The sequence below is a fragment of the Gossypium hirsutum genome, chromosome A07 (genome assembly GCF_007990345.1).
Source record: "Gossypium hirsutum isolate 1008001.06 chromosome A07, Gossypium_hirsutum_v2.1, whole genome shotgun sequence".
Classification (NCBI taxonomy): domain Eukaryota; kingdom Viridiplantae; phylum Streptophyta; class Magnoliopsida; order Malvales; family Malvaceae; genus Gossypium; species Gossypium hirsutum.
The window spans coordinates 94,040,127-94,112,215 of NC_053430.1; the positions used below are offsets into that span (position 1 = coordinate 94,040,127).

At 30.2% G+C, this 72,089-nt stretch overlaps 3 protein-coding genes and 1 long non-coding RNA gene across 6 annotated transcripts; 1 reads left to right on the forward strand and 3 right to left on the reverse strand.

Annotated features, from left to right (window-relative positions):
* Positions 1-3,683: 3,683 nt before the first annotated feature.
* On the forward strand, positions 3,684-4,471 carry LOC121231853 (uncharacterized). Its single transcript, XR_005929932.1, has 2 exons — positions 3,684-3,929; positions 4,313-4,471. It is a non-coding gene; the product is annotated as an uncharacterized lncRNA (long non-coding RNA).
* A 14,059-nt stretch (positions 4,472-18,530) lies between these two features.
* On the reverse strand, positions 18,531-20,384 carry LOC107955408 (probable indole-3-pyruvate monooxygenase YUCCA8). The gene is made up of 3 exons (XM_016891190.2): positions 19,562-20,384; positions 19,097-19,468; positions 18,531-19,000 (listed from the first exon to the last, which is right to left on the reverse strand). Exons 1-3 carry the CDS (start codon positions 20,237-20,239, stop codon positions 18,773-18,775), a joined length of 1,278 nt encoding a protein of 425 aa, XP_016746679.1. The 5' UTR covers positions 20,240-20,384; the 3' UTR covers positions 18,531-18,772.
* An 18,900-nt stretch (positions 20,385-39,284) lies between these two features.
* Positions 39,285-44,529, reverse strand: LOC121231854 (ribokinase). Of its 3 annotated transcripts, none has more exons than XM_041116736.1 (13): positions 44,389-44,529; positions 44,208-44,259; positions 44,032-44,121; positions 43,849-43,926; positions 43,666-43,740; positions 43,107-43,159; positions 42,472-42,622; positions 41,915-42,025; positions 40,907-41,033; positions 40,694-40,791; positions 39,966-40,104; positions 39,610-39,662; positions 39,285-39,523 (listed from the first exon to the last, which is right to left on the reverse strand). In XM_041116736.1, exons 2-13 carry the CDS (start codon positions 44,250-44,252, stop codon positions 39,443-39,445), a joined length of 1,101 nt encoding a protein of 366 aa, XP_040972670.1. In that variant the 5' UTR covers positions 44,253-44,259; positions 44,389-44,529; the 3' UTR covers positions 39,285-39,442. The 3 variants fall into 3 exon arrangements, with proteins under 3 accessions (XP_040972670.1, XP_040972669.1, XP_040972671.1); XM_041116735.1 differs by having other exon boundaries at positions 44,208-44,271; positions 44,389-44,527; XM_041116737.1 differs by having other exon boundaries at positions 39,610-39,650; positions 44,208-44,485.
* Positions 44,530-55,573: 11,044 nt separating this feature from the next.
* On the reverse strand, positions 55,574-56,284 carry LOC107925737 (uncharacterized). The gene is made up of 2 exons (XM_016856457.2): positions 55,971-56,284; positions 55,574-55,887 (listed from the first exon to the last, which is right to left on the reverse strand). The coding sequence occupies exons 1-2, from the start codon at positions 56,054-56,056 to the stop codon at positions 55,650-55,652; spliced, it is 324 nt and encodes a 107-aa protein (XP_016711946.2). The 5' UTR covers positions 56,057-56,284; the 3' UTR covers positions 55,574-55,649.
* Positions 56,285-72,089: the final 15,805 nt, after the last annotated feature.

Below are 72,089 nucleotides of genomic sequence, written 5' to 3' on the forward strand. Positions count from 1 at the left end.
ATACTTCAACAGATGAAGATGAAAATATAGAAGTCCCCGAACCAATGGATACTGATCAAACAGATCCCTATGGTAAAAGAAAATTGGAATCAGATATTCAAAAAGATGATTATCTGAGAGCTTTAAATAAAGACTTTGAGACAGTTGAAAATACAACTAGAATTTTTGGTAATCAAATCGAAAATATAGCTACTAATGAAGTTAAAACCGAATATACAAGAGAATCTTCTAATCAACAACCAAGTCAAACTATACCTATACCACATAGGATAGATGATTTAAATAAGAGAAATGTGGCTCAAGGTGGAATATATTTAGACTTGACTAATATTTCAATATCAGACTATGAAAAAACCATAGATGATTGGGCACAGTCAATGACAATCGTTGTAAATAACAACGGTGCTTGGTCAAAAGAAAATTTTTTAAATTATTTTGTAGGAACTTTTCAAGGAGATGTTTTACAATTCTTAAGTCAATAGGAAGAATCAGAAGTAGGAAAAGTCCAAAAAGGACAACTAGTTAATCAAATAGGTACTCCTAAAGATCTTTTAAAAGGTTTAACAAATATTCTAAAAACAAAATTTTGTGATTATTTTGATAAAAAAGATCAAAATAGTATAACCAGTTATACTTTGTCAAAAATTAAATTATGTGATATAAAATATTTAGAAGAATTTTCTAAAAAATTTCTTCATGAATATCAAAAATTAAAAAATGAAAATATAGAATTTTGGAAAAACCAATACTTTCATAAATTAACCCCACCATGGGATGAGATATGTATAAAAAAATATGTATCTTATTTAGATAAACATAGCAAAGAATCAGGAATAGCAAAATATATTTCAATATTTAGTCTGAGAAAGGATAAGGATAACTATTAATTTCTTTGTAAATATATACATATGTATATATTTATATTTATATATTTCATTTGGTGAATTCCAAGTCTCTCACGTGTTCTTGATTTCTTCAATTATTTCTGAAGGAAAATCGTCTATTTCTATATCTGCTATTTTCTTTAGCAGTTGTATGGATTCTTCATCTCTTGATTTCTGGACTACTCCAGTGTCATCAGCTACTATTCTTATTCCATCGGTGGATAATTTGTATGTTTGTTGATGAAGTACATGTTGAGCTGTTGACATTAAATCAATTTTAGCTTGGATTTGAAAGTATTTTGGATTATTGTAACACTTGTCAATGGTTTTTGTCAAGTGTTTTTTATCTTCTTTGACTGCTGATAAATAAGGACTATCAATCTTTCTTTGAATAATCCAAATTTGATATGGTTGATAAATTTACTCTTTTTCAGCAATGCCAATAAGACTACTTATTTGGATATAAAAATAATAATAAAAATCATCTTGATATACTAAAAGTGATAATATAGCTTTTATAATAGCAGGAAAATCTTTTAATAAGTGAAAAGAAAAGTTTTGTACTACAATTTCTCTAACAAAACCCCATTCAATATTGTTTATATCAAATGGTTCGTGATTTAATCTGAATTTTATAGTAGGAATTTCTTCCCCTATTTCATTTAGAAAAACATATGATTGTAAAAAGTATTCAGAAAAAACTTTTTGAAATTGAGTCTGCTGGTTGCAGATAATTTTATTGATTTTTTCAAAAATTTCTGCTAGTAGTATTTTTCTAGCTTTATTATATAAACATATTCTAAACATTTTATTCATAATGGGACTATTTGTTCCTTTATGAATAAAATATTGAAATATATCAATAAGATTATTTATCTCAAGGATATTATGTTCCTTATCCAATGGTAAGACAACCAACTGGATCTCCTTCATCATATGCATCAAGAATGGTAAAAGAATACCATCCAAAAACAATAAGCCAATCTCCTTGGTCTCAGGATCCAAATTCAGCATATCAAGCTAGTTATTCTGAAGTTATAAAAGGAGCAGAAAATTTGTTGAAACAACAACAAATTCCAGAGATAAAAGATTTTTATAATCCAGGCCTATCAAGTGAAATTTATAAATACATTAATGAAATATGGAAAACCCATATTCTAGAACAAATAGCAAATTTTAGACGAGCTCTTACAAAATTCTCACAATTCTTAGTTGAAAAAACAACTAAAGAAAATGAAGCACATGATTTATTATTAAAAGCTGTTTTATACAGAGATTGGGAAGAACTCGAAATAGAATATACAAATATCAATGAGATAAATAATCTTATTGATATATTTCAATATTTTATTCATAAAGGAACAAATGGTCCCATTATGAATAAAATGTTTAGAATATGTTTATATAATAAAGCTAGAAAAATACTACCAGCAAAAATTTTTGAAAAAATCAATAAAATTATCTGCAACCAGCAGACTCAATTTTAAAATTTTTTCTGAATACTTTTTACAATCATATGTTTTTCTAAATGAAATAGGGGAAGAAATTCCTACTATAAAATTCAGATTAGATCACGAACCATTTGGTATAAACAGTATTGAATGGGGTTTTGTTAGAGAAATTGTAGTACAAAACTTTTCTTTTCACTTATTAAAAGATTTTCCTGCTATTATAATATTAGTAAAGATTAGAATAATCTTTATAATTTTATTGAAATTATATAAATTAATATTAAAATTAAAAATATTTTATGAAAATATTTCAATATTTTATTCATAAAGGAACAAATAGTTCCATTATGAATAAAATGTTTAGAATATGTTTATATAATAAAGCTAGAAAAATACTGCCAGCAGAAATTTTTAAAAAAATCAATAAAATTATCTGCAACCAGCAGACTCAATTTCAAAAAGTTTTTTCTGAATACTTTTTACAATCATATGTTTTTCTAAATGAAATAGGGGAAGAAATTCTTACTATAAAATTCACATTAGATCACGAACCATTTGATATAAACGTTATTGAATGGGGTTTTGTTAGAGAAATTGTAGTACAAAACTTTTCTTTTCACTTATTAAAAGATTTTCCTACTATTATAAAAGCTATATTATCACTTTTAGTATATCAAGATGATTTTTATTACTATTTTTATATCCAAATAAGTAGTCTTATTGGCATTGCTGAAAAAGAGCAATTTTATCAACCATATCAAATTTGGATTATTCAAAGAAAGATTGATAGTCCTTATTTATCAGCAGTCAAAGAAGATAAAAAAAACTTGACAAAAACCATTGACAAGTGTTACAATAATCCAAAATACTTTCAAATCCAAGCTGGAATTGATTTAATGTCAACAGCTCAACATGTACTTCATCAACAAACATACAAATTATCCACCGATGGAAAAAGAATAGTAGCTGATGACACTGGAGTAGTCCAGAAATCAAGAGATGAAGAATCCATACAACTGCTAAAGAAAATAGCAGATATGGAAATAGACGATTTTCCTTCAGAAATAATTGAAGAAATCAAGAACACGTGGGAGACTTAGAATTCACCAAGACTATCACCAGAATCTTTACACCTGGATGAAATAGAAACGTGGAACCTGGACAACATCCAAGAAGGATAAAGACAAAACAAAGACCACGTGGAAAGTCAAGAAGACTTTCAAGCAGATTTTCAAGATCGGCGGTAAATAAAAATTCAAGGCATCCATGTACGGACAAAGATATGACAAGACATCTGACAACATACGTGGAGGCAACAATAAATTCATCCTTATCAGAAACACTGTTCGGGATTGAAGAAAAAATCAAATAGAGTTTAGAAATTTGTTATAAATAGCAATGTAAGGAGCCTAAAGAAGGTATCGAAAAATAGCTTAGAAATCTTTCCTTTTACTATTTATACAATCTTCCTTGTAAAAATCTTTCCTTTACTTTTAATAAAATATCGATCTTCCGCACTTTATATAGTTTGTAATTGGTATCAGAGGCCACCGGAGTTACGATTCTTGGAGGAATTCATACCATAATATCCATTGTAAGTTCTTATCTTTAATTTACAATCCAGTTAATTCTGTGGTTATTTATCTTAAAACCCATATATCTGTTATTTTGTCTAACTTTTGCCTTTTTAAAGTCTAAGTGAGAGACGTTAGGCCTTTGTGTGTTAAGACAAAATAATATAACAGACGGTTTTAGGTACCAAAGATAAATAACATGGAAGAAACAGATTGTTTATATAAAGATAAAACCTGCAATCATATTATGCATATAGATTTTAAATAATCCCATATGTATATATTTATATAAAATCTAAAAAATGGGAATTAATAATTAAATCCTATATTAACGTCTGTTATATTATTTTATCAATTCCAATAGCTCTAATTGGGTTTTTCATTAATTTCCATTTTTCTACAGGAATGACATTTTCTCTACAACTACTTGTGGTAGCTCCAGTATCTAATAAAGCATGCAAAGAATATGTTTTATATTCTCTAAATTGAAGTGTAATTTCTATATATGTATAATATTTCCTATGTTGGAAATTTGAAAATGTAATAATATCATTTTTTTCCATTTTCATTTGTTGAATAATTGTAGTAGATTGTATTTCTTCCATTTGTATTTCTTCCATTCTAGTATTTCTAGAATTTCTACTAGGTTCAGTGGAAAAAATAGGTATTTGAACTGTTTTCATACCTATTGGTGTTGTTGAATTTGTGCTAATATTATCTTCCTCTTCCTCTATTTGAGAATTAGAGGGTAAGACTAAATTATCATTTGTATTTGTTATAGCATTATTTTTAAAATATAGTCTATCTCTAGATGACATATATTCTATAGAACTTACAGGTTTTGAAGTACTTGCACCACTTATTCTATCAATCATCCAATCTTTTGGTATTGACAGATCTTTTAGATGTAGTAATTTTGGTTGTATCTCTGTGGTAAATTTATTGGGTTCAAATAACTCAATTATTTTATTATTAATTTCTTTAATTTCTACTTTTGCCGTGTTGGTATATTCATTAATAGAAGTCCAACTTATTGCTAGATCTTCTGCTAAATCACTAATTTCAGAATTTTTTGTTTGAATTCTTAAACATAAACATTCTTCTATTAGAGGATCTGTAATAGATATAAAATAGTTTGGTTTAACTTTAAATCCTATTACACCAGTGTGTAAATTAGACTGAATACCACCAATAAGTGCTTTTATCGGGTTTTTAAATCTTTTATCTAATAAAACCGCTATTATGGGTATATCATGTCCTTTCCTGAATAAAGCTCTAATTGTTATCATAATTATACCTAAATATATATATATCTAACTTGAGGGTATTTCTTTTTAATTCTCTTAATTTTTTCTTTAATAAATAATGGGATTTCTGTTAATCCACCTCTAGTATCTTTAGCGACTGTGTTACCACTAATTTTTTCTATATGTCTTTGACTCCATATTTTAAACTTAGATATTTTATATATTTCTTCTTTAGAAATATGATTTTTATTTATTTTTTCTATTATGAATAAAATGTTTAGAATTTTTATTTATTTTTTTATATTTAGGGTTTTGATTTTATAGTTTAGAATTTTTGGATTTAAGATTTAGGATTATTGTTGGGACATAATGTTTAGGGCTTAGTGTTTAGTTATTGGATGGGGGAAGGTAAGTGGTTTTTGGAATAGGGCTTGTTATTGTAGGGTTTAAGATTAGTGTTAAGAATGCTAATGGTTTAATGTTCGGTGGTTGGATAGAGAATTTAAGATTTTGGATTTTTGGTTTTTTACGTTAAAGCAAATTTAAGGGTTTATAATTATGTTTAAAGTTAGGTTTTCTGATTTTAGGGTTTAAGAGTTTCGTGTTTTTGTATTTATATGATTTAGAATTGGTTTTAGTTGTAGTTAGGATTTAAGATTTTTTTAATTTCTGAGTTTAAGATTTGAAGTTAGATTTTTTAATATAGTGGTTTTTAAAAAAAAGCATCTCAATGGCAACATAAAAATGCGGCACAAGTTTTTCACTAGTATCATGGATGACATCATCTAGTACTTGTCTTATTGTTATAAATTGAGATTTAGAATATGTATGATAAATCGTTGAGCATTTTCATTTGATTAAATAATAAAAATATTAATATTAAAAAAAATTAAAACGTGTATGAGAACCGTAATAAATTTTCATTTCATTTTAAAATTTCAGCAAAAAAAAACATTAAATAGAATGAATAGGTAGATAGTTACTTATCGCTTATGGGATATTTAGTGCTTTATCATTCTGTGATTCTAATAGAATGTAGTTCCTTGTAATGCAATTGATGAGAATGTTACTATTGTAAAGTTACTTTATGATGTTTGGTTCAAATTGAAAATTATCGATCAAAATCTCGAAAAAAAATTAAAACAATACATTTGTTATACTCAGCACTTTCTTAAAAGTTGTATTCAAGTATTTTAATATTTTTCAATAATTTTTATCATCAACAAGTATTTAAATTAAATGTTTAATAATAACATTCTTCAATAATCTTTATTATTATAAAATATTTGAATCGATAACTATGATGAATGTATTAACTATGGATATGATGTCGGAAATAGACCGATTTTATATCACCCTCAATTTGAACTAACAAAAGCAATGTTTCCTTGCATAATATGGATTCCAAACATTCATGACCTAGATGTGAATGAGGCGAATTACTATCCTTCGGTCTATTAGTGAACTATCTCTCCAAGGATTGTGAAAGATGTTCCACTAGAAATATTCTTGTTATTGTTTCGACTCATAATCCCCTAAAAGCGGATTCCACTTTAATAGTCCGGAATAAATTAAATACATGTATTAAGATGCGAATGTTTCTTATTCCACAACAACAAAAGCATTTTTTCACTCTTTCATATAGTAAGGGGTTTCACTTGGGAATGAAAATATTCCATATTAATGGATTTAGATCCATAACTGTGGATTCAATGCACGAGATATTGTAGTACTTACCAATGAGGCCCTATCGATTAGTATTACATGGAAGATATCTATTACAGACACTAAAATAACAATTAGATTTGCTCTTCATAGGCAAATTTGGGATTTGTGATCCTAAGTAAGATTGGTTTAGGATCATGGGTTTTTTTATTTATTTATAAAAATAACCTTAAAAAATTAATTAATTACTTAAATAACCTTTTTTTAATAAAATATGAAAATAACCTAAAAGCTACAGTAAAAGTTGGTGGAGTCAAAGTGTTTGGCGCCACTAATATCCATGTCAGCAATTTACATTAAAAAATTAATTTTTTAGTGGAGTCTTGTAGAATGGTGCTACTTGTATAAATACTAAAGAAATATTGTGATTTTTTGAAAGTATAAAGGGGTTTAAACAATTTTATATTTTTTTGGTAGAGCCAAATAAATTGGCGTCACCATATTTAAAAAAAATACTTGCCTGTCACCTATTTCTTGTTAAAATAGGTAAAGGCAATTTTTTTTTATTTTTTTCCTTCACGTTACCTTTTACGATTTGTCTTTTTTCGTTCTTCTTTCTTTTTAAGTTTTTATTTATTTATTTTTTTAAATTTTTTTATTTGTCCTTATTTATTTTATTTATTTGTTTATTATTGGTTTTAAAAAATTTGAAATGTTTTATAATATTATTTTTTTAAAATTTCAAATATATTTTTAAAATTATTTTTTTAAAATTTTAAATATATTTTTAATAATATAAAACATTTAAATATTTTAAGGATATGACATTTCAAATTTATTATTTGTTTTATAATATTTTAAATGTATATTTTAATTTTTTTAATTTAACATATAATTTTTTAAATTATAATTTTTAAATTATTTTTAAAGATATTCAAACCTTTTTTAAAATTCTATTTAAAATTTTAAAAAATAATATTTTATTTAAAAAATCAAAAATTGAATTAATTAGAAAAAAAATTTATTTGTTAAAAAAGGATTTATTTGTTAAAAAATATAACTTTATTTAAAAATATATATTATAACTGGTCACATCGTGTCAATGACATCAGCAATGTGAACAGTCATTAACTTAATTATTAATTTTTTTTTAAAAAAAAAAAGATGAATGTCTTATATAAGTTGGGGTTTGGTCCCCTTCAAATTACAACTTTATTTAAAAAAAAAGTAAGTTATTTATAATATTTATTTTTTATTTTTATATTTTATAGTTATTGTAATACAATAATTAATTATATTGCTTTTATATTTTTTTAATATTATGCAGATATCAAAATGTCTTATGGATCAAATACGGATTACATTTAATTGAGGATCAAAGAAACAGTAAAATTAATTATAAATTAAATAAAAAATCGTTTTAGTTTCTCATTTTTTCTTGCTAAGCGCTACTTTACTCAACGTGTTTTGATTACATGAAACTGATCTCTATTTGATTGTTATTATTCTTTTTTAACTCTTTTCTTGCATGAAATTGATCTCTGCGTGTTAGTTATAATTTTTTTTAATAGGATGACACTTCTGCTTAATTTTATTGTTTACTCTGCTTGGTTCCATTTGTGAGGTACAAAAAAGTTATATTTTTCTTTAACGAGTAAAATTTTTTTAATAAAAGTTTTCGTATGTAAGATAAATTTTCGAGTTTGAATATGCCTAGTTTATATTATATGTAAAACTCTATGTATTATTATAGATATCAACTCAATAAAAAATAAGTTTTTTTTAATTTTTATATTTACCCATACCACTTATAGTTTTTTAGGACATTATTTTTTATTTATTTATGTACTTTTTGTAGTTATATAGTTGCCTTTAGTTTTAATGCTTAACTATAATTAGGACATAATAATCACATTTGATTTCTGCGTGTTATTATTAATATTTTATGACAAATCTTCATTCTATTATTAATATTTTATTACTAATATAATTTAAGTTAAATAAAAAATACTTAGAATGGTATAGTATGAGTGTGATGTTTTTTGTTTTCTCAACCTTTTAATTTTACTATTCAATATATAATTTTATGTTTAAATTATATAGATACTTGATTTATCATATTTTTATAAAAAAATTATCATACAGGATAGGTATCGGGTTTTGAGGTCGCGATTTTATTTTCCCAAGTACGATCAGGACGAGCGGATCATGCTATACTTATAGTTGGTGGGATTTGGGGATGTCGCATTGATCCGGAAGTTTTACCTGAGGGCAAACTTAATATCCACCTTGGTTGAGCGGTGGTGTATGAAGACCCACACCTTCATTATGCCGTGCGAGGAGTGCACTATCACATTGGAAGACGTCACTATGCAACTTGGGTTACGAGTTGGCGGTGCTATGGTCACGGGTCGAAGCAAAGTGTTGGAACCTTTAGTACTATGCCACAGATTGCTTGGATTGTCCCCTAGTGATGGGGAACAAAATTTCACATGATTGACATTGGCATGTTTGAGATTAAATTTTAAGGAGTTATCGAACACTGCCTTTGAGCAAGAGGTGATGTGTGCTGCTCGATCCTATATTATGTAGCTGATTAGGGAGTACTAATGTCGAACAACACGTCTAATAAATTCCACTTAAAGTACTTACCTCTATTGGAGGATTTCTCTCGTGCCGCTAGTTACAGCTAGGGATAGGCAGTGTTGGTCGTATTGTACTATGAGCTTTGCTGAGCGACAAAACATGGGGTTAGTAACATGGTTGGTTGTCTAGGTTTGCTGCAGTCTTGGGCTCTATACAGGATGTCGTTTTTAGCATCACCAACCATATTCGTGGACACTTATAAATAGGTAAAAACAAAAGTATACTTAACATTTAATGACTTATAAGTGTGGATAATATTTTCGAAAGTTTAACTGCTAACGTGTTTGTGTCGATTTTAGATGGGCGACGTTTCCAGAAATTGTTACGAGCCAAACATTAATCATTTCAGCCAAATGATAGAGGCGTACACCAGAGAGAAAGTAATATATATTAATATGGTTTAAGTAACGTCAATTTAACTTATCCACTTGCAGTATGTGATGTGACTTAATTCATTATGTTATATTGTGTAGTTCTTGTGGATGCCAGATTTTGCCTCGAACATTGCAACCATTATTCCTCAATGGGTTCATGTTGAAGCCCATATGTGGTGCATTAACAAGCCGGTGCTCAACTTCTCAACCGTTGAGTGGTACAACGGTGATCGAGTTATGCTATAATTTGGGTGTAGACAATTTGTGTCGGTCGAGCCACAACAATTTGCTAATGTCCGTGGTAAGACCATGAGAGGGAAACATACAATAGATTGGAGCATGGAACATTAATGTTATGTAGCACTATGGAATGCTCGGTACGACAGGCGACCTGGGATGTGCTCCTGCATATTTGACTTCAGTCCCTCGACTGAATACATGTAGTGGTACATGACTCAATGGCATGCTTATTTATATAGTGGATAACTTATGATAGTACCAGGTCATAGCTACAAACATGGAAATCAACCTATGGGGTAGCTAGAGGATCAACATATGGTGGAGCTCGACTCAGAGGACCAACCTTTGAACATATCAGACCAATGGGTTGACGCTTTTTGTGATGAGTCGCAGAACAGTTCATATCACCAGGACATGGGCAGTTCGAGTTCATATCACCTGGACATGGGCGGCTTGAGTTCATATCACCTGGACATGGGCAGTTCGAGTTCATATCACCCAGACATAAGCGGTTTGAGTTCATTCCACCTAGAGCAACCACTGATATCATTTGAGATGTTTGGTAATAACATGTACTTCACCCCGCCTCAAGCCACATTCGATCCAGTTGCTGATCCTCCTGATGTGTACAGTACACCCTTAACGTCCACCCCAAGAACGAAGGCCCGTAAACTACTATACCTCGAACGACGTTACCACTCTCTGTTCTTTCCAATTTTGAGTTATGTAAATTTCAAGTGTTATGTAATATTTGTTGTATTGGTTTAGGGTTCCACAACTTATATATTAGTCTTTTTTTTGTATAATTTATAATATATTTTAAAGTATTAAAAGTTGCAACTGTTAATTTTAAATAAAAGCTTAACATTAAATAATACAAACTTTATTTCTAAAAAATCATAAAATGCAAACATCAGGTACAACATTTAATTCTTTCAGACTGTGAAGATTGACCAGTGTAGACGTTTCCATGGGGACAATTGCTCCGATTGTGGCCAACTGTTCTACATATGGTGCAACACTTTGGATCGACATGTTCTCTTATATCCATGTCATTCTAAATTCTCATTGTTGTCGGTCAACCTTTGACTCTCCTACGTAGTAACCGATCTGGTAACATCTCAAACGCATGCGTTGCACTTCCCATGTCGATACATCCCTTAATACGAGAAACTCATTTCCCCAAATACGCAACGTACGTTCAAGTGTGTACACATCGTCGATATATTTTTCGACATTCAAATTGTAGGTAGCACATGTTGCAACCATATGCGCACACGGGTACTGTAGTATTTGAAACATCCTGCACTCACACCGTCTGTTTTAGAGATCAACTCCGTAGGACCGTGGCGGGATTCCCAACTGATGACCAATGTACTCTATCACTCGAAAAGTTTCCAAGTTTCGAGAATATAGTTCTGCATTCATTGACCTAGCCCTTTGAGTGTTCTCTTTCATGGCATCCATGGTTTTTTTGACGTGTACGTATCCTGCCTCTAACTGTTTTGCTTGTTTCAACCCCATTTTTGGCATTAAGGTTGCTAGCCTGTAAAATGTGGCTGAAAAAAATACTGAAATTGGCAAGTGATGCGTACGCCTTAAGACGAAGTTAACGATCTCAACGAGGTTAGTTATCATATGACCATATCGATACCCCTCATCAAAACATTGAGCCTATTGCCACAGCTCCATGCTACCCAACCACTGTGTGAGAAGAGGTTTGGACCCTGTAATATCAGTCTCTAACCTTACCAACTTATGTCTGAATCGATGTGCTTCTAGCTCGTATCCTAATAATGTATTCCGATAAAATGAGTTACCATCCCAATTAGGAAATAGACTCGAAATATTTACAAATACGAATTTAAATACGATATTTTTACCCATGTTCACAATTTGTTTGCGCCAGTCTTTGTTCTTGTACTCATTGTGGAAGTTGATAGCAATATGACGAATACAATAGACAGACCTCCACGGAACCTTGGATTGCCAAATCACAGCAACAAGACCCTTCGATTTGTCGAAGATAATGCAAAAGTTGTCTTGCCTGACAACATACCTCTGCAAGTTTCGAATGAAATATGCCCACGATTCAAAGATTTGTCGAAGATAATGCAAAAGTTGTCTTGCCTGACAACATGCCTCTGCAAGTTTCGAATGAAATATGCCCACGATTCAAAGTTCTCCGACTCCACGATAGCAAAAGAGATCGGTAGTACATTTCTATTACCGTCTTGTGTAATCGCAATCAGAAGTATCTGCGTGTATTTTTCATAAAGTCATGTTCCATCAACTTGCACTAGCGATTTGCAATGGGAGAAGGTCCTAACACATGGATTGAAAGTCCAGAACAGTTAACGGAAAACTCTTCTTCCCAGTTCCAATTGTCTATTTGGGCCTCTATAAGGCAACGTTTGCAAGTCCACAACAATTCCTGGGATGTACTTCACCATCGCCAAAATCCAACCCTAAAGTTCATTGTATGACTTATCTTAGTCACCATACAATTGTTGTATGGCCATTTGTTTCACCCACCACGCTTTCTTGTATGACACTTTGTACTGAAATCGAGCTTGCATGTCCTCAATCAATGTTGACACAGGAATGATTGGGTTATCTTTCACTAGTGGCATGATGCAATTGCAAATATTTTTGGCATTTAGTTTTCGATGATCTTGAGACATACATGCGATAGTGCATGTACGACGCCTTTCTAATTTTTGTATTTGCCACTGTTGAGTCTTCTATATAAATGCAACTCAAACTCGCCAACCACACCCATCGCCGACTCTCCAACATTCCCAACATATAATGTCAGTGTAGATTTGGCAACCTTGTAATCAATCGACAACTTCATGCTGTATTGTTTGATGGCAAACATACAGTCTGACTTGTTCTCGAACTGTTGTCCAACGAACAACTCCTTGAACTACGAATTTAACGCCAATCTATGAGTAGGTACTATATCGACGTACTCAGGGAATTCGGATGCATGCGCTGCATCTGGATCTACGTTCAACATGTTGCCCCCAGGTTCATTTCGTAAAATAATGCCACAACTCGGGTTACTGAATAAAGGGCCATGAACATCTTCAAACTTCTCCGAGCTGAATAAAGGGCCATGAACATCTTCAAACTTCTCCGAGCTTTCATCAGCGATATCGTCTGGAACCTCATCAACATCGGGGTCACTAAAGTCTTCAACGTCCTGATTAGAATCTTCACCATTATTGGTCATTTCTCTGACATTTGACTCTATGCTTATTATCACTACTGGATGTATTTGTATATGGGGATCGGGGGTAGGGTTGTTATATGAACTCCCACCATAATTAGGATTTTTGGGTATCTGCGATGTCCCTTCGCATTCTAATTGGTCTGTCCATCCGACATTAAAATCAAAGTCAAATTCGCGATGTTGACTTATTGGACTAACATTCTCAATAAGCTCTAAGTCTGCTAACTCAACAAATAACTCAACTGGTTGGGGGTTCTCACTTCTAGTCGACCACCATATTGCCATCATAGTACCCAAGTCATCATCATCTAATAGCTGCATCTCACAAAATTTGAACAGATTTGTAGAGATTGGAAACTTGTAAAATAATCTGAAAATCGACCTTCCACAACGGATAGTTATTTTGGCACTGATCTTCCTTTTCATTTCTGCCAGCTTCACATTTTTTTTGAATCGCAAATCTACACTTTGCCGACCTTGAAATACACAACCAACATCACCTTCTACAATTTCACCATAAAAATATATATACCAAAAACACCTCATTATTCATCTTCAACAAAATTTTTGAACTCTCCTACTGAACACAAAAATTTCACCATTCTATATATGCTAGAGAACCAAGAGGTGGAAATATTAAATATTAAAATTTTATATTAAAAAATATAAAAAAATTACACTTGTAATAAAGTGATGGAGCCATTCTAAATGGCTCCACCAAATAAAATATTAATTTTTAAAATTTTAAATTTAATTTTTAAAAACGTTTGAATATCTTTAAAATTAATTTAAAATTTTATAATTTATAAAAAATATATTTAAAATTAAAAAATATTTAAAATATACATTTAAAATATTATAAAACAAATAATAAATTTTAAAGGTAATATCTTTAAAACTAATATATTTAAAAAAATAAAAAAAATAAGAAAACTATAAAACAAATTAAAAAATTTTAAATTTTAAAATTTAAAATATTATAAAACTAATAATAAATTTGAAAGTTCATATCTTTAAAATATTTAAATATTTTATATTATTAAAAATATATTTAAAATGTAAAAACTAATATTTAAATTTTTAAATATATATTTTAAAATTTTAAAAATAAATATTATAAAACATTTCAAATATACATTTCAAATTTTTTTTAAAATCAATAATAAACAAATAAATAAAACAAATAAGGACAAATAAAAAAAACTTAAAAAAAGTAAATAAATAAAACCTTAAAAAGGAAGAAAAATGAAAAAATTTGCCTTTTCCTGTTTTAATAGGGAAATAAGTGACAACAGCTATTTTCTTGAAATCTGGTGGTGCCAATTTATTTGGCTCCACTAGAAAAAGTTAAAATTGCTTAAGCCCCCTTTATACTTTTAAAAATCACAGTATTTTTTTAATATTTATACAAGTGGTGTCATTCTATATGGCTCTACCAAAATATTAATTTTTTAATATAGATTGCTGACGTGGCATGTTGGCGGCGCTAAATACTTTGACTTCACTAATTTTAGGTTATTTTCGTATTTTATAAAAAAAGTTATTTAAATAATTAATTATTTTTTAAGGTTATTTTTATAAAAAAAAAAAAAACTAGGATCATGGGATCCTTTTCTATCAAATAAGAAGAGTTGTTGTACAAAATGTACTTCTAAGTAATTGCCTCTTAGATCCTATATCAATGTTTTTTGTTTTTGTTTTCTTTTTGTGCATTTTGACTAAATTTAATAAATGAATACATTTGAAAAACAACTTGCGTATTAATTGAAGTGTATTGAAGTGTATTCATATATTATGTATGTAGCTTAAAATTATCTTAATACAAAAATTTTATTTAATGAAAACATACATTTTAACAAATATATTTATAATAAAAGAAATATATATATTTACTTACTTTGACACAATAAATTCAACCCGTAGAGATAAATGAACAAAAATAAATAAACATCAGGCATATTTTTTTTATAATGAATAAATTAATACCCTAAATACAAATAAAAGAAAGGCTAGCTAACTCTTTTTTTACTTTTCATTAACACTGAAACGTTACCCTCTCGCTAATTATTAATGGAAAGGGAAAGTAACTCCTAAGAAAATGTTACATTTTTTAAGAAGTAAACTGATTTTTGTATACCAAATATTAGAATCACAGTCATTAGGCCTCTAGTACTATGAGACAAACATCATCTATCATCCAGTGAAATTTAGAGATTCAGCCATGTATAACAATTGTTCTAAGCAATCCTCTTAGATATTAACCTATAAGAAGTGTGATGATTTTTACATGTGATCATCCAATTGTTTGTATTTTGTCAACTCTCTTTTGAGGCTAGATATGTTGAATTATTCAGAAAATAGGTCAAGCTGTAAAGGGATTGAATCATTGTTTGTAGATTCTACAAAACCCTAAGCAATGGCCATTGCTTGGTTCCGGTCCACCCCGCCGGAGTCGACACAAACCATGTGAAGAAAACAAGTTTCTGACTGAAGGATCATGGTTTTGTACAAGATGAAAAATAATGGGTCCCTTTGTAAAAAAGATTTTAGCAGGGAAAGAAAAGGTAGCCATCCCATGTGCTTGTTCTCAGTATTGTTTAGCAGTGATGACCAGGGACTCAGAAACATGCATTGCTATGGTTATCAGTGTCATGTCCAAGTTATAGGGAGTATGGAAACATGTAGATAAACTGTGTAAAAGACATGTTGTAAGAGCACAAAGAAACTGATCAGTTGTTGCTGTGAAGGGCATTTGTAATGAAGGGAACAGATGGGTCATTGAATTCAAAGCTCCCTGTGGCCTGTTGTAAGACCAATGCAGGCTGTTTCTATGTTCTATTTGGGGAACATGAAGAGAAAGGCCCCATGGCTTATACTTGGTTTTGAATATTTATACACACACATTGTGGGTTTTATTGCTCTCTCGAGTTGCTCCTTTCAGTAGCTTGAATTCTTAATTAAAAAAGAAATGCAAAAGGAAGAACGCTAAGACTTGAATTATATAGGTAAAGTACTCTAGAGTTTGCTTTCTTTACTTAAATAATGGGTAAATTATTTTTTTAAAAGTTAAATTAAGAGTAGATTAATTTTTTCTGTTAAAAATTTAATTCATTTTTACTGTTAAAAACTGAAATACTAAGGGAATAACTAAATAATTACACATAGCATGTACCTTATATTGCTGACAGAAAGTAACCGGTTCTTATTAGTAGAAATAATTAGAATTTTTAAAAGAAGATTTTGTTTGCTATTTAATCTAATGTACAAAGATTAATTTACCTATTTTTAAGTAGATGGGGTATGCCAATAGCTCTATTGGTATGGGCACTGTTGTCAGAATAGGAGGGTGTGAGTTTGACTACACTGAAACACATTATCCTTTTATTTTTGGGTTGGGGAGAGACTATAAGTTGTCTTAAAAAGATTAGATATGATCTGAGATTATTCAAAAAAGAATAAAAGTAGATGGGTTCTTACAAGCTTAATTGCTCTGATTATTAGTGGTGTTGACAGATTTTATTTTCCATATTTTTATATTCGTCGAGGTTCATGTTCGTCTTTTTTAATTATGATATCTTCAAATTAGGCTTATATTCTCTCTTTAAGAGTACAATATTTAGCGTGTTGGAGCAAATTGAAGTTTGGACTTTAGTTTCCAAACGACTTTGAGTGAAAGCAGCAATGCTTATGTGTTGGACTTCCCAAATAAGGGATTGCTCTATGGTTAGCCATACACTACACAGAAAGAAAAGGGAATGGGCTGTTTTGTTTTAGAATGGAATTAGTACAATTTTTTCTCTTTTGCTCAGACATAAAACATAAATGGAATTAATACATGCCTAAAAGAAGGTTTTCTTTGACTACTTATACATATTTCGCCACCATGTTAGCAGTATGTCTGTGTCAGATACCGATAATAGCAGAACTTGAAATTTTTTTGGTCGAAATTAAATTTGTATATTTTTACGATAGTAAAAATATAATTTTATCATTTTAATGGTTTATATCTTTATAATTTTTAAAGGGTTAAATAATAATTTTTTATTATTTTTTGGGGTCAAAGTACAATTTTACCATTACTAATTTAAAATTTTACAAAGAGCAAACCACTAAAATAGTCACTTTTGTTTACCTCAGGTTACATTTTAGTCACTTATGTTTGAAATATTACATTTTCATCACTTACGTTAACATGTAACATTTTAGTCACTGAGCTGTTAATTGATGTTAATGGTGTAACGATAAACTGACGTAACACATTAAATCATCAATTCAAACAAAAATTTTAGGTTAAATTATACAATTAATCCCCATATTTTTTTGTTTGGAGCTGAAATTTAACCTAAAATTTTCGTTTGAAATGATGATTTAACGTGCCACGTTAGGTTACCATTACACTGTTAACGATAATTAACATTTAATGACTAAAATGTTACAACACGATAATATAAATGACTAAAATGTAACTTAAGAAAAACAAAAATAACTATTTTAATAGTTTACCCACCGATACCAAGGGCTTCCTTCGAAGACATATGTAAAAGTATTAGTTATTGAGAAAATAAAAAAGAGTGAAACCCTAAAATTGTACTAAATTTAGGAGAATATATAAAATACTTTTATCGGTTTGTAATTGTGGGTAAAGGGTTCAAATTCCAAGAAATTGTGGTAATATTGTAATTGGAAAATTAGAACAGCTCATAGGACACATAAACTGAGGTATTATTTCTCACTTCTAAGTAATGGAATATGCTTTACAGAAAAAATCTAACTGTAAATTTGGCAAATGAGAGCATTGAGGCCCTCAATCCATGTGCAAAGGCATCTGTGACTCAGTGTTTGAAGCCTTAGATTATTGAGTTTAAAAGTTGGTCAATCAAATAAAGATAATAATTATAATCATATTTTTAAAAGTTTGGCCATCCTTACATAAAAAGAAAAATAAACAACATGGTGGTGGGAACTGACTTGAGTTCCATGGTCACTCATCATCATGTAACCTACCCTATCTAATCATCTAAGATCAACGTTTTAAGTACATTCACGGCAAGAGGATTAATTGTTGCTATCGAGAGAAATATTTTAAAATTTGTTTGATTTCTATTTAAGTCATGAATTTGTGAATTGCAGCTTTTTTGTTTTGGTATAGATCAGTACCATGCATGAATAAGAATATTGAAACCAATCAAAGATAAAAAGACAGCAACGATGGAATAGAGAATAAGGCAAGTGTATCATTTAACTTAGTCCCTAAAACAAAACAAACAAACAAAAAAAGAAGAAGAAAAGCCTCGTCATCCCCAGTTTACAAAATGCCCAAAAAAAATCAAAACTTGGGCTTTTGGAGAGGGCTCTGTCAGCCTGTGCTACTTTTTTTTAAGGGTATTTTACAGTATTTTCAATTTTTTACAGTATTTTTTGTTTATTTTTTTGTTGCACTGAGGATTGAGACTTTAGAACTGTGAAATGAATTGTCTATGGCAAGCAATTGTTATCTTTTTGTGTTGCTTAGTTTCATCTTTCCAAAGCTTGCCAATATCTTGTGCAATCCTCATGGCATCTGAGGAAGCACCGGAGAGCCCTCTCCTTGTGAACCCAACTGCATATAATCCACCATGGCCTTTCCAACCGTGTGGGAAAGGTGCCTTGGGGTAACCATTCTCACCAAAGAACTCACCTTCCTGTTCATCATGTAACCAAAATCAATATTACTAACAATTTTTCCCAATAGGACAAAAATCATGTTGGTTTTTTTAGTAAAGTAACATTTTTCTTACCTGAAGCCAAGAAGGAACATTGCTGCGGTATCCGGTTGCCAAAACGACCGAGTCGATATCAAGTTTTTCGCCGTTAACAAGCTCAACTTGTCTATATGAGAAACGTTTGATACCAGGAACAACATTGATGTCACCTGATTTGATTTTCTTCAATGCACCAATGTCCAATACAGGGGTTTTCCCTTTAGTGTTCTTGAGTTCTAATGGACCCATTGATGGCCTTTTAAGCCCATATTTCTCAACGTTTCCAAGCACCAACCAAGCCAAAATCAACATCAACTTGTCAACAAGCCAAAGGGGTAACCATTTCATCATCAAAACAGCTAATTCAAATGTGGATTTCCCATAGACTTCTTTTGGCAAGACATGGACCTGTTAAAACAGAACAAAAATCCCATTACAAATTTATCCATGCTCATATTTCTCTTCAAAGAAAAGCTAGTAAGGCATGTTTAAATGACTTACCGAGCTACGAACCACCATTGATGGTGAAGCATTGTAGTTGCAAAGATCAAGTGAAACTTCCATGCCAGAGTTGCCACAGCCGACAACGAGCACCTTTTGGCCCTGGAATTTTTCACCCGACTTGTACTCACAAGCATGAATAACCTCACCACCAAACTCAGCCAATCCTTGGATATCAGGCACCACACGCTCGGCATTTTCACCGGTGGCCACCACAAGCCAGCGGCAAATGTACTCAAACTCGGTCTTGTTTGAACCACTTGTGACAATGGTCTTGACACTCCAGAAACCACTGGTCTCATCATATCTAGCTGACTGCACACACTCATTGAACTTTGGGTTGATATCAAAATGCTTAGCATATGATTCAAGGTATTCAATGAACTGTTTCCTTGTTGGGTACTCAGGAAAATCCTCAGGGAATGGTAGTTTAGAGAGTTGACAGAATTGCTTTGGAAGATGAAGCTTCAGCCTGTCGTAAGTGCGTTTTTGCCACAAAGAAGCTATACATTCAGCTCGTTCAAGAACAACAAAGGGCACCCCTTGTTCTCTTAGACAAGCAGCAGTGGCTAGCCCCGAAGGTCCAGCACCAATTATGACCGGACCATTGACCAAAGTCCATTTACGTTGAAACGAATCTAGTTCCTGATCAACAAGGCGAAACAGGCTCTGATCCATTGTCGAAAAACCCTGAAAATTCTTTGCTTGGTGTAGTTTTTTCTTTTAATTTCAATTAACCTGAAATAGAGTCGAAAGAGAGAAAGGAAGATGATGATGAATATTGGTTTGGTGGGAGTAGGGCTTTGGACGAGTCCTTAAATAGGGATAAAAAGGTGTGAAAGGTCCATGTGATTATATTTCAAAATAATAATAATAATAATGCAAATTGAAAGGGGTCAAATTCCAAATCATAAGCCAATGGCTAACTTTTGTTATTTTATGAACTATTCAATAGAATCTCATATATTATACTTGCTAAAAAATGGTTGAAAGATTGACCTTTTTTTTTTGGGGAAATTTTCTTTTTATTCTTTTCATTAGAATTTATATTTTGGTTTTGGTTCTGGATTAAAACTGAAGTCGAATCAAATTGGATCATAAAAAAGGCAAATTTCTCCTAGTATTATTTTTTTCATCCATAATACTTAAGAGGCATGAAATTTCTTACCATTCAATCTAATAAGATTCGATAAACTTTTTGTTTATTAGTAAAAGCATCATTGAGGCAAAAAATAAGTAAATTAATCCTTATATATTAGATTACAGAACACATTGATTATTTTTATTAAAAATTTCATCATTTCTACTTCAAAAACTGAAGTGTCTCATAGAATAATCAAATAGTTGTGCCTCATTCTAACATATAAAAAAAAATTTTTAATAATAAAAATAGATGAAATTTTTAACAGAATGACCTCCAATAAAGATCTTTGAAGGCACTTTTACCTTTATTAATAATAACAATAATTAGATACTGTTTTTTTTTTCTTTCTAGAAATTATTATGGAAAGTATTAGTATGAGGAAATACTTGGTTACCATTGGTTTCAATGATTTTTTATAGTCCAAACATGAGATGTGCTTGTAGATTTCATAGCAACCTTGAGATTCCATATTATTATTGAAAATATCAATTATTGTAATTTTTGTATATATATATATTCCACCAAACTCAATAGTAGAAACCCAAAATTTCCATTGAATTATATACATCAAACAAGAAAAAGAACAAAAAAGAAGAAATGCATGCACAATGATATCATAAATCTATAATAATTACCACAACTGTTTTCATCACCTTTTTGCAAATTTGTACAAAATATTGATAATTATTACCACAAGAGTTAAATCAAAGAGATTAGAGGGAGATTTAGGAGGCAAAGAAAATGACCCAACATCCTCATCCGATTCTATGGACCCACTAAAAGAAGATAGAATTAAAATTATATATATTTGGGGAATAAGGAAAAATCAAACGGGGGAATAGTAATACTAAATAGAAGCCAAAGTGGCAAAGAGAAGGGTGGTGAGTAGGATGGAGACGATGTTCCCACGTGGAGTGGATGAGCCAAGTTGCGGGGAGGGCCCTGAGTGTCACAATCGGGGAAAAACGCCCCCACAAATTAACAGCAACCCTCCATGGCCTTGGGATTGCGACTTCAAGGCTGTTTCGACCCACAAATATTATACGCCCATTCTGCCAACCGTCTTCCACTGAACCCTTTGCGCCATCTTTTGAACCCCTTTTCCTGCCTGTCCCTTTGTGCATTTTGGTTTTACTTCGACTTCAACACAAAGCTGGAGTTTCCATATTACAATGTTATTTTATGTTTTTTTATTACTTTACGTTGGATGTGTGATCACTATAATATTGTAATATTGGAAGAAGGGGAAAAAGGATGATCGGAATTGAATTTGAAAGATAAAAGCATCGTGGAGACTATTGTATTAAGAGTCAGATTACATTTTATCTTTTTTATTAAAAAAATGAACAATTTAGTCCTTGTATATTAGATTAAAAAGCAAATTGATCATTTTTATTAAAAAAATTATTTATTTCTGTTGTTAAAAATTAGCATAACTGACAAAATAACTAAATAATTATACGTGGCATGCTACATATACCTCATGTTAACGTACAGGAGCTAGTTTTAACCATAAAAATTGATGAAGTTTTTAATAGAAGAACTCATTCTCTTTTTGATCTTACGTACAGGTACTAATTTGCCTATTTCTTGAAAAGATGATGTAAAATACAATTTCACTCGTAGTACAGAAACTCTAGCTCTAGCCACTACTCCAAGTAAGTTTTGACAATTAAGTGTGGTAATTAAATACATTACCATGAATTACAAGTATCAAACTATTAACGTTTTGTGTTTTATAAATTTATACACCGATAGGGAATTATGTTAGGACATATCGTTAATAAATTTATAAATTATTTTAAAATTTTATTATAAATAAATCTAATTATTATATTTTTAACATGTAAAATCTTGTAGTTCGTTGACAAGAGCGACATAATAAGAGATCGAGATAAAATTTAAAAAATTATATCGAAATTTTTACTTTTGAAAGAGGTCAAAAATGAAATCTTTATACTTAACAAAGAGATTAAAAGGGATTGAATTAAATTAGTAACATTTGCAACATTCAAGAGGCCAAAGTCCCTAGCCCCTACTTGCTCTCCCGTTATATAATTATCATCAAATAGTTGAAAAAAGTGAAAATGAATTTATTCTCCTAGACACTTGGGCTTTATTTGAATATCACCCTAACCTGAATAAAATTATACTCAAACTACAAACTAGATGAAAACACATGTCATTATACAATAAAAAAATATAATGCATAATTATGATGATAGTAAAACACATGTCATTATACAATAAAAAAATATAATGCATAATTATGATGATAGTTAATGTTTTTATTTTTTATAGATCACAAAGGCATTGAACAAAGAGAAAAAGACTAGGCAGTGTGTGAAGAGAAGAGGAGAATATTCTTTATGCATGGTAAAGATTGTGAAGTACTAGGATAATCTTTTGTGGTTCAAGGCATGAACCCAATTTTCTATTATGATATTAAAAAAAAAATCTTAACTAGTAAAAGTTTCATTCGTGGTACGTGGATGGAGGGCAATAAAGCGAAGCTATCATAGCTTTCGGTAGTTTGACGCGCATTTGCATCTTCTCCCTAATTAAGACATATTAAAGCTTTTTTACGCTTGTGGTTTTGATGGTGATTACTCGGTTTCGTTGAATGCTTCCCCCTTCCCTTTTTTTAGGGTTTAGGGTTTCTTTTTATAGCTGTACTTTCTTGAATAGGCCTGTCAAAGTACAATTTTGTAATCACATTGAAGGAAAAAGAAAAACAACCACCTTGATATTTCGTCTAATTATATTGTATTTTTTGTGTTGTTGAATCGCATTTGTATTAAAAATTAATCTATGATTGAAAGAAAAAAGAAAAGGTAGGGAAGCATGTGCATAGGCATTTGAGATCGACCTTGAATTCCATGTAGGTCTCTCCTTTTCATGAAAAGATTGAGAGCTATGGGTACATTTGGCGTTTCTAAGTTTAACCATATACTAAAATAATTTCATTTCCAGCTTAGCTTTATTTGATTGGCCAGCTTCATTAAAAAAATCAAATAAAAACTAAAAACTACCCTCCAAATGCAACAAACAATATGGAAAATGAAAGAGGAAAGAGGTATAAAACCTTAATTATAAATATCGAACTTTGTTTGATGAGGTGGTAACTAGTTCGACATTTTTTACATCAAATTTTGAGTTAGAATTTTGTAGATGAAAACAAAGTACTACCAAAGAGTTTTACCCTTGTTTAAAAATCTTTTTTTACTCGATTTTGAAGTTAATTAAGAGTTGATGTGATTACTAAATATTATAAACCTTAATAATGGATAGTCACTCGTATCCCATGCACGATATGATATCTGTTTCGATAGAGATATGCCCATAACACCAAATGAAACAGCCTTGGATTGCATTGCTCCACCCAACGTTTCTACTATTAGGGATGGATGGAGTAGCTAGTTGAATCTCCAATAATGGTAGGTAATGTTTCTCGCAACTACGCGATGAACGATATTTTGAATCGGATCACTTTAGATTACTTTTTCTTTTATTTCTACACAGTCGGCGGTGTACTTTTGCTATGGGAATTGAATGGAAGTTAGAGCCTTTGGGAGTAGAATATCTTTTCTCATACTCCATAATATATATAATGCCAACCAATGAATGAATTAAAATGTAAATTATTAGCCCAAAAAAGCTAAATTTGATAAAATGTATGATTATAGTTTTAGTCACGCGTAATGAAAAGTTCAAGAAAGGCGAAATCGGTTGGCATATAAAATTATATAAGTGACCTGAACTGGCTGCTCATCACCACCAGCTTACACACTTCAATATTGCAGCTGGAACCTCAGTTGCCATTGCCATTTGCCAACTTCGCTAAGCACAAAGTTGAGAGTTTCGATCCGGAAATGCCCACTTTCATAATATTTAATACATTATATATATTTAATATATATGCTTGGATTCTCTCTTTTAGTTTTTCACACAGGGTTAGTGAAATGGTTAGGTTTAACCATGATCATGATTAAGCTTTAAGAGGCGGCTCGAAAAAATTGGAAGAAATTCCACTTCCATAATTATCTTTCATTTAGTTAGGATTAATATTTAATGATTTACTTAAAAAATAGAAATTTAAAAATTTGTAGTATTGAGGTTAAAAAATGAGTAAGAGGTGGTGGATGGTTGTTCATACAATGGTGAGACACAAAGAGCCATTTTAAAATAAGAGAAGGGTGGGGTGTTTATTCTTGGGGTTAAGGATGAGTATGTATAGGTCAAGTTAATCATCTTTGATCATTAGACCTTGACAAGTGTTTGATGCTAGTCTTATCTATGTTGGCCACTAAGTGAATGATAGACCTCTACATAGGTAGTGATGGAATTGACATGAATTAGATGAGATTAAGATGAGGATTTTGAATTCAAATAATATTTGAATTTAAATTTTGAATTACTATCTGTTGCTCAGATTTGAAGTGAATGTGGATAGATATTTCAAATATACATTAGTCGAATCTGCATTATTTATTCGAATAACAGATGTAGATTAGAATTTAGATATCTGAATCAACTAGTCACGAAATGTGTATAGTTTTGATTATATATAAAAAAAATTTGGTAGATTCAATTTTGAACTTTCATGGATTTGGATATCTAGAAAATGATTGAAAATTTTAAAATTACTCCTTTTTTTCGGATTCAGATACTTAACTTAGGCTAAATTTAGATAGTAATACTCGAATAATTTGTAGATAATAAATAAATTTTGATTTTCAAGCAGATATGCATAATCGAATTCTAATAATTCAAAAAATGTAGATACTACCCTATTGCCATTCCTAAGCAAGAGTACCCTATATAGTGTGGTCGTTGAGAGCACCAAAAATATCCTAATCCTTTTAAAATAGTAAAAATAACAGTAAATGGGAAGTAGGGTCGAATCCTCAGGGACCGGATTGTACCAATGCTCGTTTCTTGAAATCCTGGACAATTTCTTGGCCAAGAAAACCTGCGTTCCTGAAAAATAAAAAATAAAAAAATAGAATTAAGAATTTCGATTTGGAAAAATAAAATAAAAACAGAATTTAAAGTGAATTGAAATTGTGAAATTATATAAATTGCGGAAATTAAAATGAAGAATATAAAAATAAAAAAAGTTTGGGGAAAATGAAGTTTCTTATATGGCGAGATTCTAGCCTCCGATTGTCTCATTCCACTTTGGGTTCTATCCTTGGCTTTTAAGTAACCCTTCTCGAGCAGGATAAGCTAGTTATAGTGGAAGAAGACGCCTACGACCACCAGCTCCAAGGATTTAGACTTAAAATTTGGTGGAGCCTGACTCTAGCCAATAATCGCTTTTGTGGGACTATCTTCTACTAGATCATCACTTCCTAACGGCGAATACCACGCCGTTTTGTCTCTTGGATTCGCCAACCTCTAACGTAGAAAGCCAACGAATCGACTATGCAATCTTTCTAAAACATACAAAGCGGTCGTTCCTTGCACAAGTTGAAAAGATCACCTATTAAGGGACATGGACGAAAGCGTCAGCCCCGTAATCCGGAGAAGTGATGAATACCTTGTTGAGAAGGCTAAGCGCGGATTCTAAGCCTCATGAACCTTTTTAAGGAACTTTGACAACCTTTGGCTAGATGGGTTTAGTGGCTCATGATTTTTGGGAAAGAAATAAATATAATAAAAATGAGATTTTTATTGAAGAAAATATAGAGAGAACAAAAGACAGAGTTTTTGGGAGAGGGAGTGTTTTCAGAAAAAAAAAAGAGATGTGAAATATGTGCCACTCCATCCCCTATTTATAGTACTAGAAAACCTAGTCTATTCCTAATTAAATTCTAAAAGATAATTACAAATAAAAAAATATAATTAAAGATAAATGAAAATAAATCCTAAAATTTAAATCTAAATAATTATCTTTAATAATTATCCTAATATAATTGAAATCAAAATAGAGTCTTGTGCTATAAAATCTCTTCTTTTGCATTTTTGTCCTTGGGTCTTCCATGTTTGCATTTTTGGCACCACTTCTCTCTTTCTTTGCATGTTGGCCTATTATATATTCAAATTCACACTTTTTGCCTTTAAATTTCCTCTCGCCTCCAAATTAGTCCTTAAAAGATAAAAGACCACAAAATAATCCAAATTGGTAGGATCATACTCAAAATAATCATGCAATTAGCACATAAAATATGTCGTTCTAGAGTATTATCACTACGTGTGATCCATGCACAAAAGAATCCAACATCTTTCACTGACGAGATAATTAGAAGCGTCACGTGCCAAGCATATATGTATCGATGAGGTCTATAGCTGGGAAAGTGTAGCCCCCAACTGAAGTCATAGTTGACGAGGTTGTAGTTGGGCAAAGTGATGGTGAAAAAAGCCACTCTGGCAAAATATTAATAACAATTGCCCTCCAATTAATGAGAAGTTATAAAGTGACCTAATTAAGTGGTAGCATAGTTGTCCATAAGTGTCACGTGTGTTGCAAGGCATGAGCTTAAACCTTACTAAACTCAAATGCTCAAATTTCCTTGGTAGGGCCATATACCATTTGTCCCAACAAGGCGCTCCCACTCTATTCAACCCGTCACCTCTTTGGGTAGTTTTAGGCACTTGAGCTCTTTACAAAGTCGAGAGATAAAATTATTGGAAAAAACTCGGTTTGAAAACGATTTTCTTACACAGCAAAAAACTAAAATTTTGAAAATCGACCTGGTTTGCGATATTTATAGCAATAAACCTTAACCGAATTCATACATGTGTTTTTGGATAAGCGGATCCTTGATGTTTTCAAGCTTTCAATCAAACAATCTTCTGCGTTATTCTCGTAGCACGAACTGCTTATAAGTTGAGAGTAAATTCTCTTTATTTTTAGGCAGAATAACAATCTCTCAAAAGTTGTGTAAATAGCTCTACCGGTGCCATCTATTTATAGGAGGAGAAAGTAGAACCCTTACAAAGTTGTAAAAGTTTATTTCCACTGGAAAAACAATATCCTAGCCTATCTAGGATATAGGGGGCGACAACCTTAGTTAATGATACTAGAGTTTTGTTGTTCCACCTCTTTATGTGAGTGGTTTTGGGCCTCTCTCACATCGAATCCAATTATGAGTACTTTCTGGGTTTTTTTGACCCAATACTCTATAATATGATCTAATACGATTCAATTTTTATATTTCCAGAATAAATTTTAATATTGGCATATTAAATAATTTTCTAACCCCAATTTTACCTAGTAAAATTTTGACAATTTTACCTCTAGTAAAATTTCAAGAAGATTCATTCAAGACACAACTCAACATGTTCACTATGACCGAATGATTTATTTTCATTTTTGGGCTTCAAAACAGTTCAAAAATATAAACTCATTCTTCCATATTTTTTAAGTAATCATATATAGAATTGCAAGTTTCTATTTTCATTTTTAAAAACTTGCATTCATTTTCTAATGATTCAATTTTTCCATTTTAGAGAAACTCATAATCATTCCTGAATGTTTCTCATTTCTATTTTTATATCTATTTTGCTCATTTCAATTCAAACACGCAATTCATTTCTGGTTTCAATTAGCTAGCAGAGGGACTGATTGGACATATGAAGTTGAGGCTCAAATGATTTATAATTAAGTTTTGACTTTTCGCCTATTTATTATAAACTCATTTACTCACAAAGTCATTCCACTATAGTATTGTGATTGAGCTCTCCCCAACGACATACCATTACGAAAGCAACTACTTAGTGCTCGTCCAATGACCTTGTCATTAGTGTGTTACCTTCATAGGATATCATTGATCTCTTTGGGATAATATTTGTTCTCCCAATATGATTCTGTTTTATCTCATGGTAATTATTACATCTTCCTTCATGAAAAGTCAATCACTATCAATTAGTGATCAAGTTTCCATCACAAAGACGAACGACCCGTGGCTACGTTTACTTTTCATCAACCTTGTAATGCCAATGAGAGGATATCATTTACCTATGTTTTTGGGCTATGAATTCCATTGTTGTGAATAACGTTACATATTAAAGAAGTCATACACCCAACGTACCAAACTTCGGTTCCTTATCTATTTGAAGTTAGGTTTTTACTTACATCAAAGTGTAAAAGTCACGCATACATAGTTCGCCATCCACTCAGGATTTAGGTATGCCACACTATGAAGTCACAAGTGAATAAGCCCCATAAATAGATTCAAGATTTATTTTGCTTGGGTCCTATCCAATGTACTGTTAGTCCAATTAGTCACATCTATGTCTCTATCTTTTGAGAGTCATCCACTTCGATGCCCAAGATAAGGCATTTCCCCAATTGGGCTTGATAGACGACATATTAGTCTTTCAATCAATTTACTCGTTTCCAATTAGACTAAGGACATGTTTAGGTTCGTCTACTAATACAAGTTGTCTTTCTGTACACGTAATACCACTTAGTATTAGTTAAACATTTAGACAACCAATAAGCAGCATTTACTTCCATTTTATTTTGCGTGTAAAAACCATATGAGGGCAATTATACAAAGTATATTAATGTAATCAATGAATTTGTTAAAAAAATTACAAGTGTATATTGATAGAAATATTACTCTTAAGGCACTAGATCCAACAAAAACCTCAACCAAGGATAATATTGGACGTGTTGAGGGTCCACCATCTTCAAAATATGCCACTTTGAAGACTTTCCAAAAGAGTCGGAAATCTTTCAATAATTAGTAAACACTTCTTTTAAAAAAATTATAATTCGAGATGAGAAAAGAAAATATAAATATTGAAATTTAAATTAAACTTACTGAATGTGATCTTTTGGAAAATAATTTGCATTAATAAATTTCAGAGATAAAGATCAAAATTGTACATGAACTTTGGTCTAGTGTACAATTTTATATATAAAATATTGATTTGATTCAATTTTCACACTATGAATGTCTTTAAATGAGTACGTTTGAACCAAAATCAAAGTTTTGTATATACATTTTCATATATACAATAGATATAAGATAGAGATCTACTTATACCAATGTAAAATTAAAGTAGTTTATACTTCTTCATATATATATATATATTTGTAGGAGTAATATTTGAATAATCTGACTATTGAATTTATCGATATAATTGTACCTGTCATACATACAAAATTTCAAACTAAGCTGATATCACTATTATATCAATTTAAAAAATGTATACATTAATATTTATTGAATACCTCAAATTTCTTCAAAAATAAAAAAATAAAAATATTAATTTCAATCAAATTTAACATACATAATTTATATAAATAAAATATAAAATATCACATGTACAATTAATGCATTTAACAAAATCATGAATTACAGAAGAGCCTACATGAAAATCTTATCAACATATTTATATCAACAATTTATTTCTTTTTCTATTTTAAGTTGGGTTTGTTATTTCATAAATTGATTGGGTATAAATTTACATATTATTAATAAATAATATTAATGTAATTAATAAATTTAAAAATTATTGAAAATAATATATAATTTTTAGATTTTTTAAATATATAATATAATTAACAATATATACAGTTATATATTATTAATATATCAAATACAAATTTTACTCACAATATATAAGTTCATACGTAATCAATATATCAAATAAAAATTCATATATATGATTATTGGTTAGAATGTCTTTTTGCATGTGTTTAGGGGCGGAGTCATTGAGAGACTCAAGGGTCAAGTCCCCCCTAAAATGATAAATTTTCAATTTAGGCACTTTATAATTCATAAAATTTTAAATTAGTAATGGTAAAACTACACTTTAACCTCTTAAAAATTATAAAAATTTAATTTAACCTTTTAAAAAATTATAAAAATATAGACTATTAAAATAATAAAATTACATTTTTACTATCATAAAAATATATAATTTAATTTCTACCCTAAATAATTTTTCACACTCCACCACTTTTTGAATATCTTGTGGACATGAGAATAAGATAAATCAATTCTTTAGTCAGAGATTTTTTTTTTTCTTTTGGGATTTTATTTTGGCTAAGCCATTGAGGATTTTATTAGAAAGTGACTGCAAGCACAACTAATTATTTGCAAGTATTTGAATTTACATTAATGATTACTTTGATACATTAATTTATTTGTATTGTTTTTATATTTTTTGTGTCATTATTATATTTAAAATATTTTATATTTATATATTTTGATACTAGACCAATTATAAGGATTCAAATTTAAATAACTTATTTAATTTTTTTATTTAATTAAAATATTTGAAAGTTTTAATAAATTGGAGCATCCCAATCACCCCTTTCAATTATAATGGGGAAGCTGAGAATTTGAGTAATTACGCATGTAATTACACTCAAATCCAACAATTATCCTATGACTTTCCAAAAATTCATACATGATTTAACTTTAAAAAAAATTATACAAGTTTAAGTTATAAAAATTATATTATAGGTATGAACATGTATGACTATTTGGGATGATTATGATAAAAAAAATCTAAAATTATATTATAAATACTAAAAATATATATTATAAAAAAATAATTTGTGTATTTTATAAATTTATAACCAATAATTATATTATTTAAATTCTAAAAATTTCTAAAATTATGATCAAAAAGTATATCACAAAAAATTATTTACGTGTTACAAAAATGTTATAATATGCTTATTTATAAAAAAAAAATTATAACAAATAAAAGGACATTCTTATTTACATTCCATGCTATATATTGTATAATATATATACTTATTTATAAAAAAAATGATATAAAATTTTTCCATAATTTATTCATATAAAAATAATTTTCTAATGTTACGATTAAAACTTACACTACTTATAATAAATGTAATTAAAACTCTTTTTTTATAAAGATTATATATTATAAATTTTATATTATTTTTATCTAATTTACATGTTATAAAAAATTATAATTTAGCTTAAGTAATTTTCATATTAAGTTTATGTAAGTTTTTATAATCAAAGTTACATATTATTTTCATCGTGAACCCAAATATTATGTGGTAAATACTAGTTATGCAATCACAGTATGTCTTCTTACACCATATCAAAGGATATTGTTTGAGAGAACTGAGTTAGATAAAAGCACCAGAGATGACTCACGAGCTTTTTAATTTGAATTATTCAAAACTTCAGAATTGAGAGGAAATTTGTTGTTCTAAAAAAAAATTCTCGTGCTAATAACATCACATCAATATAACATAAAAAACAAGGTTGGATCATATTAACATGTTGCATACTTTATAACTTCAGTCATAGGTGGAATTGGAATAACCCGTACTTTGAAAGGTATATGAAATAAGGAAATATTGATAATCTTAATGATATAGATTCAAATTCAGATGATGAAGAACTTGGTTAAAGACCAACAGATGATGATAAGAAGTATATGTTAAAGTTAAAGAGCTAATAGCCCAACAAATATGAAATACTAGAACAATTAGATAAATTTGTATATAATATTTATTTTTCGTGTTATTTTTATTAGTCATATTATCAATTACTTTCTTGGACTAACATATTACATATGATGATTTAATTTAAATTTTTGTTACTTGCTTAGAATTTTTTATCGTATTGATAATTTTTTATAGTAACTAATATTTTTTGAAAAATATAATTTATGTAACTATGTAATTACACTTTGCAACTACAATTTCTACTATCAAACATGTTATAGAGAATAATGATGTAATTACACTCTGTGAATTAAATACATTTAGAAAATTATACTAATAATTATATTTTTCATCTAATTACTTTGTACTGTTCAGACAAATTCAAATATTAAAAAGCACTCAAAGGAACAACGAGAAATAAAAGAAGGCTCAATAAATTTTTCAGAGTAAGTGTTTTTTGTATTACTTTGTAATAAATGAAGGAATGATAATGAGATCAGAAAAGCTACTATTTATAGTTGAACTCTCTTACATCTAATGAGACAAATTAAATTACATAAACAATTTAGATTCAAATTACTAAGGTGAGGAAATGAGTTGAGAAGGTAGGTGACAATCAAGACTATCTATGTATAAAATTGTAAACATTTTTATATTTTATATTTTATATTTATATATATTTTGTAATTTTATTTCTTTTGGAATAATTTGTAGCAATACTTTTTTTCTAAATTTCTATAACTTTATAAGTTTTTTAACTTTTCTATATTTTTAATAATTTTAATAAATTTTAAATTTTTTTTATTATGGTAATAATTTTTAATATTTTTCTGTAATTTTTTATAATTTATATAAATTTCTTGTCATTTAAATTTTTATATTTTTTTGCAGTTTTTAATAATTTATATATTTTCATTTATAATAATGTTTATGCTTTTCTATATTTTTCACTTTAAAATTGTTTATAATTTATAAATTATTGAAATATTTTTAAATGAAAATTACACTTAATTGAGTTTTCAATTGAAAGTTAACAATTAATTAAATCCTTAAAATTATGTTTTTCATCGAAGCTATTGATGGTCTGTTAAGTGATGACGTAGTAGTTGGCGAGAAAAAAATTGATGACATGGTAAATGAGTATGATTTTCTATAAAAAAAATTTCAGATTTTTTTAACATTTAAACAGAATATTATAAAATAAATAAAAAATTATAAAACTTCAAGTTCAATAAGAAATTTTAAAATTTATGAAAAAAATTCTGGTTTTTTTAAAATATTTAAAAATGCTAAAAAAATCCTAAACATTTTTGAAAGATTCTAAAAATTATTGAAATTTAAGTTTGATAAGAATTTTTTTTTAATTATAAAAAAAATTCTAAAATGTTCTTTACAAAAGCTGAAAAAATTCTAATAAATACTAAACTTTCTAAATATATACAAAAATTAAGAAATTTTAAAAAGTTATCGACCAACAAATTTAATAAAAAAATTTGTATTTTTTTATATACATTTACTTAAAATTTCTATATATAATAAATTACTAATTCAAATTAATACTAAATAATTTCAACATTCAAACATATAAATTTTTAAACTTTATTAACTTGATAACTAGCTGAAATAACCACACATTTATATTTTAATATAAAGTGAGACTCGAATTTACGTGCTAAAAATTCTCAAAGCCTCAATCTTTCCATTACAATCATACAATAATTTTTTAAATTTCATTATGAAATTACAAAATATTACTAAATATATGTTTATAGAAGTAAAGGCCCACAAAGAGAGAAGTTACCAAGTTATTGACTGCAACAACATTAACATCAACACAACGAGAAAGCTTAATAGAAATCCAAGGACCATATATGAACCTCTTAAAATGATAAATTTTTAATTTAATTCTTTTATAATTTTGATCCCTAAAAAAAATTTTCTACCTCCATAACTTCATCAACATCGAATGGCAATGGGACTATCTAAAAGGGGAAATAGAAGATGGTGAGCGCCATGTGACACCCAAGATGACTACTAACTCACTCTTATTTTTATTTATTATTTATAGATTTTAAAAATATTTCTCAAAGTTTTGGATATAGTTTAGATGTTGTGATAGTGACTATCTAATTGTAATCATTCCTTTCCCTATTTCCCTTTTCACCCTTCTTTTTTTAGCTTATATATATATAGTTTATTATAGGGGCGGAGCCAAGAAATTTTTGGAGGGACCGGAATAAAGTTGTACGTATATTTTTATGATAATAAAAGTAAAATTTTACTAGTTTAATAGTCTATATCTTTATAAAATTTAAAGGATTAAATTATTTTTTCTCATTCTTTAAGGGGGTAAAAATATAATTTTATCATGTACTAATTTAAAATTTTTAAAATTATAAAAGGACTAAAGGTGAAAACTTTCATTTTGGGGCCGCTTGGCTCCGCCCCTATCTATTATATTCTTATCATGATTAATGTCAAAAAATTTAAATACAACAGACATTTTTTTATGGAACTTCAACTTATAATGGAGGAAAAAACGTGTTTAAACACACTAAAATTCACATCCTCGTAATTATGATAGTAACAATATTGTTAATTGAATTAAGGTTCAATCCATAAATATAACAAATACTTAATTTATGTATATATGATTTTGAATATTAAATTAACAAATAGATAAAATAAATAAATAAAAATTTGGCATTTGGTAAAATTATGGTTATTTGAAATCCATCAAGTTCTGACTCGACTCAACTCTCTCTCTCTCTCTATATATATATGAAAACAGAGTTTTGAGAAGAGTGCCCACCTCACATTACCTCGTTTTGAACTCGCATTGCTTGTTTTAAGAAAATTACCTAAATACCTTTATATTATTAGAATTATTTTTATATATTTTAATTAAAATTTTTGAAATTTTTATATGTATTTTAATTAGATATTTTTAATTTTATAATATGTATTTTATTTAATCTTATAAAAAGGTATAAGATATAAAATCATGTAATATTTTGGGAGGATGATGAGCTATATATAATAATAAATAAAGTCTAATGATGATGAGTTAAGTAAATTGGCAAAAACTAAAGTATTCTCCAACTCTTAATGATGATATGAGTTCTCGCATGCATGCAGTCGCCCGACTTTAGGATTACTTTATTTACAAATCAAGTTGTTCCAACCATATGAAAAATGGTGGTCCAAAATTCTAAATCATTATCATCATCACTATCCATGACACAGTTTTCTTTAAAATATCTTTAGTCGAATTATATTTTGTCTCTTTTATTTAAAAAATGGTAAATTAATTCTTGTGTGTTAGATTAAAGAATGAATCAATTTTTCTGTTAAAATTTTTATCTATTTCTACTGGTAGGTGATAACGCATTATTATCTAGTTGAGTGAATTAGTCTCTCTAAATCAACTCGAGATACATGTGGCACGCCAAGTTCCACTCTTTGGTTGATATGTTAACTACGTTAATATTTAACAGTAATAATTGATGAAATTTTAATAGAATGACCAGTTTGCTCTTTCATTTAACGTATAAGAATAAATTTATTTATTGAAGACAAAATACCATCTAATTCCTAATATAAAGGCATTTGTGATATTTTTATTTTCTAAAATAATGCTTTGGTGAAATATAATTAGATTTGAAAGTCTAACAATTTGCTATATAACTGAGTTGAAATCAGAATAAATAATTTGAGTTGCACTCATACATGCATGCATGCATCCATACATATATCCAATCCTCAATATTTCATAATTCCATGCAGGGGGAATCTGGCCTCCCTTGGAAATTACTATTTAAGTACACTATAAAATGATAAATTAAAAATTAATTTATTGTAAAATTCTATTTTGATCCCTTGAAAATGAAGAAAATTATGTGTTTAATCCTTTTAAAATTTACTCAATTCTGACATCTTTTAAAAAGAAAATTCTGACATTACCGTTACTCCATATTATATATTTAAATTGCAGCCATTTTGTAAACCCAGATCTCTTCCGGAGATTTCTCTTTTTTTTAAGAGAAATCAAAGAAGAAAGTGATGGATGTATATATCAAGTTTTGATCCTAACAATGGACCCATTCATTATACACTATTTAATATAATGTAAATTATCTAATTTGGTCACTCAATTTTTGGATATTTTCATTTTGGTCACAGAAATAAAAAAAAATTTACAATTCAATGACTACATTATGATAATTTATCGTTTTCATCACTCAACAGATTTTTCACTAACTACGTCTGAAGTTGCATTACACTTCGTGTCCACGTAAGCCATCCTTGCTGATAAATAGTTTTTTTCATAAGGTTCATTGTCTGCCACCACTAGCAACCGAAGGTTGCTTGGCATTGACGGCGGAAATCAAGCCGAAGAACTCGCGGATGATCTTCTTTTGGGATTTCTGCCACCGACCGCACCAAATTGTGTGAACGGTAATGCTGCCGGTGAGCACTGGACCCATGTGGTATCTCAAGTGGACTAACTCCGATGAACTCTCGTAGTTCTTGGAGCTACCGAATCTTAAATTGGACCTGTTGGGTTTTAAGTGAAACCATGGACGATACCCAATGGCCGGAACCGGAGCTGCTATCAGCAGTGTAACAACTGTGATGAGGCTTAGAAGTACCGAACCACGGTGCATTTTTAGCAAATGGGTTGATAGAGTAGGAAATGAGGAAGAAAATAGATGCGTACTTAAGTTTTGTGGTGGCGATGAGTATATATAGAGTGTCCAGTGATGAGTTTTATAGGGCACTGATTTGCAGGGGGAGATGAAGGACAGTGAGATTCTTTAAAGTAAAGAATCAACAAATGAACCACACCCAGTTAATGAATGAATCAACAAGAGGAATACAGTTTGGTTTTCTGGCTTCAATTTCGTTCCTCTGTTCTCCCACAAGGTGGACAACGAATCTTATTACCAGGTAGAAGGGCTTATGTGGACATGAAGTGGAATGCCTCATCAGTGACCAAAATGATAATTTATTGTAACAGTGGTGATTTTTATTTGAGTGATCAAAATGAAAACACCCAAAAAGTTGAGTGATCAATTAAAAAATTTACCTATAATGTACATACATATAAATGAGTGTATGATGAGTGTTGGATGGCATATATTTGAGTCTAATCAATATTCACCAACTGCAAGAGATAAGAGTTGCTTGAGCCTATAAAATCCATGGACCAACCTCTAACGAGGGGTGGGTTCCAAACTTCTTTTATATATGTTTTATTATTCATTAAAATTAATTTTTCGACATTCATAAATATTTCTCTCGATAATGTTATATCTGAAGTTTAAATTATGATTTTTTTTCTAGAAGTGTAATATCATTTACGAGAAAGGATTATATGAACTGTGATTCCACGTCATATTTATTCCTTCCCAATAAGAGAATGACAAATCAGATTTTTCCTCATGATTTTTAGCTTTTTTTAGTTGGATTTGAATTTTTGCAAGAGGAAAAATCTGATTTATTATTCTTCTATTGGAAAGGGATAAGAATGACGTGTAAAATGTCAAATTCTTTTTATTAGTCCATATACTATACATAAGTTATAGGCTTAATCCCTATATTTTTGTCCAATCACTTTTACTTTATATACTATATGTAAGTTCTTAGTCTATATACTATACATAAGTCATAGTTCAGGCTATTCTCCCAGGTCCGAAAGCTCGCTTGAAAAGCGGGAGGGTTTGGACAAAAATATAGACTCGAAAAATAGGTTTGGACAAAAATAAGGTATGTTTTCTAAATAGTCCAGACCTCGAGTAATTTTTTTTGTCCCAGCTCAAACTTGCCTAATTTTTTTTGTTGTTTTGCTACCATTTTGCTATTGTATTACTACTATTTTGTTGTTATTATTTGGATATTATATAACTCTTGTTTTATTGTTAATTTTGTCACTATTTTAGAGGCATTTGCTTGCTAAGTTGTAGTTATCTTAGTATTATTTAAATATAAGATTTTTTTAATATATTTTCAACTTGTTGGGAAACATTTATTTTAATGCTCTTAGTGTATTTAATATATTATATTTTTTAAAATCTATTTTTTATATGGAAAAATAATATAAAAATTTTAATACGGGCGGACCAGATCAAACTCGGATGTAACGTTTTTTATTTGGATCGAATTTAAACAAAATTTTAAATCTCTTTCTAAACCTACAAAGTGAGTTTAAAATTTTACCGTAAGTCCTACCCCGACCACGAACATGTCTAATGGAAACATGGGTTGAACCGTGAAAATCTTGGTGGGAATGTAATTAATTAAAGGGTGGTCCAGCTGGGGTCCTTTGATTTGAGTTTGAGCCCTACAAGTAGAAAATTATATGCCTTAATTGGTAAACCCATTAAAACCATGGTCCAAGGGAAAATGACTTTGTGGACCAGCTGAAAGCCTAAAAGGCCCAATCTGGTATAAAAAATATAATATATTCCATGAGTATTTCACATGGACTGCCAAACCTATACTTTCCGCTTATTTTCAAACATGTCTTGTCCTTCATTTTCCTCGATCCTGATAGTTGGATTTGTAGTAACCTACCGATAGATGTAAATTGGTGTATATCGATATTGGAGTATATCATTTTCAAATTTATCCTTATTTAAAAAATATTTAATATATATAATATGTAGGATGTGCTTCGTATTTTTCAGTCAAATAGATGGTGATATTACGACGAGAAACTTCTTGATGTTGAGACGACGGACGACGTCGTGACGACGCGAATGGGGACGTTGTGAGTTTTCCAATTAAACTCTGATTACTCTAGAAATATTTTAAAATGATTGAGACATCAATTAAAAGACAATTAAATATGTAGTACTATAGTGATTTTTATTTGGAGCAACAAGATACAGTCGCAGATAAATTTTTGTGATAATTATGAAAAAAAATTTTGTACCCCTTTTGAGAGAACTCTATGAGAGTTAAAGTTTTATTTTCGAGGTTTAAATTTAGTACATTTAGATTTATTTTCTCTATATTATACTCTAATTTATTCATTTAGTGAAAAGTTAGAAACCTCTTTTGCCCATAGTTTTTATCATCTTCAGAGGAGATTTCCACGTAAAATATTTATATTCGATCTTCTCTACTTTTCTCAACATAATATTTGTATATAAATTTTAATAAATTTCAAATATAAAAGGTTCATCACTAAATTTCTAATTTATTGATTTATATTTGTTTTTGTGTCGGCTAAAACAGGCAAATTAATGTTAGTCTAGATATCATTTTATCACTGTCAACGTATGAGATAACAAACTTCGCCTACAACATGGGGGTGCCTTGCCTTGTAGGGAACTTTCTATAGGAAGCTCGCTAGACGTGGATCTGTACGGAGAGGAAGTACGGTGCGGGCGCCTAAAGCCCGACAGCCAGTTGCAGCCTGAAATGGAGCATCACATTTGGCTAAACAAGCTTCTCATAGCAATCATTATAAAACCATTAACAAAGAGTAGTAAATCCGTTTACCACTTGAGCTGCAAAGGGCAACATCTTCTCTGGTGGCATGCCTGCACACACAGCTAAAAACAAGAAAAATGAATACTCAATCATCGCCTTCATAATGCCCGAATCAAACAGAAAGTAGTAAGCCAGAGCAGTACAATGCCATCGTATTCCCAGCAATCATATTCTAAAAAATCACTAGGAAAGCACCAAACGCTACCTTAGATACCATTTCACATCTCTTCTAGGTTTATTGCTAGTTAGGGTCTTTTGGGAATAATGGATCCTTGATACTGACACAAGTACGAGCACCTAAAGAATAATAGGAGTCTCTCATACCTAATTTAGAAGATAAAAGTACATAGTAGGCTGAAACGTACCATATAATACTGCTCCAATAAATGCATCTCCTGCGCCAGTTGTGTCAACAAGTTCTGATGGTGGGATCTTCTCAGCTGTTCCCACAAATAACCGGCCAGTTATTGTCCCTATCCCATTTGCACTCAACTTGGTTTCCACCTATACAGACCCCAAACACAAAATTTTCAAATTAAAAGAAAATTGCTCACACCATCTCTAGGAATTTTTATCTAGAAGATGAACAACCAAATTGCATTGTCTATTTGTCAAAGAAAGAAAAGTTGGCGGATATTGCAGGTGATAGGAGAAGAATAGAAGTTTAAAAGCCAGAAGTAGCTCGGAACAACTCTTACAACTTAGCTGTCCAAAGAGATAACCTTAACATTCCCTAATCAATTAGCCTAGTCAAACACATAAAAGACATGATTATTTTTATCTGAAATGATTGTCCAAAATTAGTTGTATTAATAGCAACTTATAAGTGATGAAATCAACAGAGTATCAACTGCCATAGAAGCCAACCCCTGCTAAATAGCAACATCTATTGAAGGCAGCTGAACCATAAGTATAGACTTCCGCTTCCCTTAATTAAGAACTCAAATCTAAAAAAGATTTGAAGCAGTGAAGCTCATGTCGGTCAACAATTCTATCCACACTGGACAGCAGTTTACGAGAGACCCGTTCATAGACTAAACTTTAGTCCTAAGGCCTACACATAAGTTATAAAGTCCTCTGCATTGTATATTACCGATGAAATGCATGTTGGGATGGTCTTGCTGTCATCTTTTATCAGCTTTAATGATTCCAATAAACAGTGAACATCCATTTCTTCAGCATCAGAACCACCTACAATCATGGTAAAAGAACCTGTAAAAAACTGCCAATTCACATAAATAAAGCACGGTATAAATCTGGTTAAAGGGATATTATGCAACAGCACAATTCCTGCAACTATACTCACCATTTACACTTCTTTCTAGCATTATGCATCCCTCTTCCCCCAGTGTCACAACCACAAATTTTAGTTTTGGCAACCTCAAAAGCATGGAAATAAGTGCACTTGGAACCGATGGAGCTTCTGTCCATGCCTGTATCATTGGAAGTTCATAACACATGCAAAAAAATTTAAATAACTTAATAAATTTCCATCCACAATGTTCAACAAAGCATTAAGGTTTTACTTGGTAGGGGGAAAGAAAATCGGAAAGTTGAAAACTTGGAGTAGAAAAATAGAAAGAAAATATATTCTGTTTCATTGCTGTGCTTGGTAGGAAAGATGAAAAAATTAAATGAAAAAAAGTGATTTTCTTTCCATTCATTGCTTGGTAGTGTTGAAAATGAAAAGAAATAGAATGGAGCTTTTGAAAAATGAATAACTTTGAACTAACTTGCATCTCTCTCTCATTTTCTCTCCTCATATCATTCCAATTAAGATTAATTGGTTTTATGAATTAGGATGGAAAATGGCCACCTCCCTAATTTTCTTTCCTCTCACTTCTCTTTTCTACCAAGCACACTGAAAATTTATTTTATTTTCACTTTTCCACTCCCTCTTTCCATCCTTCCACTTTTCCACTCAAGCAAGCAACCCCTAAAGGAAGCAGGCCAAAACCATATAATTAGAATGACCAACTAAATTCAAAACTAAAATAAATTTAAGCGATCATGAAAAAAATATTTCATGAAGATAGCAGCAGATGATGTCAGTCATAAAAGATATAAAAGGAGGACCCTGTGGAGGTTGACTAAGAGCTTATTTTATTTATCTTTGACAAACATTTATCCGAACAGACACTAGACCAAAGTAAGCAAAAAGAACAAAAAGGCATGAGTATTGTAATTTTTAAGCAGAAACAGCACAGTCAATGGCCAAAAGTTACAATGCCAAAAGAAAATGTGAGAGAGGTGATGGTCAAGTGATAGAATGTTCTATGTAAAAGAAGCATATAGTGATGCAAGATCAACTTACTTGTGGAAACTTAGCTGAGCATATAGCATAAGTAGCAAAATCCAGAAGATCATCTAAACCTTCCCTTTCCCTTTCAGCCTCAACTAATATAGGTATATTCTTGCGAGCAGCCTGTACTGAAAATAGCCAAAAAGAAATGCTATTGACTTGCTATTTATTGATATTAATCTTAATGAGGAATGTAGAGGAAGAGTATAATGTTTTAGCAATTACAATGTCAAATTGCCAACATCATAATATGCCATAGGTTGAAGCTAAAGCTAATCACAGAACATAAAATAACAAAGTTCCAATGAACTTGGTCCTGTTTTAAGTTTTCAATCAAAATACCAGTTGCTCACAAGCCTGTGGGCAGCCTAACAGTTGCAAAACAAACTCTTCGCTTCTAGTAGTTTTTCAAGAAAGGAACCAAGATAATCACCATAAATGAGTTTGAACTTTAGAACAACGAAGATACATTAGTTTAAATCAAATCAAACTGCCAACCATGCAAAATCTCATGGCTTCACCTACCTCGATACTACAAGCATACGCAGAATAAGAAAATAAAAGTTTACCTCTTTTGCAACAACTAAAGCAGTTTCATGATGTCTTCCATCAAAGTAGACCATATTTACTCCATCCAATGCAGATAATAAACTTGACTGAGAAAGTTCCTCCGGTATCAGGGGCGGATAACCAGGGGTGTGGATACATGTGCGGGTGTTCCTGAATTTATTATTTGATACATGAGTATTCACTTCAAACCATAATGAGGAATATTTTATCATAATATGCACTTTGACTGAATTAAACCAGTCAGCAAACATCCTGATTTTATGTTCATTTTGGTAACCTAAGCAACAATTTTCTCTCTTCTTTTTTGCTATTCTTGTTACGAGTATAAGATCACAGCTTCCCTCCACACCCAAAGAAAATGTAAATAAATTGAAAGTACAATTTTAATTTAAACATTATTGCAAAGAAAGGAGTGCAGGATCTGATCAGAACAGAATTTAGCCATCTAGCCACTCTGCCGAATACAATTTTCAGTGCTGTAAGCCTAATATGGATGGATTGCAAAGAGGGGATTTTCAGGAAAACACACTGCTTACTGAAAGGATAACTTATAATCCAACACTGGGAATAAACCAATAAAGGTAGGACATTGGAATATACAGAATGTCACAGCAATCTAAATCTAAGTGCTGACGTTTGGCTGTCAACGATAACATAAGTAAATGATGAATTACCCTCCTCAGAAACCTGAAAGCAACAAAATTAAGTTAGAGAAGGAGAGTGTTTAGGTTGTAATGCAACATGTAAGAGCAGTAAAAAATGTACGATACAATAAAAGCTGGCAAAGGCTACTGTATGGCATTATCTGATAATAAAGATTTCACACTTTAATATTCAAGGGACCAAAAACTTGTTCATATGAACCAAGGAAATAGCAAAGATCTGCTTTGCTCACCAAGAAACAGTTCCGTAGGGGATGCTATGTACATGTACTTCCCAAACTAAAAATGATAAACACATCTCTTCACAGGTCTGAGTTCCTAGGTTATATCCTTGCCTTAGGAAAGTTAAGATAGCATACTTGAATGAACAATATACATTTATAGAAAATCTTATTCTAGAATCAAACAGAGCCAAATAAATGAGTGAAACAAATCCTCAAAGCAAATAAGCTTCAAAACCAATCAAGATAATAGCAGGCCAAAGGTCTCTCCCAAAACTAAGAACCATAAATAATCTCATAAAAGGCTTACAATAAAGAATGAAGTGTCGACTCCATCAGCTTCAAGCTCCTCCAATATGCCCTTGCCATGAGAATCATTGGAAACCTAATGAATTATATGATGCCACAAATATGTGATCTCAGTCAATAGTAGAGTTTTACAGAAGGAAGTAAATTGAGAAAGAAAGAGAGAAAGTGCAAAGATATGTAAGACCTTGGAAATTAAACGTGGGTTTAATCCCAAACGAGCAGCACAGGTTGAGGCATTTCCAGCATTCCCACCTCCTTGAACCTAATAAAACAAATGACATAATTTGTCAACTAATGGTAGTCAATGCATACAAAGAAATAGAATTTCAAAATGAAAAAAAGAAAAAGGAAAAGAAAGAAGAAGAACCTTCAAGCTAGTGCTTCTGATTTTGTCATCTGGATTAGGAAAAGAAGCCACAGTGGCCAAGAAATCAACTGCGACTTGCCCACAGCCTAGCTGTTGATTGTGTTGTACAAAGTTCAAAAACACATAGTCAATTTGTATTCTAAAGGCTAATGCTTAACAAAAGGAAAAAAACGTACGACGATACGGTTTTGGGGAAGAGGTGGAAGCGAGTCGGATGACATTTAGGCCCTGAAAATTTTCCTTTCCAAGAGAGATTGTTTATGAATAAAGCATGCAAGGATTGATGAAAATAACATATAATGGAAGAAAATGAAGGGGAGGAGAGAGAGAGAGAGAGAGAGAGAGAGCGGAGGAAACCTGGTAGAGAGAGACAAAATTGAGAGATATGTAAGTGTGGATTGGTGAGAGTGATGAAAGCACATGGTCTCTAGGTGCCAGCTGAAAATGGTTAGACTACAGAGAGATACTGTAGTGAATACTGGGCTATTTGACCTATCTCACCCAAAAAAAAAAATTGGTTCAAAAATAATCATTTAAATCATCTAAAATCAACAATAAAATTGAATTGTGGATATAAATGGTGGACATTTATGTATTTTTTTAAAATTATATTATATTGATATATATGTTATATATGTTATACTGATGACAAATATCTATTTATTTGAATAAAAAAAAAGTTGTAAGTATTGAGATATAGATTTGCACCTTTATCTGATTATATTTTTTTAAGGTATTGGGACATTGATGATTTGCACCTTTTTATTAGATAAAAAATTGTTTTTGGGTTGTAGTCTGTGCATGGCTAGCACCCCAGTAGTCTATATATATATATGGATGCTCTTTGGGTTGTATTATTGTAACTAGAGGGAAAAATTTTGTTGAAAGTATCCTATTGAATAAAAGGCTATTATAGTTACTCATCATTGAAAAAGCAAATAATTTATTGCCTGAGAAAATGTTGGAAACTTTGCGCCCATCTTTGCAGGTTGTTAACCCGTCTTAAATTATTTTCTTATTTGATGAGGAATAACTGTAATTACTTGATTTGCATGGTCAACACCCCTTTATCTGATAAAGAAAAAAAATTCTAGAAAATATCCTACTGAAGAAAAGGCTATTATAGTTACTCGTCATTAAACAAGCAAATAATTTATTGCCTGAGAAAATTTATAAAAGGTTGATTGTTTGCTTATCCAATGACGAGTAACTGTAATTACTGTTGGAAAATTTGGACATCACATATATAATAAGGATAATTACATATTATTTACTATCATGATAGTTTAGTCCAAATTAAAAGTGATCTAATTTGGTTAGAATTTTATTGGGCTTTTAATTATTAAATAAAGTATGGGTCAAATATGTGTAGATACTCTTCTAATCAAATTCTAATTAATGATGGGCTAATTAGAATTTGATTAGAACTAATATGCTAAGGTTATAAATATTAGGGTTATGGTCTCCAAATTATACACAAGATATCTTTTCTAATATCCCATCATTAGGAAAGAGAGAGCACATATTCTCTGAATTTCTTGTGTGTTAATTTGGAAGATCAAATCTCAAGTCCCAGAAAGTTTCAAGGAATCCATGGATTCAGGTACGCTTCCGCATCTAGTTTGTTCTTGATTTATTCTTAATGATTTGACATAACAGATCCTGGTTTATTAAGTTATATTGTAGATTTATTTTATAAATTCTAACAAGTGGCATCCGAGCCTCGTCATATCGAATCATTGGGAATTGATTCAGGTTCTTCATTTGAATAATTAATTCTTGAAATTTTATGGATTTTATATTTTAATTATATATTATGTTGAATCTTTAAGATTCCTGATAAATTTTTGGGTTTTGATTCTTTAAATAAAGTTTTATGATTTTATAAATATAATCTAGTTTAATATTTGCATATGCTATTCGAAAGATGAATGTTCATTTATTTATTTGATAAGAATTGATTTGTGAGATTTTTTTATCTTCTTTTCACACAATTATTTTATAATTTTTGGTTAAAGTCATTATTAATTTAAAATTACAAACTTACAACTTTTTTACAATTGAAGAATTTCAATTGAGTTGTATAATTGGTTTTGAAAGTTAATTCACTTGATAGAATAAATGAATGTTGGTAAGATATATTCTTTTTCGCACTATTTATTTTAAATTTTCTGTTTGTAGTTGAACATATATGGAATCATCATCCTTTATCTTTATTTATGATGAATTATATTCACCATTGAATTCAATTCATATATACGAATGATTACTTTTGGTGTCTTTTATAATTATTTTATGTAAATTTTAGTCTTTATGGAATCTCACTAAAATTAAAATATTTGGGATTATTTTGAATATGGTGGCTATGAATTTTCATATGTAGTTGCCCATATAAAGACTTTTATATAATTTGGGATTCTTCTTATAATTTGTGGTTATGGATTTTTTTTTAAGTATTTGTGCATATAAAGAAGTTTTATGATGATTTTTTTAGTCATGAATATAAATTTGAGTTTACATAAAATATGTAAGGCAAGCCAGTATTATTTTTATATTTGTGTGTGTATATATATTATATGCATATCAATGATTTTGAGGATTAATGCATGATTATAGTTTGTGTGAACAGACGTTTAACCATTATTCAATAAGATATCTTTTATAGTTTAATTGGTGAAATTAAGTTTTGATGGATATCATTGAAGTTAATTTTTTTTTTATTTTGTTATGGTTATATATTCAATTTTATGTGTGCTTTGGTGCAAATTCATGTCAACTATGATTTTGAGGATTAATGCATGATTATAGTTTGTGTGAACAGACGTTTAACCATTATTCAATAAGATATCTTTTATAGTTTAATTGGTGAAATTAAGTTTTGATGGATATCATTGAAGTTAATTTTTTTTTTATTTTGTTATGGTTATATATTCAATTTTATGTGTGCTTTGGTGCAAATTCATGTCAACTATATACATATTTAAATATTTTGATTTTAAATTTGGTTATATAATCTTAAGATCTGGCATCTTATGATTCCAAATATTTGGTTAAATTATGATGATATGGTTTATTGTATGAATTGTGGGATATGCCAACTATTATGATTTTGTTTTTTAAGATTTATTGGCTTGAAAATATTTTTTAAGTATTTATGTGAATATCTGTTTAATTATAAATACAACTTTGGATTTACATAGTAAATTCAGGGTAAGTTTTTCTATTGGATTATGAATACATGTATATGCGTGAATTGATTTGGAGTTTTCATCCATGTCAAAATTATGAATACATGTGCTTGTTAATTATTTGGCTTTGAACCACTACTTTATTTCTGTTTGGTTTTGATATATGATTTTGGAAAAAAAAGAGATGGAAATAGTCAAAAAATTTTAAGGTTTTTGGTTTTTTTATTACATTATTAAGAAAAACTTATTTTGTGTTATTTCAGAGTCTATAAAGCAATAAAAAAAATTAATTTTGACATTTGACTATTGGGGAAATTTAAATTTGAATATTGGTATATTTATATATATTTTAAAATAACTTAATTGAAGCAAAAAGTCACCAAAGTGATGATTTTTTTTTGTATAAATTATTTTATTTTAAAATATAAAAGTTTGTGTGCATGTAACTTAAGTTATGTTAATTGGCCCAAGTGAAGGTTAATAATATTACATGTGCAACTATGGTGATAAACATGTGACGGTTATTCGGTTTTACATGTGAGTAATAAATTGGCCTAAAGGAAGATTTATTATTCGACATGCTCTTATTGTCAATGTTTGATTACTACACCAATATATCACTTACAAATTAATATTTTGTCCAAAGATGAAATATTAGTGGAGTGTCCGATATCTTAAGATGAGGTTTACCTTTATTCAAATTATTTTGGTTTAAATTTGAAGTCTTATGTGAAGTTTATGGTTTATGATTTATTCAACTATTATTATATTTGCCAACATCATTGTATGTTGTTTTGGGATAAATATATATGTATATATATATAAATATTTATTATTATCTTTTAATTTGATTGAAAGATGAAATTAAGGTAAACATTTTGAAACAAACAAATTCAGATTTTGGCTTTTGATTAAGGATGTCTAATATTTTAAATAAATTAGTTGAAACAAAATGCCGCCAAAGTGACTTCTTTTGTGTAGATTAGTTTATTTGAAATATTAAGATGATTATATGTTTTTGTGATTCATGCGTTTATTAATTTACCCAAAGGTAAGTTAATATTTGGCAGAATTACAACGACATCTGTGGTGATAAATATGTGACAATTATAAGGTATTTTATGTGAGCAATAAGCTAGTCCAAAGATTAATTCATTGTTTGACATAGTTTATTGTCAATGTTTGATTGCTACAACAAAAGTACTGCTTACTGTTAATATTACTGTCCAAAGACTTGATATTAATGTTGTGTTTGGTATCTTGAGATGGGATTAGCCATTATCCTGAATTTATTATTTACTATGAATATTGATGTGAGCTTATTTTTATTTATTTTATTTTTTGTTCTATATTCAGTTAATTCATATTCTACTGTCACAATATTTGCTAATATAAATTCTATACCCATACTTAATGGGGCTAATTTCAATGAATGGAAAAGGCACTGACTTATAGTGCTTGGCTATATAAACATAGACCTTGCACTAAAGGAAGAACTACTTGCACCTCTCACTGCGGAAAGCACCCCCTATGTTAAAAGGGATTTTGAGAGGTGGAATCGTTTAAATTGCATGAGTCTAATGATCATGAAGCACAACATTTTAGAAGCCTTTAAGGGCACAGAATCTGAAAAGATTACTCAGGCCAAGGTTTCCTTGATGAAATTGAGAAACATTTTGCTAAAAAAAACGATAAGGTTGAAATGACATCACTTATGACTTCTTTGATGTCTGTAAAGTTAAGGGTTAAGGAAATTCTGAGCAATCTAACGGCTATGAATTTTATGATCCCACAATTAGGAATATTTTTCAGACAAGAATTGCAACATTCTTTGAGGATGTTGAGTTTGGGGGAGAAATAAGGTTAGAAACATTGCTTTTGAGGAGGAATTGGATTCTAACTCAATTCCTACTATCACTTTTGATGATGTTTAGACTCTCATACCTATCATTGATTAAGAAGTGAATCTAGAACCTCAATAAGACAATGTTAAACAACTCCCTATTCAAGATGAAGTAATTGTTCCAGAAGAACAAACTCAACAACCTCAAGAATGAATGTCATTAAAAGGGTCCACTAGAGAAAGGGTTATAATGGCTTTAGTGGAATATTTTGACCTTAAGCTACATCAGATGAATATTAAGTTAATGGTTTCTCAATGGTAACATCGATCATACATTTATATGGTGCAATTAGAAAACTTTGTGTCTGATGATACAAAAGTAATGATTTGCAAATTAAAGAACTTCATCTATGGGCTTAAGTAGACTTCTCGTCAATAATATTACAAAATTTACCAAATGATTATCTCATTCGATTTAGAGATGAATTTTGTTGATAATCGTTTATACCATAAGTTTAGTGGGAGTAAAGTTTTATATTTGGTTTTATATGTTAAAGTTTTATATTTGGTTTTATATGTTAATGACATATTGCTTGTCAATAATAAGTATAGCCTCAATCAATGCCCTAAGAATGGTATTAAGATTACAAAAATACATTAGATTTTTTACATTTTAGCAGTGGAAAGTCTAATGTATGTTCAGGTTTGTATACATTGGAATCTTGTATACACTATTGGGATGTTAGGCAGACATTTTAAGCAACCCTGGTTTGGACCATTAGATAGCATCCAAGAGGGTTATAAGGTATTTTCGAAGAACAAAAAATTACATGCTCACATATTGGAGGTCTAATCAGTTAGAGATCATCAAGTATATAGACTCCGATTTTGATGGAATATGGATACAAGATTTTGTCACTAAGGTGCAAATTGTGAAAACAAATTGCAATCTTTTATTCCAATAGCAACAGAACACATTAAAGTCAAAACACATAGACTTTAAGTTCCTGGTTGTTAAAGTAAAAGTTCAGAGTGGTTACATGCTTATAAAGCATATTAGGACAAACTCCATGATTGCGGATCCGCTTACTAAGGAACTACACCTAAGATTTTATAAGAGCACATAGCTCATATGGGTATAATGTCATTTAAATGATATTTGGTTTTAGTGGGAGTTTGTATTTTTAAATGCTTTTATGTTATAGATACATTTTCAGTTATTTCAGTTTAAAGATAATAAGTTTATTTTCTGCAGAAATAAAGTTTATTTGGTTTATTCACACTCTGATTTTGGTAAGATTTGATCTCACTAAGGAGGACCAGTTGGAAATAGACATGTTTGGATCATATTGCATGTAATTTCCATGCTACACATCCATACTTGATCTATGTCATTTGGTTGTGTTAATAAATGTGATCATGGATGGATTTAGTTACGATATTTGTAATGAAAGTCGCCTTGGTTCTATGTTAACATAATTAATGGACGAGATTGTACGGAATGCCTTTTGGATATGATAGTGAAATTTTGAGCTCATAAGGTTATATAATGACATATAATTATAAAGTAATTAGTATATATATGTGGTCCAAGTGGGAGATTGTTGGAAAATTTGGACATTACATATATAATAAGGATAATTACATGTTATTATTTACTATCATGATAGTTTAGCCCAAATTAAAAGTGATCTAATTTGGTTAAAATTTTATTGGGCTTTTAATTATTAAATAAAGTATAGGTCAAATATGTGTAGATACTCTTCTAATCAAATTCTAATTAATGATGGGCTAATTAGAATTTGATTAGAACTAATATGCTAAGGTTATAAATATTAGGGTTATGGTCCCAAATTATACACGAGATATCTTTTCTAATATCACATCATTAGGAAAGAGAGAGCATATATTCTTTGAATTTCTTGTGTGCTAATTTGGAAGATCAAATCCCCAAGTCCCAGAAAGTTTCAAGGAATCCATGGATTCAGGTACGCTTCCGCATCTAGTTTTGTTCTTGATTTATTCTTAATGATTTGACATGACAGATCCTGGTTTATTAAGTTATATTGTAGATTTATTTTATAAATTCTAACAATTGCTTCATGTGATGTAGTGGATCCCCTAATTATCTGGGGAGTGTACCATCAATTGGAGGTATGGGTTTTCGAGGTTGAATTATATATTGTCATGCGTTAACGGAGTTGAATTATATACTGTCACATGAATCATAAAGGTTATGCCATCAAAGGGCAGAGATACTGGTTATGGTTTACAAAAAATGGCGGGCGAACATGGTCAATATTATTAAATGCAATGTAGACCTAATTCAAGCAGAAGATGACTAATTGTGGAGAAATTAGTATTGAAAATTTTCTTATTATTTTTGTATCTGTAATTCAATTTTTATTTTTATTATTAGTTGGAATTTTTTTTCGTATGTTAGTTGTCTACAATATTCGTATATCAATTGGGCTTCGTATATCAACAGTCTTAAAATATTTATATTTTTTTGTATTTGTAAATCAATTTTGGTCTGTATTATTTGTTGGTCGAATTTTATATTTTCGTATATAGTAGTCTAAAATGTTCGTATTTTTTTTGTATCTGTAAAACATTTTTGTTCCATATTATTATTTCTTTGAATTTTATATTTTTTGTACTTAATATTTTGTACTCATCTATGCAAACAAATAATTATGTTAAAAATTCATGTTTCATTTTGCAAAAATAGTTACAAAGTAAACAATTACAAAGAATCAAAATTGTATGGACCTAGGCATTGTCCCATACCCCAGCGTGTAACGATCTGGCTACCTCCACCGGCAAGGGGGTGCACCTTAATGTGGCGATTGATAATTACTCATGCCGACCTCCAGTGTTCCTACCGGTGTACTAAGGAAATTGGAAAAATTGTACGCCCTATCATCAGGGATGATGAGGCATTGCAATACTGAAGGTGTTGAGCCAAAAATATCCTCAATGGTAGGTGAGCACGCACTATATCTTAATATTGGGGGAACTCGCGTGCATGCGCGGCATCAGGATCTACGTCAGACATGAAGGCCCCTAAATTACATGTTCTTGGCCGAATGGGGTGTACATATTCACCCTCCACCACGTCTTCATCGTCTATGCCTTCAGGGATCTCATCTAAACCGGGCTTACTAAAATCTTCATTATCATGGTGGGACTGATCTTCATTATTGGACCCTTCATCATCATCTGCTACAGTGTCCAACACCTCTGGATGAATATTTAGACAAGAACACAAGATCGAGATGTTATATGAACATCCACCGTAGTTTGGATTTTCGGGAGTTTGTAGTGACCCTTCATAGCCCGATTGATCTTTTCAGCAGACATTAAGATCAAAATCAAATCCATGACACTATTTACTAGAATTACAATTGAACGAGTTTCGGATCAACTATCTCTGCGAACAACTCAATTGTACTAAGATTCTCTATCTCAACGGGGCAATAAATTGATATCATTGTCCCTATATCATCATCATCTTCAAGCTCAATTTCTGAGAACTTGAGCGGATTTATTGAAATAAAAAATTTGTAAAATAATCTTAACATTTGCTTCCCACAACGGGTAGCTATTTTTATACTGATCTTCTGTTTCAAATTCACCAGCAAAACACACTTGTTGAATCTCATTCCGATTTTTTAGCAACTTTGAAAAACACAATCTTCTTCAATTGTATTTATCATTTCTCTATCAAAATGAACATACACTAAAAAAATTTGGGAACTCGTCTTCAAAAATATCTACTTCCTCCTTAACAAACAAAACACTAATATGCTTAATTTTGAGTTTCAACTGATAAAGCAAACAAAAAATTCAAATGGAAGACAAAAAACAGTGTCAGGTAATGGAAGTCCAACACCCAAAAATAATATTTTTTTCGAAATACAAAAGGGGTGCCGGCTATGCACTGGCCACAACCCCAAATTTTTTTATCTGATAAAGGAGTGTTGGCCATCAGTGTCCCAATACCTTCAAATTTTTTTAATTCTGGAAAAGAGGTTCCAGCCATCAGTGTCCCAGCTCCCAAAATTTTTTTAATTAGATAAAGGGATGTCAGCCATCAGCGTCCCAGCACCCCAAATTTTTTTTTCAAATAAAGGGGTGTCGGCATCAGTGTCACAACACTTTCAATTTTTTTTAAAAATATACCAGTATGATACGGTTTGAAAAAAAAATACATGAGTGTTAGTCGTCTGACGTCCAAAACCCAAAAAATTATTTTTTTTACCTCCCTGACACAAGATATAATGTGAGTGTTAGCAATCTAGTGTCCACAACCCAATTCTACTATTCATTTGAAGACATCTAGATAATTGTTTTTAAATTATGGTCATTTATATAAATATTTATTTTTTGGGGTCAGATAAGTAAAATAACCTGAGTCCTACCTTATTAGAGTCTCTCGGGCTTGAGTTGGATTTCACTAGTTGCTTGAAAATGGTTTCAAACTTTGACCTAGAAGCCATTTAAGCAGAAGGAAATGTTATAAACTTAGATTATATCATTTAAGCCATGAATTAACAATTTTTTTTATATTGAGGTTTGATTTTTTTCCCGGAGTTAATATTGAATTTGGTAATTAATTTTATGTTGGGTCTAAATTTTAAGCTTTTTAAGGATTAATTTTAAAAAATAAAAATTAAAGACCCAATGTGAGAATAATTGTCAATTTTAGTGTCCTTAGATAAAAAAAATTCATGCCACAATATGGAAAAAAAAATGTCAAGTTAAAAGTCTAATTTTGATTTTAAAAAATCCAAACTCCAATATGAAAAAAGTTGTGAAATGCAAGTCCCAAAATGATAATAATAAATTATTAGATTTTTTTAATTTAACTTTCCTTAATGACAAAAAAAAAGGAAAATAAAAATATGAGTCATGGTTAAAATGAAATGGTCTTAATCTTCTTGAGTATGAAATTTAATCCCCTTGATTTTTATCAAATGATGATCTTCGTTGTTAGAAATATGATGAAGATGATGATCATTCAAGAGTTAAAAAAATTCAGTTTATATTTTAATTTCTATTTTATTAATTTAATTTTAAAAAATAAAATATTTTGGATTAATTATAAAGAGGTCCAAATCATTAGTCAAAAGTCAACAAAATGTGCCTTGTGTTATCATTCAATCTGCTAATATGTCACATCAACAATTCGTTAGAAATAAACGAAATATTTTAACGAGAGTGACTAATTTGAACAACTATTTTATCTGGAGTGATTAATTAAATTAAAAAAATTAGAGTGACCAAAATAGGATAATCTGCATTTTAGAATGACTTTCAGTATAATTTATCCTAAAACTTTTAATAAATAATTATTTTTATATTTTCAAATTGAAATTTTAAAATAATAAAAGTAACTACTTTCTACTAAATCTGTCCATGAGTCGTGTTACTCAAAAAGTGGAAGAATTTGAGTAAAAATATAGACTTAAAAAATAGACTTGGACAAAAAAATAATACTCGTTTAGAAAATAAGTCGAGCCTCAGGTAACGCTTTTTTAGCCCGAGCCCGGCCCGAATATGCAAAATAAAAATATTGCAATTGTTTTCTCTTTTTTTTTTTACTTTTTTTATTTTGCTAATATTTTCTTGTTATTTTTCACTATTTTACTACTATTTCATAATTATATTGTTACTATTTTGTTGTTATTATTTGAATATTATATAATTCTTGTTTTATTGTTAATTTTGTTACTATTTTAGAAACATTTTGCTTGTTAAATTGTATATATCTTAGTGTTATTTAAATATATATTTTTTAAAATTTATTTTCAATCTGTTAAAAAATATGTATTATATATATTTTTAAAAATAATATAAAAAAATTAATACAAACGGATCAAGCGGAGTCTAAATTTTAATATTTTTATTTAAGTCAGACTTAAATTAAATTTTAAATCTATTTTTCAAGCTAAATTAAACCCGAGCCTAATAAACAGGCCTAAAAATTTAAATAAACCCAACTCAAACTATATCCAACCTATAAATACCTCTACTTTTTAATTTCTTCGTAGACTTTTCCTTTTAAAATAATTATACACATTTTTATTACTTGATTAATAAATTAATTAATTTTAATAACACCTTTTCATTTTCATCAAAGTATTCATTATGGGATAAACAAAAATATCAAAGATTGACCAGTCAAAGGAAACATTTAAAGCTTATTTAAAGACTCAAAAAGAAGATTTGAATGAGACATAAATTGACTAGGTGCTTCCCTTCCTTTCTCAAAAATATCTTTTCTTACCAATTTCTAACTCTTCCTCTTTAATGTGGACATTTGTTCTTCAACATTTGATTGAGTGATAACTCAAATAAGTATTATTGCCCATTTAAAAATATGTTAAAATGTATTATTCTTTTATTTATGAGTTAAAAAAAACATATCTCATTACTTAATTATTTCATAAAATACATTAATTTTTAATAATATAAATACAAGCTTAAATTAAAAAGAAATAGAGAAGAAATTAATTTGCACTAGTAATTAACAAAAAAGAATTTGAAAGAATGAGTGAAGATATAGCAGAAGGATGATTATATCACTGACGGGAAGAAGAAGGAGGTGGTGAAGAAGACTCGAATTTATAGTGTTTATCAACAGCAACAGAGACATCCCAAGTGCAACTAAGACCTTTAGGGATAGTAACAAGATCTCCTGCACCAAACTCTACAAACCCTGCCGAACCTTTTGGGTATACCCTCACTTTCCCTTTCAGCAAATAACATGTTTCCTCTGCATCAAACTTCAACTGGTATTTCCCAGGTGAGCAACCCCATCTATTTCCAAAAACGCAAACACCCTTTTTTAGCCTTTTCAATAACACGACATAAACAAACAAAAGAGAGAAAAAAGAGCTTACTTGGGCCAACACTTGATGTTAAGCTCTGAAAGCTTAGATTCTGAAGGGTTTTTCTCCACAACAATCCTTAGGTTATTATCAGCCATGGATGAAATTATGGATTTGAGGTTTGATAGGGGCAGTGAAAAGGGTGTATATATATAGGGCAAAAGAGAGGGTTTTGGTTAAAGGGTAGGCAGTGCAGAGAAGCAGAAGATGGTTATTGGTATGCCTGCCTCATAATTAACATTTTGACTTTATTTGCCATTGGTTTTTGGCTATTATGTCATTTTCATGAGGAAAATAATATAAGTTAAACCGACCCTCTTTACCTCCCTTTGCCCCTTATCTCACAATGCTTCCACTTCTATTTCTTTTCAAGGATGTTCAAAATAGGAAATGTTCAAAGCAAAGGGTTTCATTTCCCACCGCCAAAAGTACATGAAATTATGACCTTCCCACCTTCTTCTTTGTTTTGCAAATCTATAATTCCACTTTTTTAATCTTTTCTATTTCAATATTTGCTACTTTTACTAGGTAATTAAATCTTTTTACAGTAAATCATAAAGTAAATTAGTCATTTCTATTAAAATTTTTATTTATTTGTATCATTAAAATTTAGAATAATTAAATAGTGACATATGACATACGAGGACCAATTTTTATTGATGAAAATAGATGAATTTTCAACAAAATGATTAATTTGTTATTTGATCTAATGTATAGAGATTAATTTATCTATTTTTAGTATAAGAAACAAAATACAATTCGACTCCATGGTACATGTATCAATATTAAAGATTTTTATATATTTTTAAAGTAAAATTTTAAATTTAAGTATTATAAATGGAGAAAATAGAATTTAAAAAACTTAACTCAATATATAAAATCAAATTTAACTCAACTCCAAATTTAATAAAAAAAATTATATTTGAAATTAAACAACAACCTTTAAGGAAAATAATGATACTAACCATTTATGTGTGTATATATATATTGGTGCAAATAGAAAATTCTAAGCTCTTAGATATTTAATATAATTTTTTTATGTTGATTTTTAAGCTAATTTGTTTACAATTTCAATTAAGTGATTATACTTTGTTTTGCATTCAAATAAGATAATTATTAAAATATGAAAATGTTTTTTTATATAATACCTAGAATTACTCGTAATTTTTTCTTAACCTTTAAATAGGAGAATAATATATTTCAACGTACTCAAATCTACATCTTCCTATTCTATTAATAATATAAATATTAATCAAATTAAAATTTAATTTGTACCATATTAGAAATTTCTAATAAAAATGAGGAAGTCATCTGATCAACTTTCAAAACATTAAATGCATGTTTAAATTGCTTTTTGGGTACTATAACTATAACCACAATGTTTTCATTGTCATAGATACGTGAGCTTAACTATGAAATAGAATATTGTGTGACGTGGTGGAATTTGATTGGCTGGTGTAATAATTATATTTTTAGGTTAGGATGGAAAAGTAAAAGCAATGGCGGAGGATTATTACCCTGGTCAAAGGGTTGACTGTGGTAAATGACAATGTGACACCTGGCATCAGACAATTTGATTGCAGAAAAATCACTGTTTGACCAAAGGGTATCATGGTCTTCAAGATACCGACATGGCTCTGTCAGCACTGCATGCTCCTTATTTTTTATTGGATATACTTTATTAAAATTTTATCTTTTTAAATAATAAGAATTATTATGTGAGTGTTTTTGTTTATCTATATTTTAATAAAAAATTTAAAAATACAAATAATTAATATTACTATAAGAATGTTTTGATTTATTTATGTATTTTAATATAGAATTTAAAAATATATCATGATTTTTTAATGTCTCAATTTTTTTATTAAATCGAAATCTTAATATTATATTTATTACTTAATTTATAAGTGTACCATAATTTATTAATTAATTTTTTTTTAATTTTTAAAAAGTATATCCCAAATATAAAAATTGAAATGGCATAAATATTGTTGTTAATGCAGGAGGATGTGAATTTGGGTGTACTAAAATATATTATATTCCTATTTATAAGTTAACGAAAAATTATAGATAATTTTAATTATTTGTCAAAAAAAAGTAAATACGAATAAAACTCATAAAGAGATATTTTAAAATTTTATTTATTGAACGTATTATTTTATTTTAAATAAAATAAAATATTAATCAGTCACACTTTTCTTTATGTTTTTTGCCGTTGGATCCATCTCTGACTAGTTCCATTCGTTATCCTCTTCCTTGGACAGTGCCAATTTCGCACGTGCAATACCACATGCAAAGATTATTCTATCAATGGAGGTGTACTTTCTCTTTTGAAAAATATGGTTAAATTTTGTTCTTAGTACTCAAATTATGCATAAATTCAGGCACTAGTTTTTGAGCTTTGTTAATATTTAAAATTTTAGTCATGACTAAATGTAACTCGTTAAACCCATTAAGTTAAAATATATTATTTTCAAAGTTTTATACAGTAAATATATTATCATATGTGTAATGTTATTTCAGTTTGTTATTTTTATAGAATACTTGCAAAAAGATCACCTCATTTTAGTTAAAATGGATTTAATGGCTACCATTTGAGTCTTGACAAAATTTTCAAAACTTGGAAAGTGTAAGGATAAAAATGATTAAATTAGAAAACATGGACTAAATCTACAACTTATGCATAGTACAATACTAATATAAGAATTTGACCTAACAAATTTAATTGCTATTGTTTGTGCCGGGATCAAATTATAAAATTCAAAAAATATAGGAACTAAAATATTAACCAAATTAGAGTACAATGACCAAATTTGAAACACATATATAGTATAGGGACTAATAGTAGAATTTAATAAAAATATATATCATTGTAGTTACAAATATTGCATTTGTTATACCTTCGCCTATACAACCAGTGTCTACAGGAACTCCGTGAAGCTTAGCAAAACTCAACCTCATAACCTTGCTAGGAAAAGCAATATGTTCAGCCTAAACATAGTCCTCGGAAGTTACATGGAAAAGTTCTTTGATGACATCCTTTAGTTCATCACATCTAAGCCCGACGAACGTCTCATCTAGTCCCTTCAAGTCGGCTCTAACAATACATTGATTGACATCTACCACTCTATGATTACACCTATAGAGTAAGGAACTCAATGACTGGGACCCATGCCCAATTATGCTCTATTCATAAATACCTTCTCATCACTCATGTTAAAAAGGGACATCCATATAGTCTTACGTTGTTAAGACTCAACATCAACTCTCTCAAACTTTCAGTCTTAGTGGTTCTCCACACCCTCCACAATGTGAACCTTTAACAACCCGATAGTTAGGGGTATTGAAAAACTTGTTTTCAGGATTCTGTCTTCGTAAACTAGACTCGTAAATATTTTTATTAAATATTTATGAGGCTATTTTAGTAGCTAATTAATTTTTGGAACAGTAAATTTTGTGAAATTAAGAGTTATTAAGGTACAAAGACTAAATCGCGTAAGGGATAAAAATTAAATTATAAATTAAAATAAATTAAAGGGACTAAAGAAACAATTATAACTTTGTTTCAATTAAAGTCTGACGGTCATGAACATTTATGTTATGTGTATATATATAATATATGTTATAATAATAAAATTTAAAACATAATAAAAAGAAACATTATTGATAGTGGATGAAATTTACATGCAAGCCGAAAACAATTGAAGAAAAGGAGAGGAGCATTCCGACTTGGTTTAAAATGTTTAAACCTAAAATTGGTTAGTGCAATTTAGTTATTTTCTTGTAAATTTTATATTTTTAGAATTTCGATATTTAGAGTTACTCGACTCATGTTGTAATTTTTAGTATTGTTCAAGATTTTAGATGTTGTCATTGTTAAATAGTTTAAGTATTAGAGATTAAATGGATAGATTTTTAAGTTAGTAGTGGAAAAGGACTAAATGTGGAATTAATTATTGATTTTGAGCAATATGGACTAAATTGTGAAAATTTCAAAATTAAGGGGTAGAAGTGAAAAATGGGGAGTTAAATTTAACTTATAGTGAAAGTTGTATAAAAATTTGAGATTAAATATGGAGATTAAAATTAGTCTCAGTTTAGGGACTAAATTGAAAATTAAGTAAAATATAGTGTGAAAATTGAAATGTGTAATATTAATATGATTTAATTGTTTATTTTCGTAGCTAATGTCGTACCGAAATCCTCAAGTAAAAAAGGGAAGGATAAAATCGACGTCGAATAGCTCGGAATTCAAGGTTGGTGTTTCTATAATCCGAATTAAATAGTAGATTATTGCATATATAATTGTTTGCATATGGTAAGCATTTGAGTTGAGTACTTTGGTACTTTGAGATTGAATTAAATTTATAATTGAAATGAAATGGATTGATTTTTGTATATTATGAATATATGTGTATTGAGAAAAATGTGATTATTATCAAATTGAATATATGCTTATATGTGATGATATACATTCATAAAATTGAGACATTGGTTGTATTGAAAAGTGAAATGAATCCCTATTAACTGCATCGGGCTGAGTTGAATATAGATGGCATGCCATAGGGATTACTTCGACCTTGAGTCGGTGAGGCACTAGGTGCCAATTTGCTTCGGTTTAACTGATGAAACACTGAGTGTCAATTTATATAGCGGTAGGTGCAATTATTACTTTGGATTTATTCGATAAGGCACTGGGTGCCAAATTGGTGTGTTGGTTGGATCTGTGTATCCGTCCGGGTCCATGCCGTGTTAATAAGGGAAAGTAAAATAATAATTTATATGATTGATATTGAAATGACAAATATGATAAGTGAATATGAGATGAGAAAATATTGAAATGGCAAATATGAGAAATGATTATGAGATGAGAAATGAGATATGAAATGATGAATTAAGATGTGAAACTTGAATGAATTCAAGTATTGATCAAAGATATGAACCATGCCATTGCATGAGATAATGTATTCAAATGTTAAATGAAATGTCATTGATATATACTCGTAGATTTGAACATGTGAAAATCTTAGTAGATGTGAATAAGGAATGGGCAAAAATTATACTATTAAATTGATATATACTTGTTGCATTTTGCATTTTAAATACTTATATCAAGTTCATGTTATTCGAATTATAAAAATACCACTGAGTTTTACTCAGCGTGCGGTTTTGTTTTCTGTGCGCAGGCTCGGTACTATTTAAATTATTATGTAATGACCCGAATTTTACGATTATCGGAAAAATATATTTTCGAGTCTCCGTTACTGAAAAACAAATCTATAAATATTTATCAAAAATATTTAAAAAGTTAATTGAATGGTTAATTAGAGTTTCATTAAGTGAATTTAGCTTAATTAAGGATAATTGGATAAAAGGATTAAATTGAATAAAGTGTGAAAGTTTAATTATAGATTAAAAGAAAATAAAAAGGACCAAAATGGAATTATGCCATTTAGCATAAGTGAGGCTGACATATAAAATAAAAATCTATGTGTTTTTACTTAGATTTTAATTATAAAATATATATATATTTATCAGTAATAAATTATATTAAATTAATTTATTATAATTATATTATAAAATATTTATATGATAAATAAATTAAATAGTGACAAGTGTGTGATAAAAATAAAATATATTTGTAATAAATATTATAAAATATATATTTGTAATAAATATTATAAATACATTGATATTATATTATGAAATAAATTAAATAAAGAAAAATGTATGGTAAATAAAATATACAAGTGTAATACATATATTTGTACAATTGTAATATATTTTATTTAATTGCTTTTTATTTTAGTAAATAAATTTTTATATGAAATAAATAAAATAAATAAAAGAAAGACATGTGTATAAAAATGATTTGGTACAAGTGTAATAATATATATGCATACAAGTGTTAAATAAATATTTGTTATTAAATAGATTTTTAATATAGATATTTTATTGTTATTATTATATTATATATATATCTATATATATATAGTAAATAAAGAAAAAAAAAAGAAATGAAACAAAGGAAAAAAAATAGAATAGGCAACCAAAAAGCAAGGGAAGGAAAGAAAGAAAGGAGAAAGAAAAGAAAAAAAAAAGAGAATTGGGGTTTGAAGGTTTGGAAGTTTAATAGCTAACATTGTGCCGGAAATCTCGGCTAAGCAAGAAAAAGGCAAAGTTGACTAGGGTTAGCTCAGAAATTACGGTTTCTATCTCTATAATCCGAACTTAATATTTAATTATTGAATTTATTACTTCAAATGTATAGAAAGTGCTTTGAGATGAATATTTGAATTAGAATAGATATCGGTTAGAATTGAAAAGTGAAATTATTTATTAATTGTTGATTTTGATTGAATATTACGATAGTAATTGATGTGAGAAATATTGTGTTTTATAATTGAAATGGATTGATTAGGTATGTGTTAAATTTATTGAATTTATACGAATATATGTGATTATTGTGAAAATTGAATATTTGTTATTGAAAAGTGAAATGAATTATATCGAATTATGAATATATATGATTGTTGAGATGTGTAATGATTGGAAACTAGAAAATGAATTAGAAACCCTATTAACAGTATCGGGCTAAGTCAGATATAGTTGGCATGCCATAGGATTGGAAGTGTTCAGGGATATTCTGACTTTGTGTCTATAAGACACTATAAGTGTTGCCTTACTGTTACTATTCCGGATTCGTTCCGAAGAGGTACTCCGTACCTTACTGTTACTGTTCCAGATTTGTTCCGATGAGGTATTTTGTGTACCGCTACTATTACTGTTTCCGTTACGGTGTATTATTGCTTTGGCCGATGAAACACTGTATGCTATCTCGGTGTGTGGGTTGGATCCATGTATCCGTCTGAGTCTGAGTCATGTTAATAGGGGTAAATAAATATACTGAATAACTGACTGCTACTGAATAACTGACTGTTACTGGATAACTGACTGCTACTGAATAATTTATCGTTATTGAATAATTGACTGTTAAAGAGTGATTGAATATTATTGAACGACTAATTGTTATTGAATGATTGAATGTTACTGAATGCAACTGACAAATTGATCGATATTGAAAATTATTTGCTGATATTGAATAGTGAACAGAAGTATAAGTGAGACATATGAATGAAAAATATTATTATTTAAATGATTGTGACTTTATTTGAAAAGCTAATTAGGTTAATAGATGATAAAAATTGAATGAGTTGTAAAGAATTTATCCATGAAATGAATAAATGAATATTTATGATCATTAAATGATATTAAGTGTATGTTTTACTATTTAATGTTTGGATTATAGAAATACCACTGAGTTCATACTCAGCGTATGGTTTGTTTCTGTGTGCTTGTTAAATTAAAGTTAGAACGTTGAATTAGCATCCCAGGCCGATCCCGAATTCAATGAGGTAAAACGTGTTAATAGTTGGTAATGGCATGTGCTTAGTATGTTTTACGTGTGTGTCGTTTTGGATTGTTAATGTATTAATGAAATAAGTAGAATTAAGCTTGGTAATGGTATATGGTAGAATTAGGGTAGTAAGCATGAATCTGAACTATTTGATCATTTATGATAAGTGAATAGACTTGAGTATTGGATAATATATAAAATGTCTAAATTTGGCAAGTTTTGCGTATATTTAAATGTGTTTAGATAGGTTAAATATAGGTATTTTATGCTATGTTTGGTAATTATGTGTATATTAATTGTAAATTGTCTGATAGGTCCGGTAATGCTCCGTAACCCTGTTCCGACGACGGTGTAATACCCCTACACGTATTCATTGTCGGAATAGGGTACGATGTATTACCGGAGTTTACGAATTAAATTTTTTTAAACTCAATATAACCCCTTTATAGATATTTAATCTTCCTTGAAATTTTAAACCAAAAACAATCCACATCAACCAATCCAATTCAACATATTTTCAAGATAAATTCATGCATATTTATAAAATAACGTCATCACATACCCAAAACCAAGATTTGTTAGCTATACCAATGACTAATTCTACATTCATTTCACAGAATCATTTACTTTATTAGCTTATACATGCCATTGATTTCCAAAATAAAGTTTTTTTATATACCGAAATCCTGAGGTTGATAGTGTGATGTGTCTCCGACCAAATCCGACCTCCGAGCTCTTAACACTACAAAATAGGGAAAAAGGAAACGGGGTAAGCACTTTGTGTTTAGAAAGCTCATGTAACAAGAATTATACTTACCTAATATTTTCAATATAATACAATAAACATTCATATATCCATTCAATGCATTATTACCCTAATATGCACAAACTCAACATTCAAGTTAGTACAATAATTTCCATGTACCAATAATATATACCATGATTGATGAGCTCATCAATACCATGATTTCCATTTCCTTGTTATTTTTCCATATTTATCCCGTTGAATTTATCGGAATTTCGATGGATTTTTCAGAGGTACACTTTTAGTGTACAATTCTGGGTCCGTCAATTCATATTCATGTGTGCACATTTCCATTTCAGAGAGCACACTCCCGCGAACCTCAACCTTGCAGCGGGATTACCAGTCCAGGCTAAGTCCCCTGCATTATAAACTCATAGAGTATTGTCGGGATTACCAGTCCAGGCTAAATCCCCTGCAACGAAAATTACTCTAATGAGCTAGGATCTGAATTACCAGTCCAGGCTAAATTCAGACCCTAATTCGGATTACCCGTCCGGGCTAAATCCATTTTACACATATTCTTCGGGAGGGCTATATCAGGATAGGATCACCCGTCCGGGCTTGATCCTTTTTATCGTCAATTCCTTTTCAGAGATCCATCGAATTTTCCTTTCATTCAACCGGGATTTCTTCCCATTTTATCAAATATATCAATGTTTCATTAATTTTCATACAATGAACATTCAAATCATATTCACATCAATAACATACAATCTCAAGCATTTAAGAATATAATTCAAGTTACACGAACTTACCTTGATACTTGGTTGTAAAAAAAAATCTACTAATCCCGAAATTTTTCCTTTCCTCAATCTAGCTTCGTATTTGAATCTTCTGGATCTAAATAAATAAATTTAATTATCAATTTAATACATTTCATGTTCATATGCAACATTCTCTATAATTCAACTATTATTATTTATAGTTTATTCAAAGCTGTCTATTGAGTTATAGTCACTAAATTATTTATAACTCGAGATACGGAACTCCAAATTAAGATCTGTTAATTTTTCCTAAAACTAGACTCATATATCTTTTTACCATAAAATTTTCAGAATTTTTGGTTTAGCCAATAAGTACAGTTTATTCTTTAAAGTAACCCCTGTTCTGCTGTCTAATAGTTCTGACCCTTCTTCACTAAAAATTAATTATCTCCTCATACATGATTCAAATGATGTTCTTGTTTATTTATATTAAAATTAGACTCATTCAGGATTCTAGACATATAAATTTAAGCCCCTAATTATTTTTATTCAATTTTTTATGATATTTCAAAGTCAGAATAGGGGAACCCAAATTCATTCTGACCTTGTATCACAAAATTCATTATATCTCAAAATTTACAAATCCATTACTTACACTATTTATTCTATGAGGAACTAGACTCAATAATATTTAATTCAACATTTTTTTCATCTTCTAATTCGATTTCTAAAATTTATGGTGATTTTTCAAAGTTAGTCTACTGCTGCTGTCCAAACTGTTTTTGTGCAAGCTGTTTATTACCATTTTTCCCCTAAACTTTTAATAAATGATAATTTCATCCCTGCTCAATTAGCCTCTCAATTGAGCTGATTTTTCTCAATTAACATTTTATTCTATCACCTTAAACTAGTTTAAAACCTTTAGGAATCAGAATTTCAGCAATAGACTTTAATTCTAAGCATTTTCACAATTAGGTCCTAAAAATCAATTTCTATTGAAATTACCTAATAAAATCATCTAATAAACAAATTAAAGCTTTAATTTCATTCTATTTCATCATAAACTTACAGCACTCAACCATGGTGACTTTCAATTTCATCAATGAAATCAAAAACTAATGAATTTAATAGTAAGACCTAGTTGTAAAAGTCTTAGAAACACAAAAATTATAAGAAACAGGCAAGGATTAACTCACTTGGTGCAAAAATTATGAAATAACAGCTTAGAGAACCCTCATATGGCGTTTTTAGCTGCTGGAATTGAAGAGAAATGAAGAGAAATCTAGATATTTCCTATTTAGTCCTAGTTTTATTTAGTTAATTTTGCAATATTCTAATTTTGCCCTTAATTTATTAATTTTCCTGTTGATTTCATGCCCTTGCCATCCAGCCCAAATAAATTTTGGGTCCAATTGCCTTTTAAATCCTTTCTCATTAGACTCTTAAGCTATTTAATCATTCTAGCAACTTTTACACCTATTACAATTTAGTTCTTTTCATTTAATTGACTACCGAAACATTAAAACACATTACTAACATTTCATAAATATTTATAAAATTATTTTCGACTCTGTTTTACGAGATAGAGGTCCCGATACCTTGTTTTTACCCAATTTCTTCAATAATTTCTTTTTCTAACTAACCACTAAATCGGTAAAATTTTTCTATCAATATTTTCATACGATTTTCCTATCATATCAATTTTCATGCAAAAATATTGAAATAAATTTCTCTTTAAATCGGATTTGTAGTTACGAAACCACTGTTCCGATAACTTTGAATTTAGGCCATTACAACTCTCCCCCCTTTAAGGATTTTCGTCCTCAAAAATCTTACCAGTAAAGAGATTTGGGTATTGTTTCCTCATTGCCTCCTCCGGTTCCCATGTCGCTTCCTCAATCCCGTGCTTTTGCCACAATACTTTCACCAAATTTATCTTCTTATTTCTAAGCTCTTTTGTCTCCTGTGCCAATATCTTGACCGGTTCTTCACTGTAAGTCATATCCGGTTGAATCTCCACTTCTGTCAGAGAAATAACATGTGAAGGATCTGATCGATATCATCGTAACATAGATACATGAAAAACATTATGGATTCTATCAAGTTTCGGTGGTAATGCCAATCGATAAGCGACCGGTCCAATTCTTCTGTTTCCCGGATCAAATCAACCCCATGTATCTTCCTTTCACTGAGCTCTGTCCAATATAATGGTGTTCTACTTTTCTACCATACAAAGCTTCATACGGAACCATTTTAATACTCGACTGATAACTATTGTTGTAAGCAAATTCAATCAAAGGTAGATACCTCTCCCAATTATCTTCAAACTCTAGTATACAACATCGAAGCATATCTTCCAATACTTGAATTACACACTCAGATTGACCATCTGTCTGAGGATGAAATGCAGTGCTGAAATACAACTGAGTACCCAAGGCTTCTTACAATTTGTCCCAGAAACGAGACGTAAATCGGGGATCTCTATCTGATATAATGGAGACAGGCACTCCATGTAGCCTGACAATCTCAGATATGTATAGTTCAACTAGCTTATCTAAAGAATAATCCATACGTACTGGAATAAAGTGAGCTGACTTTGTCAATCGGTCAACAATCACCCAAATAGCATCTTTTTTCTTTGGAGACAAAGGTAACCCCGATACAAAATCCATAGTAATTATTTCCCATTTCCATTCTGGTATATTAATTGACTGAAGTAATCCTGAAGGTACCTGATGTTCAGCTTTAACTTGCTGACATATTAAACACCTTGATACAAACTCAGAGATATCACGTTTCATTCCCGACCACCAGTACATCTTTTTCAGATCATTATACATTTTATTACTCCCCGGATGTATAGACATAGTACCGCTGTGAGCCTCACGTAGAATCTTCTGTATAAGCTCTGAATTCTGAGGTACACATACCCTACCTCTGAATAATAAACAACCATCAGAACCAATCTGAAATTCAGAATCATTACCTGACTCACACTGTGCCTATTTAACCAGTAACTTCTCATCATTCTTCTGAGCTTTACATATTTGCTGTAAAAATGTCGGTTTAGCTTTCAATTCAGTTATGATTGAACCATCATCAGTCAGTGACAACCGAGTATTCATAGCTTGTAAAACAAACAGAGATTTCCGGCTCAAAGCATCAGCTACAACATTAGCTTTACCTGGATGGTAATCAATAATCAAATCATAGTCCTTTATCAGTTCAAGCCATCTGCGCTGTCTCAAATTCAAATATTTCTATGTCATCAAATATTTCAAACTTTTATGATCAGTAAAAATATGACATTTCTCACCGTACAAGTAATGCCGCCATATCTTTAGCGCAAATACAATAGCAGGTAATTCAAGATCATGTACTGGGTAATTTCTTTCATGTGGTTTAAGTTGTCTTGAAGCATAGGCTATTACTTTACCTTCTTGCATTAAGACACAACCTAAACCATTTAATGAGGCATCACTATAAATAACAAATTCCTTACCCGGTTCAGGCTGCACTAATACAGGTGCTTTCGTTAGTAGATCTTTCAATCGGTTGAAACTCTGCTGACATTCATCAGTCCACTCGAACTTTACATCTTTCTGCAATAATCGAGTCATCGGAGAAGCTATCATAGAGAATCCCTGTACAAATCTCCGATAATAGCCAGCTAAACCCAAGAAACTTCTAACTTCAGATGCATTCTTTGGTGGATTCCAATTGACAATAGCTGAGATTTTACTTGGATCTACCCTGATGCCTTTGGCAGATACAATGTGTCCAAGAAAACCCACTTCTCGGAGACAAAATTCACATTTACTGAATTTAGCATATAACTGCTTCTCTCGCAGAATTTGGAACACAATTCTCAAATGTTCTGCATATTCTTCTTCATCCCGAGAATAAACCAAAATATCATCAATGAATACTACTACAAATCTATCTAAGTACGGTCTGAATATCCGGTTCATCAAATCCATGAATATTGCAAGTGCATTAGTTAGCCTAAACGGCATAACCAGAAACTCATAACGCCCGTACCTAGTTCTAAAGGCTGTTTTTGGCACATCTGACTCCTTTACCCGTAACTGATAATAACCTGATCGAAGATCAATCTTTGAAAACACAGTAGCACCTTTCAGTTGATCAAAAAAATCATCAATCCGGGGTAACAAGTACTTATTCTGTATGGTTACTTTATTAAGCTGCCGGTAGTCGATACACAATCTCAAAGACCCGTCTTTCTTTTTCACAAACAGAACCGGAGCACCCCAAGGTGAATGACTCGGTCAGACAAAACCCCCGTCAACAAGTTCTTGCAACTGTGTCTTTAGCTCCTTTAATTCTGTAGGAACCATCCGGTACGGAGCTATGGAGATTGGAGTAGTTCCCGGAATCAAATTTATAGAAAATTCCACTTCTCTTTCTGGTGGCAACCCTGGTAATTCCTCTGGAAACACATCGGAAAATTCACATACTATTGGCACTGCCTGTATTTTTGACTCAGATACCTTGGTGTCAAATACATAAGCCAAGTAAGCATCATACCCTTTTTTGACATACCTCTATGCTGTCATTACTGAAAGCACATCAGATAACCCATCTGTCTGATCAGATTTAACCCGGAGCAACTCTCCATTCTGACATTTTAGCACAATATATTTTTGTCTACAATTTACTACTACATCATGCTGGGTTAACCAATCCATGCCCAATATCACGTCAAATTCATCAAATGGCAGTAACATCAAATCAGCCGGGAAACAATAACCTCTTACCATCAGTGGAAAATTTTTACAAATTTTATCCACCAACACAGACTGGCCCAGGGGGTTCGAGACTTTAACCACAAATTCAGTAGGTTCAACAGATAAATTTTTAACAATTGCAAGTTTAACACATATATATGAATGCGTAGAACCAGGATCAATCAATGTAGTAATATCAGTATCAAGTAAAGAAAATGTACCAGTAATAATATCAAGTGCTGAGGCATCTTCTCTGGCACGGATGGCATATGTCCTAGCAGGTACTCGTGCGTCAGACCTGCCTGCAATATCTTTCGTAGCTTTTTGGCTACCACTGACATTACCAGATGGTCGAGGTGGTCTACCTCTCGAAACTAGATTACTTGGCTTCGATATCTGTTTAACTTTTTTTCACCCCTTTCTGGACAATCTCTGAGGAAATGATCAAAAGAGCCACATCGGTAACAAGCCTCGCTCTTTAATCGACATTCACCAAAATGAGCTTTATTACAGTACTGGCATCTCGGCTTAGGAGTGCCAACACTGCCAACACTGGTCACTGATGGAGTGGAAGGTCTTGGATTAATGCGTTGAGAACCTCGCTCTCTTCCCGAATACCAGTGGCTGAGGTAGAACGATCTTGGTACTTCTTCAATTTCTTTGAAGCAGAAAACTAGGATTTTCTCATCGGTCTTTTACTAAAAATTCGAGCTTCCCTCTCAGCCTGTTTCTTTTCTTTGCTCAATTCTTCTGCTTTATAAGCTCTCTCTGCCAATGTAGCAAACTCTCGAATTTCAAGAATTCCGATCAATAGCTTAATGTCTTCATTCAACCCTTCTTCGAATCTTTTGCACATTTCATCTTCTGACTGTACCCATTCTCGAGCATATTTACTTAATCGAACAAATTCTCTTTCATACTCAAATACCGATCTATTGCCTTATTTCAGCTCAAGAAATTCTTTTCTTTTCTGGTCAAGGAACCTCTGGCTGATATATTTCTTTTTAAATTCATTCTGAAAGAACTTCCATGTAATTTCTTCTTTCGGAACAACTGAAGCTTTAGTATTCCACCAATGATAAACTGTATCTTTTAGCAGTGAGACGGCACATTTCAGACATTCTTCTGGTGTACAAGATAATTCCTCCAAAACCCGAGTAGTGTTTTCTAACCAGAATTCAGCCCGTTCGGAATCATCATCAACTGCTGCTCGAAATTCTTCGGCCCCATATTTTCGAATTTTATCTACTAGAGCTTTCCCTTTTCTGACAGATTCAGTACCTGTACCCTGTGGGATTTCGGGAATCAGTGGAGGAGCAAGTGGGGGAGCTTGAACTTGCTGCACTACAGGGTTAGTTCTTAAGTATTGACTAAACCATTCATTCATCATTTGAAAGAAGGCTGTTTTTGTCTCCTCCCCTCGATCTTCTGTCTCGGGCCTTCTACTGCTATTGTCTCCTCTTTGTACTGAAGCTGAAGCATGACTCCTAGATTCCTTAGATTGATCTCAGTCGGTAGACATTTATTATAAGAAAAAAACACATTTTAAATGGTCAGGAGATATCACACTATCAATAATAATTTAAATGGCATGTATAGCTAATCCCGTATTTGCTACATCGGTCCTAGAACCGGGTAAACCGTAGCTCTGATACCAATAAAAGTAATACCCCTACCCATATTCATTGCCGGAATAGGGTACGATGTATTACCGAAGTTTACGAATTAATTTTTTTTAACTCAATATAACCCCTTTATAGATATCTAATCTTCCCTGAAATTTTAAGCCAAAAACAATCCACATCAACTAATCCAATTCAACATATTTTCAAGATAAATTCATGCATATTTGTAAAATAACGTCATCACATACCCAAAACCAAGATTTGTTAGCTATACCAATGACTAATTCTACATTCATTTCACAGAATCATTTACTTTATTAGCTTATACATGCCATTGATTTCCAAAATAAAGTTTCTTTATATACCGAAATCCTGAGGTTGATAGTGTGATGTGTCTCCGACCAAATCCGACTTCCGAGCTCTTAACACTACAAAACAGGGAAAAAGGAAATAGGATAAGCACTTTGTGCTTAGTAAGCTCATGTAACAAGAATTATACTTACCTAATATTTTCAATACAATACAATAAACATTCATATATCCATTCAATGCATTATTACCCTAATATGCACAAACTCAACATTCAAGTTAGTACAATAATTTTCATGTATGCATTTGAATTTTAACATTCAAGAAGGGATAAATAGTGATCAGAGTGTAAACAGTGGAAGACTAAGTTTAGCAATGTATAAATAGTGATAAGAGTGTAGAAAATAGAAGACCAATTTTAGCATTGCATAGCATGAATCATTATTCGATTGTATAATATTCTAGTATGATATGATTGTTTGTAACCTGCCCCTATATATTATATTGTTAATAGCTAGTATAT

Excerpts from the sequence above, each read along its gene's own strand:
- LOC107955408 (XM_016891190.2), bottom strand. The coding sequence starts at position 20,239 with ATGGATCAGAGCCTGTTTCGCCTTGTTGATCAGGAACTAGATTCGTTT. Across the intron at positions 19,469-19,561 it reads CAATGGTGGTTCGTAGCTCG|GTCCATGTCTTGCCAAAAGA; the intron begins GTAAGTCATTTA and ends CTGTTTTAACAG. Across the intron at positions 19,001-19,096 it reads ATGTTCCTTCTTGGCTTCAG|GAAGGTGAGTTCTTTGGTGA; the intron begins GTAAGAAAAATG and ends CATGATGAACAG.
- LOC121231854 (XM_041116736.1), bottom strand. The coding sequence starts at position 44,252 with ATGTCATCCGACTCGCTTCCACCTCTTCCCCAAAACCGTATCGTC. Across the intron at positions 42,623-43,106 it reads GTTATCGTTGACAGCCAAAC|GAACACCCGCACATGTATCC; the intron begins GTCAGCACTTAG and ends TAATAAATTCAG. Across the intron at positions 39,524-39,609 it reads TGCCCTTTGCAGCTCAAGTG|GCTGCAACTGGCTGTCGGGC; the intron begins GTAAACGGATTT and ends GCTCCATTTCAG.
- LOC107925737 (XM_016856457.2), bottom strand. The coding sequence starts at position 56,056 with ATGGCTGATAATAACCTAAGGATTGTTGTGGAGAAAAACCCTTCAGAA. Across the intron at positions 55,888-55,970 it reads AACATCAAGTGTTGGCCCAA|ATGGGGTTGCTCACCTGGGA; the intron begins GTAAGCTCTTTT and ends TTTTGGAAATAG.